Source organism: Martes martes, assembly GCF_963455335.1.
Source record: "Martes martes genome assembly, chromosome: 11".
NCBI lineage: Eukaryota > Metazoa > Chordata > Mammalia > Carnivora > Mustelidae > Martes > Martes martes.
Genome location: NC_137899.1, coordinates 18,570,419 through 18,642,507, shown reverse-complemented (window position 1 = coordinate 18,642,507; position 72,089 = coordinate 18,570,419). Strand labels below are relative to the sequence as shown.

General features: G+C 39.9%; 2 gene segments (V, D, J or C); both read right to left on the bottom strand.

Moving 5' to 3' along the window:
- Positions 1–4,542, bottom strand: part of LOC308352361 (T-cell receptor gamma chain C region C10.5-like) — a 34,534-nt gene extending 29,992 nt beyond the window's left edge. Inside the window, exons 1-2 of the C gene segment in view lie at positions 4,480–4,542; positions 4,067–4,369 (exon numbers count right to left, since the gene is read on the bottom strand).
- Positions 4,543–23,252: 18,710 nt separating this feature from the next.
- On the bottom strand, positions 23,253–50,489 carry LOC308352360 (T cell receptor gamma constant 1-like). The segment is given in 6 exons: positions 50,283–50,489; positions 49,860–50,188; positions 37,520–37,583; positions 29,476–29,805; positions 26,103–26,150; positions 23,253–23,856 (listed from the first exon to the last, which is right to left on the bottom strand).
- Between the last annotated feature and the right edge of the window lie 21,600 nt (positions 50,490–72,089).

The window sequence follows — 72,089 nt, the reverse complement described above, 5'->3', positions numbered from 1 at the left end:
ATTGATTTTAGCATACAAATCCTTCCCATTTTTGGTTAAATTTAACCTCTACATATTATAGAGGTTCTTTTGATATTGTTAGTGTGACTACTGTAAATGATAATATTTTTTAAATTTTACCTTCCAATTGTTAATTTACTAATTTACTAATAAAAATATTAAAAATAATATTTTTTAAATTGTTACCTTCCAATTTGCCAGAAAAATGTATTACAATGGATTTTACATCTCACATTCTATTTAGCAGTGTATACACCTCTGCTAGGTGTATGTGCCATCATTTATTCAACTAAACTCACTATATTTGGATATTTATATCATTTCCAACATTTTGCAGTTACCCAATGAATACTTTTGTGCATATATATATGTTTATAGTGTTGAAACTGTACCTTCAGAGTAAATTTCTAAAAGTGCTTTTGTTAGGTTAAAGTTAAATGCATGTGAAATTTTGTTAGATATTTCCAAATTCCCCCATGAAAGGGTTGTATTTTGCATCCTTCCAGCAATGTGTCAGAGTGTCTCCCACAGCTTCCCCAACAGAGTGTACTGCTTTTATTCAGTCTCATGAATGAGAAATGGTATCTCAATGTCATTTTAATTGATATTTACCTTATTAAAGGTGATGTTGAACATGAATATATTCAAGAACTATTTTTATATTTCTCTTCGTGAATTGGATTTTCATGTCTTTTGCCATTTTCCTTCCATTTTTAAAATGTATTTTTATTTTGAGGATAGTTGATCATTATGTGCTGTACAACTTGAAAGTATTTCCTTATGGATCGTTATTTGTCTTTTGATTTAACTTATGCTGCTTTTTGCCATGCAAGCTTTGTTTTCATTTTCAGAGTACAATTTATCAAAATATTTTCTTTTTGTATCTTGAATTTTAATTGTAGTTAAAAACTCATTTCTTTACTCTTTTTTTTTTGCATGGAAGGAGCTGCCAACATTTTTCAGTTCAGAGTCCAATAACTGTTTGGCCTTAAGTTCTCTCTTCTAATTCATCACCTCAGCCACTGTAGCACAAAAGCCATCACAGACAGTTAGGAAATGAATAAGCATGGTTGTATTCCAGGAATGTCAGCAGCAGGTGTTCTGTTAGAAAATCTGAGAGGAAAAGTTTTCTATTTTCACTTATTCTATTATTTAAAATTAAGAAGTAGATAAAATAATAAGTTTTGGTTTTGGTTTTGGTTTTTGTCATATTATGGTCAAATATGCCATAATAATCCATATAAGAAATGCAATGCCTCAATATAATGAACATTAGGCCTGCTCCAAGCATGTGGAAGAACTTTATATGTATTCTCAAAGTTACTTCTCTCAGCGGTTCCTCCAGGTAAATATGTTTATATTTTCCATTTCCAAATGAGGAAAATGAATCAAAGATATGGCAAGAAATTTATTCAGAGTGAGATAGTTAATATGGGGAGAGTGGATATGTAACAAAGGGTCATTGAGGAAACCCTGAAACAGAAGGAAAGATAAAATAAAAATAAATGTCACTCCATAGTATATCATTCTAGGGAGGTGATTAACAAATATCTTCTGTAGAGGGTGAAATGATCAATAGTTTAAGATTTGTGGGTCTCTCTTGCAAATATTGGGCTCTGCCATTGTAATGCAAGGGCAGCTTTCTACAATTTGTAAGCATACGGTCCAGGTTGTGTTTCAGTAAAACCTTATTTACTAAACTGGGGGTTTGCTGGACTTGGGCATAGTTTGTGGCCCTCCTATTCCATGGTAACCACTCTTGTCATTGTATTTAATCATATTTTCTAGTTACTTTTTTTTCTGGGGGTGTAAGCAGTAATACCATAGAATGGAAAATATAAATATATAACCATTTGAAATGTCATATAGACAGTTTTATTTTATTATTTTTGTATAGTTACATTTTAAATTATTATACAAACAATCTTTATTAAATGTAAAACCCCAAAAATATTGATGGCAGGGGTGCTGAAAATACGGACTCTACCTTTGGCCCTCCATCTTGATCAGATCCTCTCTTGAGGCTCCATGCTCTGGGTGCACACCTTAGTAATGCCTGCCATGGTCCGTGTGAGGGGAGAATTGGTTTGACCTTCAGTAAAGTTGTAAATTTTACTTATAATTCTTCAAAAAGCATGTTTTTAAGAGCTACATGGTATCCTCTCACTTCAAAGCCTCATAGATGAGGTACCCTATGCCCTACTGCTCACCCTGTAGTGTGTCATGGTTGTTGTGTGTTGAAAAGTAAGGGTGGTTCCATCTCCTGAGATTCACTGCCATGTGGCCATGTTAATCAAGGTCTGCACTGTTCTTTTCAGGATTAAATGAAATAATCTGTATTTAGCACTGATACTGTGAGAAGTGTATCAGTGCTTCTTTTTTTTTTTTAAGATTTTATTTATTTATTTCACAGAAAGAGACACAGTGAGAGAGGGAACACAAACAGGAGTGAGAGAGGGAGCAGCAGGCTCCCTCCTGAGCAGGGAGCCTGATGCAAGGCTCGATCCCAGGACCCTGGGATTATGACCTGAGCCAAAGGCAGATGCTTAATGATTGAGCCACCCAGGTGCCCCTTATTCCCTCTTTTCATTCACATCTTTCATTCACATCACAAGAAGTGGTCTTCTTACCTTTGCTTCTGTAGACTTATTAGGCGAAAGGTAAGGCAATGTTGAAACCATTCATTCAGTGTTCTCCTCCTGGGATCCACCACAAATAAGAGTCATAATGGACAGGGTCTAAGACATCAGATCATGTGTTTGCCTCTGAGAAGGGGATGACACTGCTGTGGGAGGACTTCATTCTGCTTCTATAGCACCTCTGTACTTGGTAGCACCACCTGATTCTTAGAAAGAGAAAAAGAATGACTATGTTGTCATGATCTCAGGAACCAAGTGTTAAATGCAGGCAGGGTAATTACGTGATCAGATATCCATGTTACCAAAGGTACAAACTTATGCGAAGTAAAGGTTTTTCCTCATCCTTTGAAAGTGGATTCTAAAGATGCGGGAGTGGAATTATTATATATTTTTTAGAAAAATATGGAACGCTTCATGAATTTGCATGACATCCCTGCACAGGGCCATGCTAATCTTCTCTGTATCATTCCAATTTTAGTATATGTGCTGCTGAAGCAAGAAAGGGAGTGGAATTTTTACACTGCATGTTTCCCTATTTCTTATAAACTCACAACCATCCAGTTACTAATCACAGAATTCAATTCTCAATAATGATTTTTTGTTTTATTGGTTTGTGAGGGACATTGCCTTTTTTTTTTCTTTAGAGATGTATGCAGGGTGTATTATCTTTCTTTTTAACCATATGGTCTTTATTCAAGATCCTTAGTTTTCTTTGTAGAACCCTGGAGAACAAAGTCAGAGGCATATCCACCATGCTGGAGACACCCCATGTGCTGGTTTTCTCCCAGAATTGATCCCTGAATGTGGAGTGAGGTTCTGCTTCTACCTCTAGAATACAGGGTTTAAACCTTGGTCTGTCCTATACCAACAAATAGCTGATTGTTTACTTCAGGAATTAATGGTCAGATACCTTCAGGATGGCCTCAGATACAAATAGAAGGCAATATTTACATTCAACAGATCATTGCACCTCTGAAGAACTGTAATAAATGAATAAAATCAGAAAGTAGTAATAACAGGAAATATTTATGTAAAATGTATACCTCTTCCTGGATTCATTCTGAACCATTCAAACACTCAAAATTTCTTTCTCGATGGTGAATTAACAGATAAATGGATTTTTCTCTGAACCACCAATCTTGTATTTTCAGAGTTCTCAGACAACAGAATTTCATGGGAAATAGCATCAAAATGTTTATGTTTGTACCAGCACTGCTGATATCACGTGGAGCTCACTGTATGAGCAGAATCTAAAATGTCTTCCTGCAGAGTTCAGGAAATATAGCAGAGAGAGAGGCTCAGGCTGGGCACCCAGCTGTGCAACCTCTGTGGTTGCCATATTGATAAGGATGTGGGTAGGTCAGACCTGAAGTTGGTTCTTGTGTAACTTTTCTTAGCAACTCTGATGCTGTGGATCCAATCCCAGCAGGCACAGTAGTACATGGCTTCATCTTCTTGCTCTAAGAAATTTACCTTCAAGGTTGAAGTAGAAGTAATAGCATCTTTAGTTGCTTCAAGTTTGTTTTTCTTCCCACCTAAAGAAACTGGAGTATAGCTTGACGAGACATATGTTAGATGTTCTATCTCCTGATGTGGTTTCTGCCGGTACCAGTGTATGACTTCTTTGGTAAAGTCCTTAGAGGACACTTTGCATAATATGTGGGCACTTTTATATCTTGCTCTGGAAATTGATATTTCAGTTTGCTCTAACTTCACCTGCCCGAGGCCAACTGCAAAGCAAAGAAGAGAAATTCCCATGAACAAATGATATGGAAAAAGGCAACAATAAAGAATTTCTTGAATCTCTCCTGTAGACTGAAGTGCCTGGGGGACAACTCACAGGCCCAGAGACAGGAGAAGATGACTGCTTCCAGAAGTGGCATCCCGTTGGCCTGGCTGGCTCCCCAGTGACAAGGTAAGAAGTGAGGTCCCTATTAGCAGGACTTGACATGTCAGTGGCAGGAGGGCGGGGCTCGTTTGGGTTTCTCAGAAGAAGTGGTGGCTTAGATATTCCCCTGAGGTTGTTCATGATCAGCCACAGATCAGAGCAGTCTGGGGCTTCCTGTGTCGCATCATTGCTGGGCAGATGGGGTGAGAGTATTCCCTATCTGCTAGGAAATTTCTAGTATGAATGTGTCTGTCTGGGGTAGGACAGGATGATTCTCACACCCATCAGCCATCCCCCTGGGATCCCATACTGTGGAAACATTGCTCAGGAACATGAGGATGTGCCTGCTGTGCTCAGCCCCTATGTCTGTCTGTCTCTGACTTGCTGTTGATCTGGGACTGGGATGGGAAATCTGACCTTAACTCTTCTGTAACACAGCACAACAGAACAACAGGCAGTGAACTATCTCACCAATGTTGTTGAATGTGAGTTGTGCATAAACATTTTTAAAGTTAACTGAGATGTCACCAGGCAGATTAGGACTCAGAGAAGTGCAATTTCATTTATCATCTGGGTGCCTCCAAGAAGGGACCAGGCTACAATTGCTGGGGATACATGGATCAGAGCAGTCTCTGGAAACCAGCTTCTACTTGCCCTGGGGCTTGCAACAGTCTTGTGAGCATGATGTCATAGGCAGGATCATTTACAAAGGAATGTTATGTCACATAAGTAAGGATGAGCTTTACAATTAATATTCTTCCGATGTCTGTTGTGGACTTGCAATGTGTCAGGCAGTGTTCTAAATGTTTTCTTACATCATTTTATTTATGGCTCTCTGCAGCCTCATGAGAGAGCTGCTGTGATTAATCTCCATTTCCCAAATGAGGATAGTGGCAAAGAGAAGTGACTGAGGCAAAAACACAGAGCTGGTACATAACAGAGCACACACAAGAAACATACTTCCTTAAAGACAATCTGAGAAAAATGAACTGTAAAAATGGCAACACAGGCACCTATCATTTACTTTTACTTTGATTTTTCCCTACATATGTATAATTTTTTAAAGATTTGTTCGTATACTTGTTTGAAAAAGAGAGAGAGAGGGAGAGGAAGAGAATGGATGAGGGAAGGGAGAGAAGGACAGGGAGAGAGACTCTCAAGCAGATTCCACTCTGAGCTCAGAACTAGACGCTGGGCTCAAGCCCAGAACCCTGAGATCAAGATCTGAGCCAAACTAAGAGTCCAAAGCTTAACTGACTAAGCCACCTAGGTGTACCACACATATTTTTAAATATAAATAAGAAAGCTTGCAATTTTAAATGCAAATATACATTTTTAATTAAGATGTGCACATTTGATTTTTATTCTCTTTATTTCGTCAACTTATTATTGTGAATAATACTGCAAGTCTTTAAGTAATCTATGAGAATATTTTTATTTTTATTTTTTTAATCTATGAGAATATTTTTAATTGCAAAAACAATTAAACACCCTCCTCTATCATTTAAGCCATTTAGTTAACATTGTGTTTTGAAAATTTATCAGGTCCTTAAAAAGTTATTGTGAATACTAGTAATGACCTGTGAAAATGGGCACCATCCTATATTACTTACCCCTTTGGATGGTGGCTGGGTTAATTTAATTTTTTCATGTCTGAGTTTCTATATGTTTGATTTTCATAAAAATATCTTTCAGAAAGTTAAATTACATCATGACACTGAAAATGATAATGAACATAAAGGGCATTCTTTGCCTGGCAATAATATATCCTTTTGATGTTTTCAAGTTGTATTTTTATTATTATTGAAAAATAAGAAAGGCTTTGTTAAATAATAATTTAATTCTAAAAATTCTTATAGTCCTTTTTCTGAAAATGTATGTAATTAGTAAAAGAATTAAGAAGAAAATAACCAATTCTGATTCAGCAAACATAGTAGTCAAAACAACTTCGCAATTCAATCACCATGATTGACCTGGAGGTCCTTTACTGTCTTGTCCATCCACCTATGAAGAGTATTTCTGTATGCCTCAGCGGGCTGAGAGTCAATTCTTAGTGAACTAGACAAGCTTGGAAATCCCCAAAGAGGAAAGTCATTGATATATTTTGATGAGAGGACTGTGCATAAAATGTTTGTTCTTTTAACTTCAACCTATACCTTTATAACACTTTGTGTTGGAAAAAGTTAAAAAAAAATTTGTCTTGTTAGATGACTAACCCATTATTAAAACCAAGTCATAAGTAGCATGCTGGGGAATCACCCTTTGCTATGGAATCACAGAAGCTTAATCGATTACAGGTGAAGAGAGTGGGGACCAGTGCTGGCTTCCCCTGATGGGCCACAGTGGCATGAAGATTATTTTGAGTTAAAATCGTCAAAACCCAGCAGATGCAGGAAAACTTCTGCCTTTCCCTGAATGGCAGAAATTTACCCTGGAAAGGTGTGCCTGTGGCAGTGAGACAGCGATTAACAGGGACTCACTCCACTTTACCTAAGGAATCACCTGCATAACTGGGCAATCTTGTTCTTCCAAACATTTCCTCTCACTCTCCTGCTCCTGGCCCCTTTTTGTTCTCAGATCTTGCCTCTTTCCTTAGCTCATATAAGCTTCCTATTGCCTCACTGTCTTTAGAATTTCCATGTCTGTGTGCACTCCCCATACATATTTCTATTGAATTTGATTTTCTTCTGTTAATCTGTCTCATATCAATTTGATTGTAAGTCCAGCTAGAAGGACAAAAGGGTACAGGAAGATCATTCCCCAATAAAAGGAAAGCATTTCTTCCAGAAGCCTTGTTGTTTCTCATCTTTAACAATAAGAAAACAGCAGCCAAAATGCAGGTGACTCAATATGACAGGACCATGAGCAGCTGAGGCAGGATTAGAACCCCCACCCCCTCCTCTCTACTATATGCACCTCTCATTGCATGGACCTGGCATTTCAAACTCAGTCACTATGTGCAGAATACCCACCACCTGTTAGGCATGGGGCCAGGCCCCTTTCAAATATTAACCTCAATTTTATAACCATGAAAATACAAAAATCTATGAGGTACACATGATTATTGTCAGACAAAAGAGAATGACAGGCTTTGGACATTCTTCACCAAGGACTGGTTTAAAAAAGTGAGTGAATTTGATAATCATTGAACCTGCTTTATTAGAAGAAATTAGGATCAGTTATATTGGTCCACTTTGGCTTTCCTCAAACTGTGTGTGTGTGTGTGTGTGTGTGTGTGTGTGTGTGTGCGTGTGTGTGTGTGAGTGTTCCTTCTCACCTGGACTGGGATGCAGTTTCTGGATCTCAAAATGTCACCTCAGAGGCAGAAGAGGAACCACTGTCTCCCCAGGTTAGGTTCCTATGAGAATCTAGGGACCTAGCTAGAAGGAAGACCATGGAATTCCTGATTTGAATGGAGTCGCTCTCGTGGTGGGTGCTAAGGTGGATCTCAGGTCTCTATCCTTTAGTGGGCCCAGCAGAAATCCAGAGCAGGTGATGGACAGGATGGGGAAAGAACATGGCTCCTCTCTCAAGCTGTCAGGCCAGTCTTCCCTCTAGGATAGTGTAAGCTCTGGGGAAAGGACATTCCAAAACCTGAAACAGCCAGCACCTCTTTGTTCCTGGTGATCCTAGTCCTAGGACACTAAGCACTATGTGCATCTGAACAATCCTGTTCCTCATGGACAAAGAGATGGAAACTAGTCAGGTTGAGCTGAGACAGCAACTCTAAGAGTCAATGACCCTCTAGAGTCCCTTGTGGCTTCCCTAGCACAGGTGGTGGTTTTGTGAGGCCACCATCAGCACAGGTGGTGCCTGGAGGGGATAAGTGGTGGATGAAGGAGGAACATGGAGGGCAGGAGGAGGGAGACAGCCAGCCAGACAAATGCTCAGTCACTTGGGCTCCCACCATCCTCCTGTGAGGAGCGAAAGGATTCCTAGTGCTGTGGGATACTGACCCCTGCCAGGTGGTTTTCATCACCTCTGAGCTTGGAGACCCCTGGACATGGACTAGGAAACCCCATGATGGACTGAGCTACATGGTTCATTACTGGGCTAGAATTCTTCTCTGCATGATGGCCTGAGTGGATACCCAGGGGCCAGCCCTGCCCTCTTGTTGGTGACATGGACGAGACTCAATGCAGAGACCCAGACCATTTCAAGACGTGATGTGATTATGCTCTGTCATACAACTGGCTTGGTTTACACTGCCTAAGGAAAAAAAAAGGCCTTAAAATTTATTTGTTTATTTATTTATTTATTTATTAGAGAGAGAGAGCGAGAGAGAGCGAGTGCACATGAGTGGGGTGGGGAGGGGCAGCAGGAGGGGGAGAAGCAGACTCCATTCTGAGCAGGGAGCCAGACATAAAGCTCAGTCCCTAGACTCCAAGATCACGACCCCAGTCAAAGGCAGATGCTTAACTCACTGAACCACACAGGCAGCCCTGCTTGAGAAGATAACCAGTCTTACCTCCTAGAAAAAGTTAACCATTATTATTTCCTCAAGGAACAGTGGAGGAAAATAAATGTGTAAATGGTTTTATTTTGAGTAATCTAATTTACAGAGCAGAAATCTATAAGAACAGAATTATTATTCCAGTGTAAATTTTAAAACACCCAAATCAGATCAAGATAATTCTCTTATGTGCCCTCAGTTCTATGAAAACCTGTCCTGGAGCAGCGCCAGAGAGGACTAATGGAAGTTGCTTCTGTATTTTTGTGTAGACATCAAATTGAACGTGGTTGTAAGCATATCAACTATTAATGTGACTGAGGTTTGAATGTTTATGTGATGCAGCCAAATTCTAGAACACAGGATCAGTGGAACAGTTTATAGCAGCCTTTGTTTCTTGGTCTGTAGCAGACTAGGCCGGGTGCTCCTCCAGCTTCTCCCAGTGTTACCTCCCCTGGCTCCCTGAGCCTCACTGATGGTCCCTCTCATCGTGTGCAAGTGTGCTGAGCTCCCACATCATGATTCCTCCTCTTTTCTGTGTTTTTTTAAATTCCTTTCTTCTCTGTGGGTAACTTTTTACTGAATAACCATTTTTTTTCTATCTTAATAATGCTTTGTACATTGATAAAAGACTATTCTTTATTATGCTTTAAAATTACCTTTCTCTACCAAAATCCATACTTTAGGCCATTTGTCTGACCTGACTGGGAATTTTGATTTGCTCTGTGCTTTGGTTTTGATGATGTCATAGTTTTCTGAAGGGAGGAAAGTACTCCCCAGGGAAAGACACTAAATACTGAGTCAAGGAATCATGTGAGTGAAAGGTAATTTTTTTAAAATTTATTTTCAGCGTAACAGTATTCATTGTTTTTTCACCACACCCAGTGCTCCATGCAATCTGTGCCCTCCCTAACACCCACCACCTGGTTCCCCCAACCTCCCACCCCCCACCCCTTCAAAACCCTCAGGTCGAAAGGTAATTTTTAAAACTAGTTGAAATCTGTGCTTATAGCACCGGTTCATAATTTATTAGCAAAACAGTTTTTGGTCAAGAGATTTCAAAATACTTCCTTTTGCTGATTTTTAGTCTCCTGAATCTGAAGTAGATAAAATATTATCATTTGTGTTTTCATCCATCACTCAATAGTGCGGCCTCCCTCCTTTTCCTACCCCTCCTCTACTCTTAGAACCTGAGCAGACATTGAACACAGCAGGCATTGAGACATGGACTTGCTGTGGGACCCGTGGTGAGACCCAGAGTGTAAAATAAATGTAACTGAGGGCCACAGACCTTGTGAGGTGCGATCTGCATCTCAGAAGACAGAGCAGGGGAAGGGTCTTGATGCTCTCTTATTCCCTGTCATCCCCTCACCTGACCATCCTCCAGGCCCCCCTGTGTGAGAATCGAGCAGTGTCTTCCAGGTTGCCCATGACAGAGACCAGAGCCTCCCTGGGGAGCTGCCCTTTCTCAGACCCCCATCCCATTGGTCACCTGCCATTTCCATCCTCCGTGTTCCTGCCTCCTGTGTCTCCGGCTTTGTACCACGTCCCGTGTCCCCCACCTTCCGCTCAGCTCTCCCTGCTGCGGTTCCTGCACCAGCTCCTGTCTCCCTGCCTCAGTCAGCCTCTCCCCGCCCCACCGGAGCGCCACGGGACATAGAACACTGCATTGTTCCACGGGATCCTCAATCCACTCTAGGAAGTGAAAGTCTCATCAGCCTATTTCAGTGATGAGCAGATTGAGGCACAAGGAAGGGGATAATTTGTGCAAGGCCATACAAAGAGTGAGAGGTGGAGCTAGGATTTGAACCCTGGCTCAGTGCTGGAGTCTATGCTCACAGCTAATCCATGTAGGCCCTTTCAGTATTAATGGAAAGGCTGCATTGATTCCATCCTCTCCAGAAGACTTCAGTGGTAGAAAGGATAAGGGAAGTGATGGGTCCTTGGTCCGGCAGCAAGCACCATGTGACTTCACTTTGGCAGTTGTCCAACCTCCCCGTGGCATCTCCTTGTGTTCTTTTCTGAACTTTGCTGAAGACCTTGTGCGCCTAAACCTTCAGGCCGTTCGGCAGCTTGCTTTCTCTGTCCTTCACGCTGTTGCTCTGCAATCCTACTCTCCACTCCCGGGAGAGAAGCCTTCTCCCACCCAACCCCACCCTCTGGCTGCTGGGAGGGTTTTCTCTGCATTTTCCTTAGGAACTCTCCCCCAGCCCTGTCATGTGTGCTGGCTGCACTGCCCTTAGCACTGACCTGGCCTGTTTCCACCGTTGGGATAGCAACCTGAGTTAGAGACTGTTTTATGTTATTCCTAGCCCTGAGCCTAGTAAGTAATGAAACACACACACACACACACACACACACACACACACACACACACACACAAATAGTAAAGCAGATTCCAGACAGAAAATCTCATGTCAATAATCAGATGCAACGCAATGTGACATAGCAAATCAGGGGAACTACAAGTAACTTGATATTCTGGACTTTTGAATTGGATCTAAAAGCAATATAAAACATAAGAGCATAGTTATATGAAATACAGATATGAATTAGCCAGCAGAAACTCAAATAAGTATTAACCTCCCTGGGCATTATTCATCATGCTTTCCAGTTGAGTCCATTGCCTTACTGCCTCTGAATTTTTTTTTAACTAAGATTTTTATTTATTTATTTGAGATAGAGATTGAGAGACAGAGAGTACAAGCTGGGAGAGGGGCAGAAGGAGAGGGAGAAGCAGGCTCTTCACTGAGAAGTAGGAATGAGGACTAGCTGTAAACACAGAAATATTTATGGATGATGAAAGTGCTCCAAAATTTTACTGCCCTGTTGATCTAAAGAGTAAGTATTTACCAGAAATCATGCAATTAATTGTCCACTGATCTGCTTTCTCTCTTGAAAATTTGCCCTTTATGGACAATTAATATTTATCTAATCACAGAATATATAGTTTTTTGCTTGTGACTTCTTTTACTTAATATAATGTTATTTTGTTTTTGTTTTTGTTTTTTAATATAATGTTCTTGATGGTCATTCATGGTGAACCATGTATAAGTAGTTTTTTCCTTTATATGGCTAGATACTATTCTATTTTATAGGTATGCAGTGTTTTATTTATTCATCATTTGCATTGTTGCCAAATTTTGGCTATTATGAGTAATTCTGATATGAATATTTACATACCTGTCTTTGTGGGGACATTTGTTTTATTTTTCTTAGATTCATAGGAGAGGACTTGTTGGGTGTTTTGGCAAGTTTCTGTTTAATTTTTTATGTTATTGCCAGAGTGTTCTCCAAAGTTGCTATACCATTTTATGGGTTTATTTCTTGACTCAATTCTATTCCACTGACTTGTATGCTCTCTTAGCACCAATACAATACTGACCTTACTACTGTAACTTGATTCTTCTGTAACCTTCAAAGTCAGGTGCTGTGAGGCCTTGCTTGAAAGGCCTGCCCTTCTGCCCCCAGGACCTTATGTGTCGGTGAAGAAGCTTTCCACACCCTCTGTTTGTGCAGCATCATCAGTCTCATCATCCAAATCCAATTTTAGGTGTGCCCCTCCCCCCACCACTTCTGTGGGGTGATCATATCAGTTTTCCAACTTGCTCTTTTTCAAAATCAATTTGCCACTTCTCGATCTTTTGGATTTTTATGTCAATATTAGGAGGATTTTTTAAAATTTTTTCCCATGAAGGCTGCTGTATGGAATCTTCAATGGACTTGGTGAGAGTTGCCATCATGACAATATTGAAGCTTTTCTTTAGATATTCTGTAATTTTTCTCTGCATTGTTTTGTAATTTTCAATACACAAGTTTTGATCTTCTTTTGTTAATTAAATTCCTAAATGTTTCATTCTTTTTGGTTTTGTTGTAAGTAGAAGTATTTCCTTAATTTCATTTTTAAGTTGTTCATGATAGTATATAGAAATGTAACTATTACTTTGTATATCAAATGTGCTAAACATGTTTATGAGTTTCAGTTTGGGTTTTGTTTGCATGTAGATTCCATGGAATTATCTACATACAGGATCATGTCATCTGTAGATGAAGACATTTTAACTTTTCCTTTGGAGTCTCTTAGATATTTTTAATTTTTCTTCTTGCACTTTCTAGAACCTTTAGTACCATGTTAAACAGAAATGTCAAGAGCAGACATCCTTGTCTTGTCCCTGGTCTTTGTGTAAAAGCATTCAGTCTTTCAACACTAACTATGGTGTCGGCTATGGGTTTTTACAGATGCCCTTTATGAGGTTGAGGAAGTTCCATCGTATTGAAATTGTTTCTTCTGCCAACTGGAATATTTTCCTAAAGCGCTCTAGTGAATAGTTCACTTCAGCTGTAATGCTCTTCTATTGCAGATTTTTTTTAAAAAATCTATTATTTTTTGTAATTTCTGTCTCCTTCTTTAGATCTCTATTTACTGATTTATTGTTTTCATATTTTCCTTTAATTCTCTAACATAGTTTTCTGTGGTTTTTTGAACATGTTTGTAATAGCTGCACTGAAGTCGTTATCTGCTATAGAAAATGTCTGGTCACACTCAATGACAGTTTGAATTGAGTTGGGGGGAGGTTTCCCCTTATAACAGACACACTTTTGTGATTCCTTATCTGTCTTGCTAATTTACTATTGAAAAATATTTTGTTGCAAATATATTGCAGCAACTCTAGATTGTGATTTGTCCCCAAAATGTTGCTCTCATTGCTGTTTGTGTGCTGAGAAAGTTGCCTGGGTTAAATGTGGGATATTATAACATCTGTGGTATGTGGCTGCTCATGACTCTCCTGTTTTCTTTTCCAATTATTTATTTTTCAGCCTAGCTTCCTGGGGATCACCCCATGTCTACATATCTTAGTGGTAGACAGGATTAGATAGGGATTGTGGTCAAGCACTTGGATTAAGACTTCCATTGAATGGGTAGCACATGCGTATTTTAGGCAATTTTGAGTCTTACCCAGCTTATACATTTTGTGAGGCCTTACATGCTCACTTGGCTTATGCCTAAGGGCTTAGGGTGGACCAGCAGTGTGGCTGGCTTGGGCTCTTTTGAGTCCCTGCTAAGCACGCACACAGCTTCAGCCAACCACATGCTTGCTGCAGTCATGACCACAACCGCAGACCAGTAGAGCCCCTGGCCTTCCTGCTTGCACACCACGTAGCTTGTCAGCTTACTTTCACATCACTCCCCATCCCAAATTAACTCAGCTTCTTACACTGTGTAATTGTACTGCTAGTCCTCATGGGCCATCTTATCTTAGAAGAACCTTCATGCCTGTGGAGCTGGGTATTGGGAGGTGGTGAGGAATGGGCTCAGCTCCAGGTGAGAGCACAAATGTTGTTCCCTAAATTCTGCAGTTTTTTAAGCACTTCTTAGATTACTGTAGGCCTATGGACATTTCCTGAGGGCTGAAATGACTAGTTTTGCTGTTTTAGTCCAGTTTTATATTGATTTTCAAGAAGAAAATATGTTAACCTCACTTAACCATAGCTGGAAGTCCTTGCTAGATTTCATTTTTAAATTATGCAAAGCATAAATATTATATTTTAATTAAAAGTTTTTGTCTTCAGTTAGGATGGCTGACGTAATTCCAAGACATGTCAGCTTGTTGTGGCTCAAATACCATTAGCCTGACATGTGGAAAGGAAGCCCAGAAACAGGAAGACTTGATACAACCACCTTCCTCAGACTTGTTTCAAACTGAGAAGGTATTTAATCTATCCCAGTGTCTCTAAGATTAATAGGAGTTTAACAGGCTGGCAAGTAAAGCCTTCCAATAGTGATATCCTTGTCTATTTACTTTGCCACAAATTTAATTTGAACTGTGTGACAATTTTAATTTTAAAAAGTGGGACACAACCTTTTCCTAACAATGTCTGCTATTCATTAGCCATACCAGAGTTACTCTTGGCGATAATGCAGGCAGACATTCTCAGAAGAAAAATGTCCTACCTGAGGTATATTTTCTGACAAGAGGAAAGCAACTGTGGAACAGGCTGCTTCCTTTGAGTGTGAGTCGACTCTATCCCTCACCCGCTCGCTACCTTGTCTTCCCACGGATCCCTTTTTATGTTCCTTCCCTGATTGTGAGAGTAACACATGCCTTTTATAAAAATGTGCACAGAACAGCAATCACAGAACCTTTCTTTCAAACTCAGTGCCATATCATCAGTATTGACTGTTCAGTTTGTCTTCTGCTCGTTTTCTGTTTGTAATTTCACATAATCATGGCCATACTGCTGATATTATTTATATCCTGTTTTAATTTAAAGAAATTATAAAGTCAGTTTGTTGTACATATTATGGGATATCCAGAAATGATTTAAGTCACCTGGTTATTTTCTTCTCATCTTTTTGATTTGCATATATATCTTTACTTTTTTATTATAAATATGATCCTGTGATATACACATTTTTATTACATATTTGCCTTTACTTTCTAACATTTGCATTTTCTATGTTGTTTTAAACTATATAAATATAATTTTAAGCAGATACTAAGTATCTTGTGGAAATGTAATATTTATTTAACTTTTCCTCTCTTCTCACACATTTAGACATTGTTATGATTTTAGCAGTAAAGTGTACATAATTGAAATCAAATATTATTTCTTTAGAGATATTTCCTGGAGAAATAATATCAGTGAAACAGCAGGGTTAAGCGTATGATTAACATAAGGCTCATGAGGCATGACCCACCATGGTTGTAGCAGTGGTCACTGGTGGGAGCATTTAACAGTGACCATCTGGGTTCCCCCTTGGCATTGGGAAGTCCTCACCAGTCTCACTCACTGGAGACAGAGATATTTAAAAACAATTAGATTAGATTATTTTTTACCAAAGCTCATTTATTTGCAATTGAAAAGTATATGCAAGCTTGTCAGAAAAGAGGTAGAGGAAGAGCAGCAGTAGATAATAGTTCTTAGTCCATATAAAAATTCTTTTTTATTTGTGGCTCCATTACTTTTATTACAGATTTAATTTTAATCACTGGTAATTGTTCTTGTTTAGCTCTCCACTATCTGGAAATTGCACAATTTTGATAAGAGGAATTCAATTTGTAATTGAAGCACACAGGTATGGCTTGACTGCTGATGGAGGACAATACCAGAAAATGGCATTTAATGGCTCATTTAAAAGCCATTTGCTGGATATCAACCTTTTATCTGTACTGTCATTTGCAAATATCTTCTCCCATTCCGTGGGTTGCCTCTTTGTTTTGATGACTGTTTCTTTTGCTATGCAGAAGCTTTTGATCTTGATGAGGTCCCAAAAGTTCATCTTTGCCTTTGTTTCCTTTGCCTTTGGAGACATATCTTGAAAGAAGTTGCTGTGGCTGATATCAAAGAGGTTACTCCCTATGGATTCTGATGGATTCCTGTCTCACGTTGAGGTCTTTTATCCATTTCGAGTTTATCTTTGTGTACGGTGTAAGAGAATGGTCAAGTTTCATTCTTCTACATATAGCTGTCCAGTTTTCCCAGCACCATTTATTGAAGAGACTGTCTTTTTTCCACTGGATATTTTTTCCTGTTTTGTCAAAGATTATTTGACCATAGAGTTGAGGGTCCATATCTGGGCTCTCTACTCTGTTCCACTGGTCCATGTGTCTGTTTTTATGCCAGTACCATGCTGTCTTGGTGATCACAGCTTTGTAGTAAAGCTTGAAATCAGGTAACGTGATGCTACCAGTTTTATTTTTGTTTTTCAACATTTCCTTAGCAATTCGGGGTCTTTTCTGATTCCATACAAATTTTAGTATTATTTGCTCCAGCTCTTTGAAAAATACCGGTGGAATTTTGATCGGAATGGCATTAAAAGTATAGATTGCTCTGGGCAGTATAGACATTTTAACGATGTTTATTCTTCTGATCCAAGAGCATGGAATGGTCTTCCATCTTTTTGTGTCTTCTTCAATTTCTTTTAGGAGTGTTCACACACAAAACAGATAATCATATTAAAAAATGGGCAGAAGATATGAACAGACACTTCTCCAATGAAGACATACAAATGGCTACCAGACACATGAAAAAATGTTCATCATCACTAGCCATCAGGGAGATTCAAATCAAAACCACATTGAGATACCACCATACACCAGTTAGAATGGCCAAAATTAGCAAGACAGGAAACAACGTGTGTTGGAGAGGATGTGGAGAAAGGGGAACCCTCTTACACTGTTGGTGGAAATGCAAACTGGTGCAGCCACTTTGGAGAACAGTGTGGAGATTCCTCAGGAAATTAAAAATAGATCTTCCCTATGACCCTGCAATTGCACTGCTGGGTATTTACCCCAAAGATACAGATGTAGTGAAAAGAAGGGCCATCTGTACCCCAATGTTTATAGCAGCAATGGCCACGGTCGCCAAACTGTGGAAAGAACCAAGATGCCCTTCAACAGATGAATGGATAAGGAAGATGTGGTCCATATACACTATGGAGTATTATGCCTCCATCAGAAAGGACGAATACCCAACTTTTGTAGCAACATGGACAGGACTGGAAGAGATTATGCTGAGTGAAATAAGTCAAACAGAGAAAGTCAAGTATTATATGGTTTCACTTATTGGTGGAGCATAACAAATAATATAGAGGACAAAGGTAGATGGAGAGGAGAAGGGAGTTGAGGGAAATTGGAGGGGGAGGTGAACCATGAGAGACTATGGACTCTGAAAAACAACCTGAGGGTTTTGAAGGGGCGGGGTGGGAGGGTGGGGGAACCAGGTGGTGGGTATTAGGGAGGGCACAGATTGCATGGAGCACTGGGTGTGGTGAAAAAACAATGAATACTGTTACGCTGAAAATAAATAAAAAATTTAAATAAAAAAATAAAAAATAAAAGCCATTTGCTGTGAAAATGGAATTAAGGGCCACTTAGGCTGGTTGGGAACTTGCTATTTTTTTTTTTGTCTCTCACTTCAGATCATCAAAGTAAACACTCAGCCTCAGAAATGTGAGGAAACACACACAAAGTGAATTATAGTAGCAGCAGCTCTGCCTAATTACGTGAAGACAGAAGGAAAGTGGTGACTGGCTTAGAGCTGTGTAGGGGCCTGTACAGGTGGAGACTGGCCCCAGTGGCAGCCAGGGTGGCTGCAAGTGGGACACATGCCTGCACCTCCAGGGTCCCACAAGCCGGCCGAGCTTTCTGCATCGGTGGTTGAGACATAGCAGAGATGGGAGGATGAGAATAGTAAGATTCTCAAATACTTTAAAATAAATTATTGTGTGGCCACACTCAGGTCTTTTTGTGTCTGTAAGAGTCCATCTTCAGCACACAGACATTCTCATAAAATACAAGGCAAAGTGTACCATTTTCCCTTTAACGGTACATTTCAAATAATTTTGTGTCTTTTCTTTTCCAAAGTGTAAAAAATCGATCATTGAAAGTCACTGGAGGGGGGTAGAAAAGGACCAGAGCTGGGGTCTTGCTATTGAAAGTTGAAGGTGACATCCACTGCTGACTTTAATGAACAGTTAATAAAGAATTTATTTATTGTAGTACCTTATAGACATTGTACCAGATCATGTACATTTAGGACCTGTCTGCTAGTAAGATAATGTGCTGTATTCAGTGAGACTGAGCCAGATCTGTTCATGAATAGTGGGAGCAAAATCTTGTGCTATATTCCCAATCAGAAGACTTCAATAGATTTATTTATTTATTTTTAGGGGGAGAAAGCATGCTAGTGCAGGGAGGGGAAGGGCAAAGGGAGTGAAAATCTTTAAGCAGACTCTGCACTGAGCAAGGATCCTGAGGCGAGGGCTCCATCCCTAGACCCCGAGACTAGGATCTGAACTGAAACCAAGAATCAGATGCTTAACTGAATGTGCCACCGAGGCACCCCAAGAAAATACCTTGTTATTTTGATATCCAGATTGGAATTTTGTTTTATGTTTCAGATTTCTTTTGTGTTTCTTTTTTTAACATCCTTCATTTCCCTTGTGTTTTTTTTTTAACTCATGGGAATGTGCTCTTTTTACAATTTTAAGAAGTAATAAATTCCAACATATCAAAATGATTCATTTTACTTCTCTTGTTTTGCATCATAGATTTGGCCTGAAGCCTTGGAATTAACAAAGGGGACCAGGAGGGAATGTGAGTAAGTGTACAGTGTAACCAGATATTTTGTATTATTTTCATCATGAAATAGCATCTTTCTCTTAGAAGTATGCTTCTGAAATAATGTGAGATTTATTTTGAACCCACAGTTTGAAATCATTGCCATCATTTTCCCTTTGTGTTTGGCTCTTTTTTATTTTAATAGTGTGCTTCACTAATTTGAATTAAAATGAACTAAATTATGTTGTGAAATCTTTTTTTCAAACATGAATGTTTATCTTAATGCTTCATAGGAAAGTAGTGTGTCAATTAATTTTCCTTCTTTAATTCATTGTGTCCTTTAAGAGAAACTCACTTGTGCATAGCAGCACTGTTGCTGATCTGGGTGGAAAATGACCATTGATTTGTGTAGGTCAGATCATCCATCTGTGCTTGTTCTGAGAATGGAACAAATGACAGAAGTGCCACCAGGAGAGGTGTGGGAGGCTGAGGCCCAACCAGAAAGAGCTTCTTATGGTGGAGAAAGGTGGGGTTGGTCCTTGGGACCCAAATCTCAGGAGTCAGAGGTGTGGCCACAGTTAGAATGTCCTGTCTCAGGAAGGGAGCCACATTCATACCAGGCCCATAGATGATGTCTAAGCTAGATGGAAATGTATACTTTACCCTGAGAAAGTGTCCTCACCTACACATGCTAGACAGAACCTATGGCATGGGGCCCATGCTCATGGAAACCCAGGCTCACCCGGAAGTTGGCTGTCAAGCACAGACCTAGAGTGAAGTCTATGATGAGAATGTGCTGTCAGGTCAGACTATGAAAGCCTAGGGTGGTGATCTCAGCAATAGAATTATACTTTGCCATAAACTGGACAGATTGGATCCCGGGACTGGGCACCCTCTCTGTTCCATGCTTGGGTGGGGTGAAGGTGAGGACACTTGCTCTTTGTGCTCACATTGCTGAACAGCCCTCCTCTGCTCCACCCCCAGCACGTTTCTCTGATGTGCGTGACTTCTATGGAGCTTTGCTCTAATTAAGTTTGACTCTACAGTCTCTTGTCCCTGTAGGGGGACAGAGATGACTCAGTCTATGACATTCAATGACTCAGGTGAACTCAGAGCCTCCATATGTCTGTGTTCTTGTGAGGAAAGAAGGACCTGCTGTTGTGTCGACTACAGTCTACCTTTGTTAGTAGCTTCACAGCAAGGATCTCGTGTTACACTGCCTACACTGACTAAATGAGACTGAAAATAGAAGCCTCAGTAAATCACCTGCCACAGAAAAGAGCAGATCCTGGTGGAATGTCGGGAATCACTTAGTGCTACAAGGAGTGTGCATGCTCTTTCCTTCAGAACAGTGTCATCGGAGTGGACTGAGGGAGCAGCATCTCGACAGTCCTGGTCATACGATCCCAACTCACATAGCAGCTACTTGGAATGAACTCAGTATAAAATAGGGGACCCTCACCCAGAACCTGAGAGTATGTTTGACAGCAGGAGCATGCATGTGCAGATGAATGTGTTTTCATTAGCTGTGGCCTTTAGGAAGTTAACTAGTTGGCTGTGGTTTAACTGCCCTTATTTTATCTTTCAACACTGAAGCCAATGCTTGCAGAGCCCCAACCAGCAGGGGCCGGTTTGACTTTGAGCATTTTCCATGAATCAACCACATTTGACAGAGCACATAGATAAAACAAGCCTGAGAAAACGGAACACCGTCGCCACCCACACAATCTCCAGCACCATCACCCTCCCCCTCTCTGCACCTCCCAGTCAGGGCAGCCCAGGTCCATTTGGAGAAGGAAGGTGCTAAGGTGTTGGAAGCCACAGGAGACACTGCCTAGGAGCCCCAGCAGTGACATCAGCCCACAGAGCTGTAGGTCATTTGTTAGTTTCCCCTCTGTGTCTCTGTGCTTTCCATGTGCGGAAACAGGTTCAGATCTCTAAGTAGAGGCCAGGCATTTGTCCTAAATAAGTCTGATCGCATTCTTGAGAATCAAGGAGTAGAACAAAATTAAATTTCCACTTTCTTGTATCTGGTGGGTCTTATGTTGTTTTCACATGGGAAACTCTACTTGGTTTCCAGAAGAACCTGTTTCATAGAAACTTAGGCTGATTGTAAATAAAAGAAAAGATCCTTCTGAATTTTAAATGAGATATTGTTTTATGCTAAAATATAAAAACTTCTACTTTAAAAGGATTCATTAGATAAGGAGAAAAATATCATTTATTTCTTCACCCACCAACCATGCATTGAACATTTTTATACCCATATTTGTAGAAATATACACACATATATAAGTGAGTGTCATACTTGTTAGTGTTTTTACTCATAGAAATCATGGCCAAACCACTGGACAAATATTTGCACACACACAAAAAAAGAAATAGAAATGGACTCAATACATGAAAAGATGGTTATCCTCATCAGATAAAAGCAAATGAAGACCATGATGAGAGATTATTTTTCACTTGTCAGATTAGCAAAATTGTGGTGTTTGACAGCACTGTCCTGATACTCACCTACATCATGAAAGAAGTGTACAATGGTGCTAACTCTAGTGGGGTAAGTTGGCAATAGCTGCTAAAATGACCAGTAACCACATCTGAAGTGATATAAAATAATATTATATTTCAGCATATTTTATAATTATAAAAGACTGGAAATAATCCACTGGTCTACCACAAGGAATTGGTCTTATAATGTCTCATATAAGGTAGAGTCAGCAATGAAATACTGTGCAACTTTCTAAGTTATACACAATGATGTATAAGCAAGAAGTGCAGAATAATGTGTCATTACTATTTGTGTGTCAGAAGGAATAAAATTAGATCTATATGTATTTATTTATTTTTTATAACTAAATTCATATTTGTCCAAATAAAAACTGGAAGGTTGGGCAAGAAACAAAAATGTGACCTGTAAGTGGTGGGCAGGTAGAGACAGTGGTTGGAACAAGATTTTGTGTTTCAATTTTTTAGAGTGTTTTGATTTTGGAACCATGTGAATGTATAATCTAAAAATTTTAGTAGGGTCCTGACATACATATTTTTTTCAACAACACCTTCTTTAAAAAATATTTTTATTGGGGCACCTGGGTGGCTCAGTGGGCTAAGGCCTCTGTCTTCAGCTCAAGTCATGATCTCAGGGTCCTGGGATCGAACCCCTCATCGGGCTCTCTGCTCAGTGGGGAGCCTGCTTCCTCCTCTCTCTCTCTCTGCCTGCCTCTTTGCCTACTTGTGATCTGTCTGTCAAATAAATAAATAAAATTTAAAAAAAATGCTTCCTCTTAAAAAATATTTTTATTTATTCATGTAATCTCTATACCCACCGTCGGTCACCAGCTTACAACCTGCGATCGAGTCCCTTGCTCTTTCCACTGAGCCAGCCACTGCCACCTCAACATTACTTTCTGATTAATTTTACATTTCTTCAAGAATCTACATTTTTGTGTAGATGCATACTAGCCCATCATACAACATCATTTATTTTATTTTCTTCGTTTCTTCTTAGTTGTTGGACTTAATTTGCAATACCATAATCCTATGGTATTGCATGTAAATCTTACTGCATACCTTGAGGGAGTGTGTGTGTGTGTGTGTGTGTGAAAGAGAGAGAGAGAGAGCAGGTGTGTTATCTATTATTTCTAGGGTAGAGCTGTCAACAGTAGATGCTAATACTGTTGAGGACTCACATGTACCGGACAAAATTAAATTATCTCATCTACACAACTCCAGGAGATGGGCACATTGTATCTTTATTTTACAAATGATAAACGGCACAGAGAGTTCATATAGCTATAGACTCAAGCACTTGGGATTCAGAATTCAAACACTTAACTATGGCACCACCCTACATTTCTGGTGTTAGTGGAACTCTTATGGGGTTCTTGTGAGGTCAGGAAACATGGTGTTCCTGACACATAGGGATAGGTCTGAGCACACCCACCACTCATGGGGCAGGTTATACTGTCACCACCAGAGTGTCTTCAACCAAATGAATCTGAATTTGCTGACCTTTGAAGGAGAAACAACCTGGGCACCTTCACTGGCTGTGGCTCCCCTGGGGCCAGTGACTCTCTCAGACAAAGAATTAGAAATGAGGAAATGACCAATATAACAACCACTGTTGAATTTGAAGGCTCAGTTGTCATGCTGTCCCTTACCTTGAACTCTCAGTTACATTGCGCCAAATGAAAGAACACAGAGGCCAAAGTAGACCTTTGATTGTTTTTATTGTGCCTATTATGTAAAGCAGTACAAAACTCAGGCAGCAGTGATGGCAGTCCAGATGTGTAGAATAAATGGCTTCCAAGAAGTTATCTGGTTAAAGAGCCCCAGAAGATGCAGCTGAAGCTGTGTGTTGGCTGTGCTCAGAGGCTCTGGGACTGGGTGGCTGAGGAGCTGGTGGACATTAAGGAGACAGCGGTGCTGACACACCTGTGGATGCCCCCTGGCCCCGCCCCAGAGTCATGGCAGAATTTGTTCTAGCTGCAGAGTGAAAGTTTCTGTTTGCCCAGTGGTGTGTAAACCTGTTCTGCAGTAATGACACAATAGAAAAAGACACATTTGAACTGAAATATTAACAGTCTCAGAGAGAAAGCCCCATTAGATCCACAACAGATACTTTTGGTGACAATAGCCATTGGAGAAAAGTGGACTCTTGTGCCACCATGTGTTAGGAACTTTTCCCATTGCCACAGAATGCTGGTCTCCCAAGCAGACAGATGGCCACGATGACAGAGTAGATCAGGCTCTTGAAGAGCAGTAGAAGGTAGGTGTAGTAGGCAGAGGTGGTCTTGAGCTGCAGCTGCAAAGAATCTAAAACAAGTCATTTATTATTTGCACCTTCTTTTCTTTTGAAAGGCTAAGACTTATTAATGGGAGAGAGATCACATTATACATTTCTGATGATCTAAGTGGAAAGGAAGCCCCTATACCCTCACAACCTGACAATAAACATCTACACCACTAACACTATCCCCACCACCATCAAAAAATAACTCAGAATCCAGCTTGCAGGTCAAGTCAATCAACAACCTCTGGGAAATTCACTTAGAACATTCTAAAGTATTAAAAAGTAAGACTATGTCTTAGATGAATGAGTCAATCTGAAAAAGCATTGGTTAAAAATAGCTTTTACCATTTCTTCACCCCTACCATGTCTGTAAGTAATAATATAACTAATATGCTTTAATCATTAACTAAGTGGCAGACATTTAATTTGAAAAGTTTGTGTGCAAAGATTTAGTCTTTCTTAATTTTTCAATAACCTAGGAGATTATTATTTTCATTGCCATTTTACAAATAAATTGAGGACAGAGAATAATTTGCCTGATGTCATATGATTAATAAATATCACCAGCAAGATTTTAATCCTAGTGACATAATGTTGATGAGCACATTCTTACCTACTTTGTATTTCTGTACCTCCAAAGTAATAAATACTCTCAGTTACAAAGAGTTAAGCATAAATATAAAGATGAATTGTTGATTTAGAAGCATCTTAGTCAATATATCTTGTGCATTTCTAAGATTCCTATCAAGGGTACAATCAATGGAAATTTGGTTGTGTTCAAGGTAGGGTGGGTGGGAGGTTTTATTAAAGAGGGCTTTAGTTGTGATAAGCCCTGGGTGATGTTTGTAAGTGTTAAATCACCATATTGTATACCTGAAACTAATATTATAATTAGTATGTTAACTAACTGGAATTTAAATAAAAACTTAAAAAATAATAAAATAAAATAAAGTGGAAGAAAGGAGGGAATCCAAATTCTCTGCAACTTTAGGAGATCAAACTCACTCCCTTGTCTTCCTTGAATATCTTTATTGTAGTTAAGATTTTATAGGATAATTGCATTTGTTATCCTTTGAGGTTTTACAGGAAATACACAATATCAAAAAATAATTAATGTCAATGATGGTGGGTCAGATTGGCTATTCAATGAACCATTAGGCTGAGTCTGTTCACATGGAAATTTCGTTTATGTATTTATCTCCATAGAGTCAGAATTCCAAAATCATTACCCCTTGGTATGGAAAAGGACATCAAGTGATGCTGTACTCATTATTCCTTGACAAAGTGTCCTTGGTCAAGTAATATGTTAGCTAAGGTCTAGAGGCCTCTTGATATTGGACATGGAAGGCAGATCAGCAAAGCTAGAGCAATGTTCATTGTACTCTCTTGTTATATATGTTGGAAGAAAGGGACAGAAACTAGTACTTATGTGTCAGCTAAACAAAATAAACTATTTAGACATTCCACATCTATGACATTATGTCTTCAGTAACTGATGAGGTGTTATTTGTGTTATTCCTGCTTGCCAGAAAATGTAACTACCGTACCCATATTCATGGAGCTAATAATTAAAAGACTGGGGTTAATGTCTGGTTTGTGGCATTTGAAGCCCTGTACTCACACCCCCTCCCCATGTGTACACCTGTCTCAGGGCCTTGGCTTTGGGATATCTTGTTTTATGACAACAACGTAGAAGAATAGAAAACTGAGTAAGATGTATGAATTGTTAATTCAGAAGGTCGTGGTTGAAGCCTCTAATCTCACTGTGTGTCATGGCGTAAGGGACTTAATTAATTTTAAGTCATTGCCTTATGTGTAAAATAGGAATATTATCCTTCACAGTGAGTATTAAGAGAATTAAACAAAATGCACTCACAGTGCAGCGCTATGTCTTCCGTACAAGAACCTTAGTGTCAGTTCATGTTATTAAACACCAGCAAGAACAAAGACGGAAAAATATCTAGAAGCAACTTGATATCATGTTTTCCTCAGTCAGTAGAAATAAAAGTCACAGGAATGAGTCAAGTCCATTGTTGAAAGAATTCAGAGTACATCACTGTACCCCTAATTTATAGTCCTTTCACACCCAAACAAACACTTACTCTGTGAAAAACACTCCTGAGAAATGATGGATTGACTTAAAATATCACTCAGTCTATTTTGCAAGATCCAGCCATTCTGAGGTTTCCACCTAATGCCAGATGCTAAGTTGATCAGGAGGAAAAAATGCTATAGCATAACATAAAGGCAAACATAGACAAAAACTTACCATCTTTATATCTCAGAGAAGCTTTTGTAGAATTAATAGCAGTGAGCTCTAAAATAAATGAGAGCAAGTATTATTCAATTGTTCATGTATATTATTTGACCAGTGTCTGTGTTGGATGTAGATGGATGGATGGATAGATAGATAGATAGATAGAATTTGTCAACCAAGAGGAGAGAGCTATTACTAATATGAGTGCCACAATTCCAGAAATGATTGTTCTGAGTCTGTGTAATTCAGTAAGTCAATTCATATATTGCATTTCTGCACATGAAGATGTTGAAGTTCATGAATGATACTTTTTTTTCTTTCCTCCCAACTGGAGGGTAATGTCTAAGACTATCTAAGTGCTCCTAGTTCCCAACACAGAGCCTGCTGCACAGTAGGTGTTCTACAAATATTGGTTGAATGGAAAAATAACCAGAAACAGTGGCTTCTCTACAGTCCTTAGCACCCATTGCTAACATGAAATGCCTTATGCTAGACTACCCAGGTTGATACCCAAATAAATTCCATAGCAGAATCTTACATTTTGGGGGAGTCTGGTTTAGGTAAATTCTCCTTTTAAGCAAAAGAAAGAGGCCCTACATTTCCAAATTATGCATGTTCCCAGTATTCCCAACTCCTACACATTCTTTTCTGGAGTGGTGGGTGGTATTTATCGACATGACAACAATACGAATGAAAGCCAATTCCTATTGAGTGGTTATTACTCTGCCAGGCATCATGTGAAATGTTCACATGTATTAGGTCATCTGATTCCCTAGTGACACTGACATGAGCTGTATTCATGTTAGCCATGAAGACGTGAGGTTTAGAAAGTCTAAATAACTTGCTGGGAGTCGTACCAGTGATTGGCAGAGCCAGCACTCAAAGAACCATTATGAGGATTTAGATGAGCTAGAACATGTGAAACTACCTTGTAAAACAATCCATAGAAATCAATAATATGTCTACCATTGTGGACTCTAAGACATCATCCCTTCCAGGATCTTAATTATTCTTAACAAATGACCTTTTGATTATGGAAGCTTAGTATTTCAGTGTGCTTCTTTCCAGGGATTAAAAGATTGGCCAAGTAAGAATCATAGTTTTCTGAATATATATAAAACTGAGGTGAGGGTTGTATTTCTTTACAGTGTAAAACAAAACAAAACAAAACAAAACCCCAACAAAAACAAAACCCAACATGCATACAAAGACAAAAATTCTTAAAAAGATAATTGACTGTTGGGTGGAGGAAGAAAGTCCCAACATGTTTTGATATATTCTTTCTCTGCTTGATTTGTTCTTGTCCATACAGGTATGGTTCTGTTATGCAAATTATTCACTCCACACAATCTTATTTCGGTATGCTCTTAAAAAATAAATCTGAGCTGTTGGCTTTGGAGTAAATCTCAAGAATAAAAAAGTGTATATAATCATGTTTAGGTGTTAAAATATCCCAAGAACTGACTTTAAAGTGTCTTAAAATTCCCTTTCTTTTCCATACAGTGGCTTTACTCATTAAAAGAGAAATAAAAATCTCTAATCACCATGAATTGATTGATTGAAAAACATTAAGGTCATAATCTCTCAAATTATAATCTGTGGGTATGTCCTAGATTTTCTTTTTCAATCAGATTGGTTGAAAACTTGGACCATATTAGTTTTATCTCTTCGAAATCACTTCATGGATTTCGACTTCCATGTTCTATGTATTTTTAGCTTTCATCAAAAACAAAAAGAAAAAGCAAACAAACAAAAACCTTACAAGAAACAGCATTAGAAATTTGCTACAGAAAAACATTAACAGAAATGCCCTCAATAGCTTTGTTGCTATGAGAAGATCTTGGGAGACAGTCCTTTCAGAATTTAATTCTCAGGTAAAACACATCATGAATAAGAAATTCTCCCTTTTCTATAATGATCACCATAGAATTACCATAGCATATTTTCACTTCTATCACTATAAAAATCAATACTTAAAATACTTCAGCCCAGTGATTACATTAAACTTGTGTTTTACTCATTTGCTTCCTCTCTGTTTCTTAGCTGTAGGAATAAGAAATTAGGGTTGTTTGTAATTTTACACCAGTTATTAGGAAAATATAAAAAAATGAATAAATATATTCATCTCATGTTTTTAAAAACAAGCATTTTCACTGGCATTACTGCACATTGTCTTCATCACATTCCAGGAGAAAGGAAAGGTAAGTAAGTGTTTGACTCTAAATTGATCACTGGAGAAACTAAGGATTCAAGACGATAAAGATTTACTTCAGCAATTCAGAGTGGTATACTGCAAAGGTCTTTGCATGTCTCGTTATGTGTTTGTTGCCCGCTGCTCCCAAGCGGTTATGAACCACAGGGAAAGTATAAACTAGTTCCTTCTTATGGGCTCTGTAGGGCCTTGGTCTGGGTTGTTAATGCCAGAACTTGACTTCTGAGTCTAGTGAGTTCCTAGATCACAGCAAGTCCAGAGCACATTCAGTCATCCACCCACAATGTCTGAATATGGCCAGTGTCATCACCAATGAGGTTAATTTGGGACATCTTGCCTGAATCGTGAGTGACCCTGAGTGATTAGAAAAGTATATTCTCTCTACTGTAGTGATCCTCCTTGGAGCATCCTTCCCAGGCCTGGCACACACCAGGACTGCAATAATGTTTGCTGAGAAGCTTTACCAATGGTAAGAAATACATTCATTGTGTAGAAAGGGAGAATGTTTGTACACGGTAACCTCAGCTCATCTTTACTTACCAAATCTCCCCTTAGAGTGGAATATAAATTCAAATCTGAAAAACCCAAGACCATACTAAAACCTCAGCAGCCAAATTACTTTTGTTGAGCTGTGATCTGGCTCAAACATTTTGCAGCTTATAACTCATTGTTTGTGGGTAATCCTTTGAGTAGAGCAAGATTGAAGTGAAAGGAACTCTGACTGCTGAGTAGAAAATTCCTGAAAGATGAATAATTGTTCTTATTTCATGACCAAATGTGGTTCTCTCTTGAGCATTTATGGTTTGCAAGATTGCTAGGGGCTTTCATATGTATTATTTCAATTAATTCATACAATGACCCTCCAAAGACATCACTGTGACCTTCATATTTTTGGATGATGAAACTGAGGCAAGAAAGACTAAGTGAATTTGTCTTCTCTTTTTCTGTATGTTCCAAAGCCCATTCTACTTCAATTCTAAAAGAACTGAATTTCTTTTAGAAAAGAATTTCTAAAAGAAAGAGCAGGACATTTATGTCCTACATTAAAGGTTGCAACATCAATAAAAAGTATCTATTTGTTTCTTTTCATTAATATTTGACAGAAAATGTGGACTATTTCCTTTGGGCAAAAAAGGGTACTGGAAGGTTGCATTCATATATACATGTACATACTTTTTTTCTGTGGAGGAAATAGAATCTCTTGATCAACTCCTCCTTTATTCCACTCATGTTTGACGATACATTTGTGTTCTTTATCCATTGACGCTCCAGTCACGGTCAGCCAGCTGAATTTCATATATGTGTCATTAGTCTTCACGGTGTCTCCCTGCTGCGGTTTCAGAATTGTTTCATCATCCTTTTCTCTCCAATCTATCTTGATAACATCCGGGAAAAAATCCTCAAGAAGACAAAGATATGTTCCAGACTTATGGAGTTCTTGTTCCATAACTGAAGGTAGAAAAATTGTGGGCTTGGGGGAAATGTCTACATCAAGGCTTCTATCTGTGGGGAAGTGGAATAACAATTAAAACATTATTAGAGTAACACAAACATTGTGTGGTTTAGAAGAACCTAGGACGGCGAAATGAGGAAATTTGCCACAGAATTAGTGCTCATGTCAGGCCTTTCATCCACAGTGGGTTATGAGGTACTGATTGTTCTTATTTTCAGTGTGAAAAGAATTACAAGAAACCATGTAACTTGCTCAAAGTCACAACTATAAAGTGGTGGAGTCTGGATTAAAATGTGAGGTTTTTTTGGAATAATACAGACTCACATTTTGAATGAGACTCCACTTCCACGTGTCCTTGACAGTCTATCCAGTTGATCTTTAAATCTTCAAATATGGATCCCAAACCTACTTTTTAAAAATTATTTTTATTAACATAAAATATATTATTAGCCCCAGGGGTACAGGTCTGTGAATCACCAGGTTTACACACTTCACAGCACTCACCATAGCACATACCCTCCCCAAACCATAACCCCACCACCCTCTCCCTACCTGCCTCCTCCAGCAACCCTCCTGTTTGTTTTGTGAGATTAAGAGTCTCTTAGGGCCAAACCCACTTTTGAAGTAATGGAGATCTCCTATTTCATTCCTGATTTTGTAAAACATCTGTCTCCATTCTGAACAACTCCAGGATTTTAAGTAGGACAATGATTAAAACTGCACCTCTCAAATATTTACAATGCCTTGAATTTAGAAGCAATGGGGCACTTCCAATGGTATTTCCAAAACTGCTATTAGAAAACTCATTTTTTTCAGAAATGCTTTTGTATTAGCTAATGCACTTATCAGAATTTTGTTTTGCTTGGAAAATGTTCACTGAAAGCACATTTTGTATTGGAATTCCATTTGACATTTATATATGACTAAGAAGACACTATATTTTGACTCTCAGAGTCTCCCTGTAAAGTTGAATCTGCTCTAGAAAGCTGCTGACTGGTTTCTAGAACCCAACAATATCTGTGATTTCACTTGCTGAATAAAGTATATATATATAGATACATATCTATCTATATCTATATCTATATATCTATATAGATATGTATCTATCTATCTATCTATCTATATATATATATATATCTGGTGTAATGTTAGAAGTATGGCTCCAGAGTTTCTTACAGACATAATGTTCCAGAGTTTCTTAAAGACATAATGTCAAAATATATGGCAAAGTATCATTGGTTTTAAAGGGCATGTCACTTGAACACTGGTATGTTACTTGATTATACATTTACTGTTAATGATTAAAATTATAAATGTTAGAATCCTTTTAAAATTTATTTCTGGGGTGCCTGAGTGACTCACTGGGTTAAAGCCTCTGCCTTCAGCTCAGTTCATGATCCCAGAGTCCTGGAATTGAGCCCCATGTCGGGCTCTCTGCTCAGCAGGGAGCCTGCTTCCCCTCCTCTCTCTCTGCCTGCCTCTCTGCCTACTTGTGATCTCTTTCTGTCAAATAAATAAATAAAATCTTTAAAAAAATAAAATTTATTTCCATCATGCAAGTGCTTTACTGATATTCTCTTTGTGCTAGTTTGGAGTTAGTTTAGTAATACAATGGGCAATTTCTGTAGAAAATTTCTTTAGAAAAGAACATGACAATTTCTTTAGAAAATTTCTCTAGATTCAAATTAAAACCACATTGAGATACCACCTTACACCAGTTAGAATGGCCAAAATTAGCAAGACAGGAAACAATGTGTGTTGGAGAGGATGTGGAGAAAGGAGAACCCTCTTACACTGTTGGTGGGAATGCAAGTTGGTGCAGCCACTTTGGAGAACAGTGTGGAGATTCCTCAAGAAATTAAAAATAGAGCTTCCCTATGACCCTGCAAGTGCACTACTGGGTATTTACCCCAAAGATACAGATGTAGTGAAAAGAAGGGCCATCTGTACCCCAATGTTTATAGCAGCAATGGCCACAGTCGCCAAACTGTGGAAAGAACCAAGATGCCCTTCAACAGATGAATGGATAAGGAAGATGTGGTCCATATACACTATGGAGTATTATGCCTCCATCAGAAAGGACGAATACCCAACTTTTGTATCAACATGGACGGGACTGGAAGAGATTATGCTGAGTGAAATGTCAAGCAGAGAGAGTCAAGTATCATATGGTTTCACTTATTTGTGGAGCACAACAAATAATATGGAGGACAAGGGTAGATGGAGAGGAGAAGGGAGTTGAGGGAAATTGGAAGGGGAGGTGAACCATGAGAGACTATGGACTCTGAAAAACAACCTGAGGGTTTTGAAGGGGCGGGGGGTGGGAGGTTGGGGGAACCAGGTGGTGGGTATTAAGGAGGGCACAGATTGCATGGAGCACTGGGTGTGGTGAAAAAAACAATGAATAATGTTATGCTGAAAAGAAATAAAAAATTAAAAAAAAAAGAAAATTTCTCTAGAAAAGAACATGGATTTTTCATTTGAGAAGAAAAGGAAAAAAAAATCTCTTGGCAGTTTGTGGTACTCTTTTTTTTTTTTTTTGGAAAAAAATTCTTGAGACTTTCTCTCTCTGTGTATCATAGCTCCTATTTTTATATTAAATGAGTAACAAACAATGAGCTTTTATTCATGATATAAATAGAATGAAGCCAGAATGTACTTATGTTTATATATCTTGCTGTAGTGCAAATACTATTTTGATTATAATACTAAGACACTGTATATTTCTCCAATGATATACTTTGTTTTTAATTTTAAAAGCATGTTAGATTGTTAGATAAAGAAGATTAATTTTTCAATTGTGCATTATATTTACATAATTTTCATCTCTAGTCAATATTTTAAGCAATCTAATTTTCATCTTAGAAACTTTGTGTGTTTTTTTAGAGGAATACTTCTGATTTGTTGTAGTAAAGAAACTGAAAATAAATTGATGAACTTGAAAAGTTTCTGGCTGGTAACACATTGGTTTTACCTCCTGTCCCTTTTCTTTAGCTAGAATCTTGATGTTTTATTCTTTTCAGCATGAGATGAATCTTGAACTCCCATAATCTTCTCAATTGAATATTAGCTGAGCAATAAAATAGTGTACTTGATTAAATATGGTTAGTGCCTATATTTTGGATATTATAGTACCTAGTTTTTCCTTCAACATTCTTTTTAAACTTATTAACAGTGATTTTTATGGCCAAAATCATTTTATGAATCATAAATTAGAAAACAGATTCCAAATAAATAAATCTGTCCAATATATTTATATACATTCATTTGCATAATCACAAAATACATTGGAGTTAAATTGCTGGTTATGTATATTTTATTAAGATACGATAATGTGAATCCCATGTAAATTTACCAAATGTCAACTACATTTCCAAGTGCAAGTGTGATATTTCAAACCTGCATATTGGTGTTGATTTAATTGTTCTTTATTTTTCTGTTATTTTTCTTTTATTCAATAATTAAAGCTAATTCATATTTGACTATGAATTTCAAATTTATGACATTTATAACTTTATTTAAAATTCTAACTGTATTTAAAATGTTTAAACTTTTTTCTAATAAATATGAGCATGAAGGTCAAATTTGTTGGTGTCTGACCAGGTCTGCTGAAGGTCACCATCTGTGAATGACATTCAATATCGTGGTGCCCAATGTAACGACGCAATGGGAGCATGAAATGTGCTTTTCTTAAGACCATTTCTTCCATTTTATAAAGTGGATGTGGAAGGCAATGCCCACTCTTTCACTTCACATTCCTCCTAAGGGACTTGTACTTTAAAGTCCTTTTCTCATTTTATGGTGGGAAAAACATAGCAAATGTGAAAAGTCAGTGTGCTTCATTTTGGCAGGTGATATAAAGTATGTACTTCATCACAGTTTTCCCTACCTTTGAACCTAAAATTTGACCCTGTGTTTCTGGATAGATAACCATAGGTCCTTTTTCTTCTACTTCCTTCCGTGCTTTGGATCTTCTATTTTTAGTTCATGGCAGAACTCTACTTGTGTATTTTATTTTAAGTCTTCTCAAATAGATTTTGGAAATAGGCAGTATGAATAAATGATAAATAGTTTGTGCATAAATAGCTTGATAAATAGCTTGTTTCTTTTTCTGCCCCAGAGCTTGACTGTTTGGCAAGGTCTACCTCAAAGATGACATGAAAACCAGGAGATGTTTACAAATCCTGCTGAGATACAGACACAAAGCATGTGGAATCAAACACATTGAAATGCCAGAGCATAAGATGAAGCTTTCATTCCCAATATTATCCCTCACAACACGGGAGTTGCCTTTTGTTTCAGCCTCTCATATTAAAAGAGGCTCTTCTAATGCTCTTCTTTGATCAAACAATACTGAAATATTCAATACTCAAAATTCAATTCTCAATTCAATTCAATACTCAATTCAATACTCAATATTCAAATACTCAAAACAACCTGAAATAAACTCAACGTTGGCTTTAGAGGTAGAGCTGGTAAAGACAGTAAAGAAGTTTAATATGGATTTGGTAAATATTACCTGGAGCAAAAATCTCTACATGTTATGCTTACATTGAAAAATATGGAATACAGAGGGAATACAAAACTTTTTTTTTTTTTTTTTAGTTTTGTAAGTGGGTAATTTTCACTTCAGAAAAACTATCCATTGACGTTATCATAAGGGGATCCCAAAATAGACACTCAGACCCTGGGACGACTCAGAAATTTGCTCTAAAGTATATGTTTTAGATGCATGTGAAGTGTCTGAAATGAATGAAATTGAGGGCAAAAAAAAAAAAAAGCAGTGTTTCTCAATTGATGTTTGAATTGATACAATTTTTAACTTTCTAAATATACCTAGATAATTAAGATATTAAATATGCAAGTGAACATTTAGCTTTTATCCATATCACTTTAAAATTATATATTCAAATTGCAAAACATCCTCCCTTTTTCCTTTATGTCTGGATATTTCCACTGAAAAATGAGAGAGTACCTTATATTCAGGGTAACAATACTTGAAACAATGCTTATTACATTCTCATCATTAAAAAAAATTTTTTTAAAGATTGATTTGTTTATGTTAGAGACACAGAGAGAGAGTATACTAGCAGAGGCAGGCTCAGAGGGAGAGAGAGAGGGAGATAAGTAGACTCCCTGCTGAACATGGAGCCCATCATGGGGCTTGACCTGCTGCTTGACGTGGGGTTTGATTCTGTATCCCTGACACCATGAACTTAGTGTTCACCAGGGTCAACTTGGTTCCGTCTTTCCCACCTCACTCACAGGGGTTGGAGAGTATGATTTTACCTTTTCTCACCATTTTCCTGAAAGTTCTAATGTCTTCCCTTAAAGGGTTTTCTTCTGTGATTTCACTTCTTTTACTAGAGTGTAATTTATAGTTACTATTTCTTTAATTTTCAAAAAAGAAAAAATAGACATAATGTATTTGAGTATTTAATAAGTGAGTGTTCAGTATTTTTACAGGATTATTTAATTTCTATATATTAAGGGGTGGATATCTGGTTTAATTGTAAAATAAATTCTTTCCAGAATCTAATTCCCACTGACACTAGACCTGATAAGTTGTTACAGAGTCTGAAATCATAATTATGATCTCTTAACCTAGTTATTCCTGAAGGACTGCTATTTTGAACTTGAAATTACCCTAATAGTTTCCAGGGAATTGATTTAAAAATCTGAGTTGCCCTATCAAGAGGAAGATCCTGTTTGTTTTGGTCTCTCTGCAGCTGTCCCAGCAGGAGTGCAAAGACAGCTCTGAGTTATGCAACTGAGTTCTGCATGTAGGACAACTGTCCCTCCCCTTCTGCTCCTCTACCCATGTGCACTTTCCCTCTCTCTCTCTAAGAAATAAATATTTTTCAGTTTTTATTATTATTTTATTATTTTTTATTATATTATATTAGTCACTATACAGTACATTCTTAGTTTTTGTTGTAGTGTTCCATGATTCATTGTTTACATATAACACCCAGTACTCCATGCAATATGTGCCCTCCTTAATACCCACCACCAGACTAACCCACCCCCTCATCCCCCTCCCCTCTAAAACCCTTAGTCTGTTTCTCAGAGTCCAGTCTCTCATAGTTCCTTAATAAATAAATAAATAAAAATCTTAAAAAAATACGGCTTAGTGTTTCTAATATCACATAATAGTCTAGACCACACTTTTTTGGAATGGACAAGTCTCTCTTGGATTGCACTCTTTGCCATAATACCTAGTCATGTGATTTTAGGGAATAACTGAACATCTCTAAGCCTCAGTTTCCCCGCCTGCAAAACTGGAAAAAGAGGATTTTCTGTATGGGGCTGTGGAGGAATGAGATAGTGCACTAGACCAGTCAGCGTGGTATCTGGCCCTTAATAAATCTTAGCTAATATTATTGTTCCCCTTGCAGCAATGGTTTCAGGTCTTTTTTATCAAATTCTTCCAATAAAAATACAACCTTATTTTATTTTTTAGAAGATTTTTTTTAATTTACTTGAGAGAAACCATGAGCTAGGGGTAGGGGCAGAGACAGAGGGAGAAGCAGGCTCCCTGCTGAGCAGAGAGCCTGATGCAGGGCTCATCCCAGGACCCTGAAATCATGACCATCAGCTCGAAGGCAGATGCTTAACCTACTGAGCCAACTGGGTGCCCCAAATATATTAATTTTATAACCAATAGGTATTACATAAATTAAGAAAGCAAAAGAGCTGATGAATCTAAGATGTTCTGTGTCTTTGGTAGTCACAAGCCAAAAAATGTGGGGCCCAATGAAGCCACAATCTAAAATTGTTGTCCTTTAGACTGGAAGCTTCTTGAGTGATGAAATCGTGTCTTGTTCACCCTTTTATCTCTAGCATCCAGTACAGAAACTGTCTTCAATAAATGTTTGCTGAGACAATAAATGAACAAACAAAAATGTAAAAGCATGAAGACAGATTCTTTTTATGGGTTCTGGAGCTGAAATGGTTTACTGAGCTCAAAAATTCCATTAAACTGGATCATCTCTAGACAATATCACAAGAGCCATAATAGCACACATTTTGACCAGTCTCATCCTCCCCTCTAAGATGTTACAGTAATAAGAATAAGTGAGATTTATTGGTGTTTTATAGTCATTTATTCTGTTAATTTTTTTGCACTTCTGTTTATTTTTTTAAGGATTTTATTTATTTATTTGATAGAGATCACAAGTAGGCAGAGAGGCAGGAAGAGAGAGAGGGAGGAAGCAGGCTCCCTGCTGAGCAGAGAGCCCGATGCGGGGCTCTATCCCAGGACCCTGGGATCATGACCTGAGCCGAAGGCAGAGGCTTTAACCCACTGAGCCACCCAGGTGTCCCTGCTCTTCTGTTTAAAAAAGATCAAAGAAATCATATATTTTTCAGCTTATTAGAGAAAGAAGCACTACCCATTAAGAAAGGAACACGATTAATACTAGATGTAGTTGAATAAATTGTTTCTCACTTAAGAGATTGTCTACAAGAAAAGCATGTTGAACCAATAACTCACACCAATATTTTGTAGACACAGTTCTCAAAATAATTTCAATTTCAATCCCGAATATATTTTAGTGTGTATGTATTTTCTAAAAGTAGAAATATAATGTGTTTGCCAGCAGGGAAGTAAATAATCCATTTGCAAAGTAGTTTTCTTTCCACTAGAGTGACAAGTAGCTGCAAAATTGCTGTCCATATGCAGAGGGGATCCTATATTATTTTTTCCTAAAAACATCTATCAATTTTTCACTCACAGGATTGAAACAAAACAAGGTTACTTACCTGGGGGAATTACTATGAGCTTAGTTCCTTGTGCAAATATCTTGATCCAGCCTGAGTTATCACACTGGTTAGAGGTTCTACAAAAACATCAGCCTTCTCCTGAGCTTCACAGCAGGACCAGCAGGTAGAAACATGGTACTGGCAATTTGATCTTCTGGGTTTCCTTGGAAAGCCTCGAATATAGGGTTCTTAATATCTGATATTTTGTAAGTTTTCCTGAGCTTAGTTGACCCAAGTGTCTGTTTTCCAAGGAGGCAGTATTCACTGAGAAGAGCTGATAGAAAACAGAAACAATAAAAGCACAAGAAAAGAGAGAGATTGGTAGTAAGGGTCAACCAACTATTTATCTACATTACCAGGAAAAGTATTCAGTCAGTTAAGAGGTTTAGATTTCCACGTGTTCAGTTGTGTGAAACTGCTCAGAGATGCATCAAAGGAAAAGCCCTTCTGTTCTCACAAACACCAGACCTGCTCTGTTAGTAATTTGGGATTGTATTTCTAAAGGCGGAAACTTCAGTAACCCAAAATGTAAATATGCCAACAGAGATATACTTTGGAAATATGAACAATGGCCTCCATTTTTTAATCAGCTACTTTTACAACTTGACAACATGATTCTTTATCACACCATGCAAAATAAGAAAATAATTTGTGTAATGACAATGTTTTTCCTGGAATAAAAAAGAAATTTGTAGAAGTTTATCTCCCGGGAGATAAGAGATTTTGATTCAAACCAAAATTTGAAAACAAAATCCATTTTTCTGAAATGTTGAAAGAGGAAGCCTCTTGGAAGCTATTCTATGACCTTCATAAATACATGTGTAGCCATGTCTCTGTCGTTAACTAGCTTTGGACAAGACATTTGTCATCTCTGGGCCCCCATGTCCCTATTTGCTGCTTAGGCATTGGGCTATGTATGTCCAAAGGGCCCTTCATGTTCCCACAGCTTATGAACCTGTGATGAAGAGCAGAAAAGGATCTGCTGTGGCTGCTCAAGTGAGAAAGGAGTTGACGATTAGTAATAGAAAATGATTTCTTACAGTTCCCTTCTGACTCTCCAATACTGTGAGATCCCAGTAGACACCGTATCAGGGGTCTTCATGGCACATGAGGACCTTACTGACTATCAGGTAAAAGACTGTTGTTTTTCTTATCTGTGTCTAAGCCAGAATGGGGCTAGTGTTACAGGTAATATTGGTGGAGTCATATAGGATTCATTTCAGGGGCTCTTCTATTTTAGCTGGTACCGATGGACAATGACCTTCTTGAGGGAAACTCCAGATGGCTTGCAATGTATGTGAACTGTTCTGTCTGGTGTTCAGGTAAAGGAAAGTTGATTCTGAAAGATTCTCACTCTGGTTTCTCCATTTGAAATGCAATGGAGTGAGGTCAGAGGTACCTGAACAAGTTGACAGTAGACATAAAAACAGTGAAAAGACAAGAAACAAGTATATTCAACCTACAAACCCAAGCCAAAGACCCATATATCCATAGGGTTGGCATTTGAAAGTGACTAGTTAGAATTCTCTCCAAGAGGGCGCATTAATCAGGACTAGGGAGGCAGTAGCAGCCCTTGTTCATCAAAGGCAGGGCTGGGGGAGGAAGCTTTGCTTTAGAACCAAGGAAAGACCTTCTCAGTAAGATCTGTCTGAGTGTTGTTGATTATGTTCCTGGTGTAAAGAACTACCAGATCCTAGAAGACTTCACCTAAACCCTATGTTATAATAATTCACTGTTATCTTTCCCTTCAGAGCAACATCCTCATATTTTTCCGTTAGGTTTTGTTTCAAACACACCTATCCTTGAGCTCCACTTCACTCAGACTTAGAGATTTTCCACCATGTTTTGGGAGAGTGTGTGGAGCTATATGGCTATTGTGAGAATTAGAAGAAAAATCTTATTACTTTATGTAATAACAAATGAGACAATAATCCCACAGCTTTATTCAGAAGTATGTACATTTTATAGATCAGTAGTTTGTAAAAAATTTCCAAGGCTTGGTGAGTATTCACAATTGCTGTAGCTGTTGCTTTAGACACTAGGATGTTTCTATACTCTGCTGTGAATGAAGAAAATTCTTGGTGAAAAGACATCGTTTGGTTTATTACCCTCAACTCTTTTTCCTATTCACAGTTCTTAGCTTTTCAAAATAAAGTAAACTTTATTATTATTGGGAAGACAATGTAAAATGTGCCTTTTAAAAATTCCTCACTTCCAAGGGGCGCCTGGGTGGCTCAGTGGGTTAAAGCCTCTGCCTTCGGCTCAGGTCATGATCTCAGGGTCCTGGGATCAAGCCTCGCATCGGGCTCTCTGCTCCGCAGGGAGCCTGCTTCCTCCTCTCTCTCTGCCTGCCTCTCTGCCTAGTTGTGATTTCTCTCTGTCAAATAAATAAAATCTTTAAAAAAAAAAAATTCCTGACTTCCTATGTTAGCTGAGATGGCTCAGAGAAACAGTGTAGTTGTAGTGGGAAAGGACACGGTGATGTGTTGACCCTGTTCTGGACCTGTCCTGCATGCAACCTTCCTCAGTCCCAGCAACAGTATGAGAAAGATGTAGTAACTTTCCTAGATCATGCTGTCAGTTAAGAGGCTGAGCAGGAGTTCAAACCCAAGTCCATGTTACTTCAAAGTCCTTATATCTTCCACCATTCATTCATTCAAAGTCAGCACACCATTTTGCTTATTGGATTTACCTTCCTTCCCCAGAAACTTCTCATAGATGTAGAAGAAGGACACTAACTAGGACACCAATGATGTCACTAACAAAAGCCAACCTAGGCCCCAGAGAGGTAAACAGATGATAAGGTGACCTGACTAAAAGAAACAACACAGATTGGGGGCTTGGGGTCCTAGCTCAGACCTTGCTGAGGATACAGATGCAGGAGAAATGTCCAGTACAGACAATAGCCAGGTCCCTCTGGGAGGTAGAAAGGAGCATGTGTATGTTTGCAGAGGTGTGGTGTTGTGGGAGGGTTTTTGTTCAGTGGAAGTGGAGCATTTCTATACAGTGTATCCCAGCAGGCACAGTAATATAGCCCAGCATCTTCCTCATTAACTCTGTGTATCCTAAGACTCGCTGGCAAATCCCTCTGCCATTTCCTGGCTTCATATCTTTCCTCATTAACCCCTTGTTCGTGGACCACATTTTCATTTGAGGAGATATACAGAATTCGTTTTAGAGGCTGGTCTGGCTTCTGTTGATACCAGTGAATATATACATTATTCCTTAAGCCACCTGCTTTTATTTGGCATTCTAAAAATGCTGTGTTTCCTTGTTTCTTGGTAATGGATGGTACAAGTTGCGTTATTAGAAAGTCTGCATTTGTATCTGAAAGGAAAACAAAAATAACAATTAGCAAAATTTTGACATTCCTTAAAATAGTACACATTTATTTTCTATTAATGAAAACCTAGGGGTTTAGGATTTACATTTTTTTCCTGAAGAATTCAAGGACATGGTGGAATTTATCCACCTAGGTTGAATGATCTTTTGGGCTTTCTTCTGCCCACAATGGCTGGCTTGATTGTACATGCTTTCTATCTCTTTTCTTCACTGAGTGAAATCTCCCATGGGTAGAGCCACTTACAGATCCACAGGGAGGCCAACAGGATGACCTGTGACGGGAGCAGCATCTTGCCGACACTTGTCAGGAGAGGTGGTTGAATACCGGGCTGATCACAGAGCAAATCTGAGGGCTGATTTACTAAGAGGAAGTGGTGCTCTGAACACACAGCTAAGACCCATAGACTGCGGAGAAAGGGAGCCACAGTATTTACACCAAAACATCCTGCAAAACAGGGTTGCTAACTCAGTTTATCAGTACATCCCTCTCGTTACTGTGTGATTGTTATCATTGATTGATAATTAGTGTAAAGAAGCCATTTCTTACTAAAGGACTATGGTCCTTTATTGGTTCAAATCAGAGAGCAGGAGAAAGGGGGAGAGTTCTTATAGTTTTCTTCTTCTAGGAGTTAAGGTTATCTGCTTCTCTCTCTGTCTCTATCTCTAGTCCTTCCATTGAAGTTTATGTAATTTCTAGTGGGTCTATCTTTACATTAACTAATTCTTTCCTTATATCTCTTAAATCCACTGGTGAGCCTCTCACGGCATTCTTCATCTCTACTACTGTGTTTTTTTATTTTTTGCATTTCCTTTGATTCTTCAAATCTCTCTGCTGAAGTCATCTGTCTGATGATCTTGTATACTATTTACCTTTTCTATTAGATTAAAGCCTTTCACATATTAATCATATTTATATTAAATTCTTCAACAGTTCCAACATCTATATCATATCTCAGTCTGTTCTGATGACTGCTTCGTAGCCTCAGACTATCTTTATTTTTGACCTGTTTTATGCCTCTGAAATTTTTGGTTGGAAGCTGGACATGTTGTAAGGTATAGTAGATACTGAGGTAAATGTATTTTGTACTTGAAAATGAGCACACCTTTCCTTCTGCTAGCCATTATGTGGGTGTTTGTGTTACTAGTCAGGAGTTAGCCTGGATTTGAAGTCTTTGTTGTTAAGTTATCAGGGTTGAAATTTTTTTGTCAGAGTTCAGACCCTTAAAAATTCTCCAGTTGTACTTTATCTTTGTCTCTTCACTTGTCTTTGAGTGTTTGTTCTGCTCCCCCAAAGAAAGGTCTCTTGAAGTTCTCTCAGTAGTATTGCACTGTGACTTTTACTCAAGGTTTCCTAGCATGGGGGTGAAAGGTCAAGAAGGGGACATACTCTGATATTTTTATTAAGTCTCAGTTTTAACCGGAGACAGACTGGGTCTTAAGGATGTGGCTTTGGCAAGTATTCCTTTCCAGAGGTAGAACATTTTATTTCATTTTTAAAAAGATTTTATTTATTTAGAGAGAGAAAGAGCATGAGTGGGGGGAGGGGCAGAGGGAGAGGGAAAAAGACAATCTGAGGCAGGCTGCCTGCTGAACATGGAGCCTGACACCGAGCTGGATCCAGAGATCACGACCTGAACTAAAGTAAAGAGCCCAATGCTCAGCCAACTGAACTACCCAGGTGCCCCCCAGAGATAGAACACTTTAAATCCTTGTCTCCCTCCCCCAGCTGCAGGAGGTTCCCACCTACTTTAGGCCATGGTTCTGATACCCATCCTTGAGCAGATGAAAATTGTTATTTTGGACATAGAGGAGATGTTCTGGGCAAAGTCGTGGTAGTCACCTCTTTGTCTTCCTTCAACTGCAGCAGGATTCCACCAGCGCCTTCCCCTGCAGGTGAAGTCACTTTTTTCTACAGCGGTGATGGAGTAGATTAGGTATGGGTGGATTTAGCAGTAGTAGCTATTGTTCCCCTGCTGCAGCACCCAGAGAAGCTTACTCTGGATTGTCCCTGATCCTCCCTGCAAGAATTTTATGGAGTTCCTGGAGAAGAAGCTTAAAGGCTGATGGGAAGTATCTCATATTTTGGTCCTCCAGGGTTCATACTCTTCCACTGGCCTATACTCAGCTCTTATTGTTTCATTAAAAATCTCCACTTTAATCCTGTGACCAGCAGAATGTGTTTGACAACATCTGTTCAAGGTGAGCATCCTGTTTCTCCCTGCAAGTGCCCATCTGTCTCCAGTTTTTAAGTCATTAGCCCTGCAATCCTAGTTCTCTGATGGGTTCAAGCAAAGTATCAAATTTCAATGCATCCTGCTTTTTTGGATGTTATTGTAAGAGGGGAACCCTGCTATTTCCAGCTCTCTACATCTCTGAGCACATGTAGGTCCTTTTTCCTATTTTGTTTTTCTTTGTGTTTCTTTGTTTTTTTTTTTTTAATGTAAATAGTTTTCTATAGAAAGGAGTAAATTTCAGTTGGGTTCTGCCCAAAGGCCCATTATATTGCTTTCCATTTTTTTTTTAACTGGATTTCTTTTCTTATTATTGAATCTTGGGACTTCTCTCTGTTCTGGACATCAGTCTTTGATATGTTTTTGGAGAATATTTTCCTTGAATCTGTTTCTTTTCTATCCATTTTCTTGGAATTTTCTATTTTCCTTCCATTTTCAGTCTTGAGAAAAACAGAAATGTTAATTTTGAGGAAGTGCAGTTTATCAAAGATTTCTTTTATGATTCTTGCTTTTTGTGTCCTATATGAGAAATTTTTAACTAACCCAAGATCACAAAGATATTCTCCTGTATGTTCAGCTAGAAGTTTACTGTTTTGTTTTTACTTTTAGACCTAGAATACATTTTTAGTTAATTTGTGTATGTGATGTTTGGTATGGGTTGTGATTTATTATTTTTTTACATACATAAACAATTGTTTCATAGTCAGTTGTAGAAAAGCCTATTCTTTGTCCACTGGATTTCCGTGGCATCTTTGTTAAGAATTAGTTAACCACTTATGTGTTGCCCTATTTCTGGATTTTGTTCTTATCTATGTATCTACATTTTCACCAATATCCCCACTGTTTTGACCATTGTAGCTTAATGGTAAGTGTTTTCAAAAAGACTCTTTTCAAAACATTTTGGCAATACTATGTTCTTTGTCTTCCCATATAAATTTTGCAAAAATCTCACTGATTTCTATGAAAAGTTTTTGTGGGATTTTGATTGGGATTACACTGAATGTATTTATCAGTTTGGAGAATGTTTGACCTCCTAACTATATATGGCATATGTCTAGATTTATTTAGTTCTTTGACTTCTGTCAGTTAAGTTTTATTGTTTTCAGCATACAAATCTTTCCCATTTTTTGGTTAAATTTCACCTCCAACTATTATAGAGGTTTGTTTTTTTTTTTTTAATATTGTTGCTGTTACTATTGTAAATGATGCTTTTTTAAAGTTTCACTTTCCAGTTGTGAATTGCCAATATAATTGCAACTGATTTTACATCTCACATTCTACTTTATTGTATATAGTCCTCCATTATGTGCATGTGCCATCATTTATTCAACCAGTCTTGCTGTGTTTGGATATTTATGTCACTTCCAACATTTTGCAGTTACATAATGAATTTCCATGTATATTTTCACTTTTTGAAAGTTGTGTCTTTAGAGTAAATTTCTAAAGGTGCTTTTATTAGGTTGAAGGGTAAATGCAAATGAACTTTTGGTAGATATTTCCAAATATCTCCTCAAAATGATTGTATTTTGCATCCTTACCTTCAATATATGAGTGTCTGTTTCCCCCCACAGCTTCACCAATGGAATGTATTGTCAAACTTTAAAATTGTTGCCAATCTCATGGGTGAGAAATTATATCTCAATGTAGTTTTAATTGATCCTTATCTTATAAGTGAAGTTGAACATTTTTTATACATTTAAGGACTATTTTTATATTTCTCTTCATCAGTTGGCTTTTCATGTCTTTTGTCACTTTCCTACAGGATATTTTAAATGTTTTACCTCCATTTTTTAAATGTATTTTTTATATCGAGGATAGTTGGCTTTTATGTGCTCTACAAATTGCATCTATTTCCTAGCAACTTGTCATTTGTCCTTTGGTTTAACATGCTGCTTTTTGCTATGTTGGCTTTTTTTTTTTTCATTTTTTCATTTTCGTGTAGTATAATTTATCAACTTTTTTTTTTCTTATTGCATCTTGAGTTTTAGTTATAGTTACAAACTCATTCCTTAACTTTGTGTTGCATTGCAGAGGCTGGCAAATATATATTTATTTTGAACAGGGTCAGATGACAAATATTTTATATTTTATACAGGCTTTTTTGCTTAAAGGTCTCTGTTGTGATTAGTCACCTCTGTCATGTGGCTCAAAAGCAGTCATAGACTGTTATAAAATGAATAGGCATGGTTGTGTTCCAAGAATGCCAGGGACATGTGTCCTATTATAAATGTTCAAAAGAAAAAGGACTTATTTATTTATTTATTTTCTATTATTTAAAAAAATGGAAAGAAAATACTATGCTATGTTTTTAAGAAATATTTTGTTATTTCTTATACTGTTTTATTATTTGCTATTATATTTTGTTGTTGTTTTATAATTTGAAAGTCCAACCAGCCAATGTGCTTATATTTATTCAGACTCAGCAAAGAATAGTCGTCTATTTGTGTCAATAATTATTTTGTGAATAACAGTTTGTTTTCTCCTTGGCTGTAGGAACCACAGAGGAGAAGCCACTTCTACTGTTCGTGCTTCAGAGGCAGGACAGTACCCAGTACGAGGACAGACACTGAAGCCAGAAACCAGCCCTCCATCCCATTTGGTAACTCCATGAACACAAAGTCAACAACATCTTATGCCTTTGTCTCCTTATCTGTAAAATGTGAATCATGATAGTGCCAGTGGCACAGTATTGTCACAGGATGAGAGAGATCATTTCAAGGGATTTAGCACAGTGCCTGAGAAAGAGCAGCAGCTCTGATTAAGTGGCCCCTGCAATCCTCCCTAGGCTCACAGCAGAACCCTGGGGGAGAAGGTCTGTGTGAACACTAATGTCCCCTCCCTGCCCTGGAGGATCTGAGTCTTGTGCAGAAGAAAGTGGGTTGCTGGGGCTGTCCCATGATCTACAGTGTGGGATGATCTATAATCCTCACGGTAGGAGAGGCTGTGAGCTCCTGTCCACATTCTCCCCCAGTATGTTCAGAGCAAATAAATGCTAAACTGCTTCAGAAGACCTGATGGAGAGGAAAAGCGAGGATGAAGGATTTGAAAGTTATTTCTTTCTAAGTCTCAAATTACTTATATTACAATGGACAAAATGAATATTACATTACAGAATGTTGTGATGATTATATACACATATGTAATATCAGCAAGGTGTTTCCTGGCACTCAGTGATTTCCTCTTTGGATCTGAGCAATGTTAAACATTCAGGTAATCTCTGGACAGTTAAGAAAAAAAGACTACATGACTAGGTTTCTGTAGGTCCTCATGTGTGAACATAATCCAAGTTTTCAGAGGTTGAGGAAGAAGTCCTGGGAAATGGAGCCCAGCCCTGAGAACAAGTTGAGGAGCTGCTCCTGGTGCTCATGTAGGGAAGGATGCAGGTGGATACAGACCTGAGAGGAGGATCTGTGTGGGTTGTCTGGGTGTTGCAGAACTTCTTTTCCTTTAGTGCCCACAGTTCTTGGTCATGCTGCTTCAAAGAATGAAGAAGTAGATCAGATGAAGGAAGAGTGGTGGGCAGCAAAGCAAACTTTATTGAGCTATAGTACATAAACTCCCCAAATGAGAGGGGCCCTGTGAGAGTTGCCCACCCCCACCCCAATGTTTCTAAGTGTAGAGGTTTTTATGGCCTCGTTGGTGGACTGTTTTTATCTGACGAACACTCCATGCTCCCGTCACCCAATCAGGTTTTTGTTCACAAACTCATCTACCTATTCGGTAGTTGTTCACGTGGGAAAGGGTGGAGGGCTCCTTCCAGGGTGGTGAAAAATCCTCTTACAGGTGGTTTCCTCTCAAGGCAGGACCCCTTCTCCCTGCCTGCCTTTCTTTGTGGGAACCTTGTGAAATGAGATTATCACTCAGTAGCACTAGTTGAGGTTTGATTTTCTGCCTTTGTAACAAGCTCCTAGGTGAAGTGGATGTTGCTGGTCCATGAATGAAACTTTGAGTATCAAGGACTTGGAGTATGGATCTAAATAATTTCATCTTCAAATATGCCATAATAACCCATATAAGCAATGCAATGTCTCAATATGGTGAGCATTAGACATGCTCCAAGCACTTGTAAGCGCTTTATATGTATTATTGACATTACTCTTCCCGACATCTCCTTAAAGTTAATACATATTCCATTTTAAAATAAGGAAAGTGGGGCGCCTGGGCAGCTCAGTGGGTTAAAGCCCCTGCCTTCGGCTCAGGTCATGATCCCAGGGTCCTGGGATTGAGCCCCGCATCGGGCTCTCTGCTCAGCGGGGAGCCTGCTTCCCCCTCTCTCTCTGCCTGCCTCTCTGCCTACTTGTGAACTCTGTCAAATAAATAAATAAAATCTTTAAAAAAATAAAATAAAATAAGGAAAGTGAATCAGAGATACATTATGCAATTTATCCAGAGTAAGACAGCCAATATGGGAAAGGTGGATATGTAGTAAAGGGTCATTGAAGAAACATTGAGAAGTAGGGAAACCTAAAATAACAATCAAATTCACTCTCAGTGTATCATTCTAGAGTGGTGACTGGCAAATGTTTTCTGTAGAGGGCTAAATGGTAACATTTTAGGCTTTGTGGGTCTCTGTTGCAACTACTCAATTCTGCCATTGTAGTACAAAAGAAGCTATAGATAATTTGTAAACATATGGACAAAGTTGTGTTTCAGTAAAACTTTATTTACAAAACTGGGGGCTGCTAGGTATAGACATAGTTTGCTGACTTCCTGTTCCATGGTAAACATTATGATTAATTGCAGTGTTTCAGTCTCCCCCTCACCTGCCCTGGGGGATACAGTGTAATAATATAATATTATTCCACAGAAAATGATAAATATATAATAATATTAGGTATCTCTTATAGGTATAGATTTAGTCTATATTGTTACATGAACAATCTCATTATTATATGTATAAATCAATAAAATATTGGCTGTTATGTATACATAACAGAAGCTTTTTGATAAAATGTACAAAATCTGTACATGTACCAAAAGAATTAAAAACACCTATCCTTCCAGGAACATCCACTCTTTAAAGAATTCCTTTGCATTTGTTCTTTTTATGCATTGGAGAGTTTACTATATGTAAACCATTTCTGTATTTGACATTTTCCTTGCTAATATGTGGTGACTATGCTTGTTTACTTATAATTGGTCAAAAAACTTGTTTTTAATGGCTGCATAATACTTTGACACTTTAAAACCTCATAGGTAAGGTGCCTCTTCCCTCCTCATCACTGTAGTGTTTCCCGTTGTTGTGTGTTGTAAGGTCAGGGTAGCTGCATCTCCTGAGATGAGTCCCCACGTGCATACTTCAATCCAGTTCTGTACTGCTCTGTTGGTTTAATCAAATAATCTGTGTAAAGTATTTAGCACATACCGTGAAAACCTTAATCCCTCTTTCATTTACTCCTCCCTGGAAAGGGTTCATGTTTTCTTGCTCTATGTTCCATTCAGGCGTCTTCTTACTTTGTTTCTGTAGATACCTTAGAGGACAGGCGAGGCTCTGTTGAGACCCAGGCCCTCAGGTTCCTCCCGCTGGGACCCACCCCAGTCAGAAATCATGATGACAGGGTGTGGGACACACGATCCCGAGTTTGCCTATGGAAAGGGGCTGACTGTGTTGTGGGAGTAATTCATTCTGCTTCCATAGTGTCTCTGCATTTGATAACACCACTTGATTCTTAGAAAGAGAAACAGAGAATGTCATGATCTCAGGAACTAGAAGTAAACCGCAGGTATGGCAATTCTGTGATCAAATATCCATGTTACCAAAGGCAACAAATTTTTTGTGAAGTAAAGGTTTTCCTCATCCTTTGAAAGTGGACTCTTAAGTGATGGGAGGGGACTTCTACATTTTCACACGTTACACTTTTCCCTATTTTTGAAAACTCACAGCCAACCAGTTACTAAACCACAAAACTCAATTCTCAATAATTATCTTTTATTTTATTAATTTCTGAGGGACATTACCTTTCTTTTCTTTAAAAATCTAGGGAGTGTATATTATCTTTCTTTTAACCATCTGATCCTTATTGAGGATCTTTGGTTTCTTTGTAGAACCCTGGAGAACAAAGTCAGAGGCATATCTCCCATGCTGGAGATGCCTGATGTGCTCAGGGGCCTTTTCCAATGGGGCAGTGCTGGTTTTCTCCCAGCACTGATCCCTGAACCTGGAGTGATGTGCCACTTCTACCTCTAGGATACAGGATTTATACATTGGTCTCTCCTATACCCAAAATAGCTGATTGTTTTCTTTGAGATTTAATGGTCACTGGATTCCTTCAGGATGGCCTCAGACACTAATAAAAGACATACAATTTTTACATCTGACAGATTATTGCACCACTAAAGAACTGTAATGTCTGTGAATAACATCAGTAAGTAGTAATAACCAGAAATATTTGTGTAAAATGTGTACCCCTTTCTGTCTTCATTCTGAACCATTCAGATACTAGACTTCCTTGTCTCCACAGTGAAATAACAGACAAATGGATTTTTTTTTCTGACCCATCCATGCTCTATTTTCATAGTTTCCAGACGGTTGAATTTAGTGAGAAATAGTGTCAGATTGCTATAATTTGGACCATAATTGCTGATATCACGTGGGGCTCACTGTCTGAGCAGAATCTATGATGTCTTCATATAAAGTTCAGGAAATACTGCAGAGGGTGAGACTCAGGCTGGGCACCCAGCTGTGCAGCCTCTGCGGTTGCCCATATTGAGAAGGATGTGGGTGGGTCAGACCTGAAGAGGGTTCTTGTGCAGCTTCTCTTGGCAACTCTGATGCTGTGGATCTGATTCCAGCTGCCACAGTAGTACATGGCCTCATCTTCTTTCTCTAGGAAATTTATTTTCAATGTTGAAGTGGAAGTATGAGTGTTTTTACTTGCCTCAAATTTGTTGTTCTTCCCGTCTAAGGGAACTTGAACAGGGTTTGTTATGACAGCTGTTAGATATTCTATCTCCTGATCTGGTTTCTGCCAGTACCAGTATATGGTTTCACTGTTGAAGTCCTTAGCAGACACGTTGCATGATATGCGGGCACTCCTATCTCTTGCTCTGGAAACTGATATTTCATGTTGCTCCAATGTCGCCTGCCCAAGGCCAACTGCAACCAAAAAGAGAAATTCCCATGAACAAATTACCTGGAAACAATTTCTTCAGTCTCCTCTATAGACTGAAGTGACTGGGGGACAACTCACAGGCCCAGAGGGATGAGAAGATGACAGCTTCTAGCAGTGGCATCTCGTTGGCCTGGCTGGCTCCCCAGTGACAAGGTAAGAAGTGAGGTCCCTGTTAGCAGGACTTGTCAGGTCAGTGCCTGGAGGGTGGAGCTGGTTCAGGTTTCTCAGAAGAAGTGGTGACCTAGATAGTTCCCTGGGGTTGTTCATGATCAGCCGCAGATCTGAGCAGATCTGGGGCTTCCTGTGCCCTGTGAGTGCTGGGCAGATGGGGTAAGAAGGCTCTCAATCTGGAAAGAAATTCCTGGTGTGAATGTGTCCATCTAGCCCAGGATAGGATAATTCTCACACCCACTTAGCCATTTCCCCTGGAATCCTGTACTGTAGAAAAGTGAGGACACACCTGTTGGGTTCAGCCCCTATGGCTGTCTGTCTGATTTGCAGTTGATTCAAGACTCAAATAGGATATCTGACCTTTACTCTTGATAACACAGCACAACAAAACAACAATCAGACACTGAAATATCTCATTACATTACTGAATATGCCATGTACACAAGCACCAGAGTATTTTGTGTTTTCTAAAGTTAATTGAGATGTCACCAGGCAGATTAGGACTCAGAGAAATTAAATTTTATTTGCAATTTAGGTACTTCCAAGAAGGGACTAGGTTGCAATTCTGGGAATACAGGGGTCAGAGCAGTCTCTGGAAATCAACTTCTACTTGCCCTGAGCCTTGCAACTGTCTCATAAGCATGATGTCACAGGCATGATCGTTTTCAAAGAAGTGTTGTATTTCATATCTAATAATAAGCCTTATAACTAATATACATCTAATATCCGTTGTGGACTTGCAATTTGTCAAATATTGTTTTAAAACATTTTCTTGTACTATTTTATTTAATCCTCTCTGTAGCCCCATGTGATAGCTGTTATGATTAATCTCCACCTCATGAAAGAGGACAGTGGAAAAGAGAAGTGACTCATGCAAAGACACAGAGCCTGTAAATATGAGAACACATATAAGTAAGAGTTGTTCCTTGAAGAAAATATGAGAAAAATGAGATGTAAAAATAACAATACCAGACACCTATCACTTAGTGTTGCTTTGAATTTTTTTTTTTACGTATTTACAAATAGAAAAAAAGTGTGTGGAATTTTATATATAAATGCACATTTACATATAAATGTACATGTAAATGTACATTTGCATATTTGGCCTCATATTTTCTTTATTTGGTTAACTTATTATTGTAAGAAATATTGGAATTCTTTAAATTATCTCTGAGCAGATTATTTTTAAGTGCCAGAGTTAATTAAACACCCTCCTCCACCACTTAACCCATTTAGTTTTGAAACCCATTCATGTTTTGAAAATTTATCAGATCCTTAAAATGTTACTGTGTATGTTTTTAATGACCTATGAAAATAAGTACTCTCCTATACTACTTACTCCTTTGGATGGCGGCTGAGTTATTTAATTATTTCATATCTGAGTTTCTATATCTATAATTGCTGCAATAAATATTTTTCAGGAATTTAATTATGTTATCACTCTAAAAATGATAATGAACATAATGTACATTCTCTGCCTGGCAATAATATGTGGTTTTTATATTTTCAAGTTATATTTTTATTATTAGTGAAAAATGGAAAAACGACTTTATTGAATAATATTTTAATTGTGGGATGCTTGGGTGGCTCATTAGGTTAGCGTCTGACTCTTGATTTTGGCTCACAAGAGTTGTGAGATCCATTCTTCGTGTTGGACTCTACACTGCATTCTCTCTCTCCCTCTCTTTCTGCCCCTTCCTTTTCTGCCCTTTAGTCCATGTACAAGGTTTTGACCACTCTCCATGTTGTTGATCTATGGTATATTCTGCTGAAGCAAGATCACAATACAGAGAAGATACATGATTTTCCTTACCCTTTTCTCCTCCACTAGCAGAGAGGGTCTTGGGACAGACAGGAACTCTTTGAGATGTCTGCCTGCTGTGACCCTTTTGCCCTGGCTTCTTGAGTGACTGGTCATTCTTTCCTGACTAGGCTCTGCTGGGCTGGGCAGCAGGAGTGGGACCACCTATATTTATCCGCAAATGCCAGAATATATTCTTGTAAAGTTAACAAACACTAAGGGAATTCAAAGTGACTTAATAGTACAATCAAAACAGCATGGACTATGTATTTAGAAACTTATCTCTTCTTCTCTGAGCATCAATTCTTTCTTCCAAATAAGTTTATTTACAGATTTTTATGATGAATGCATGATTTCCTGGACAGACACAACATTTAGCTAATTATCTGGCAGCCAATGGAGTTAAGTGGTTATCAATTCCATTTTGTGCATTGCCAGCACCTTTAGCTTGAGTTTTCACAATTGCTGAAAGTCTGTGGGGAATGAAATACTGCACCTTGATACAGATGTAGTGAAAAGAAGGGCCACCTGTACCCCAATGTTCATAGTACCAACAGCCACAGTTGCCAAACTGTGGAAAGAACCAAGATGCCTGTCAACGGATGAATGGATAAAGATATGGTCCATTTATACTATGGAGTATTATGCCTCCATCAGAAAAGATGAATACCTAACTTTTTTATCAGCATGGACGGGACTGGAAGAGATTATGCTGAGTGAAGTGAGTCAAGCAGAGAGACTCAAATGTCATATGGTTTTGCTTATTTATGGAGCATAAGGAATAACATGGAGGACATGGAGAGATGGAGAGGAGAAGTGAGTTGGGGGAAATTGGACGGGAAGATAAAACATGAGAGACTGTGGACTCTGAGAAACAAACTGAGGGTTTTGGGGGGGATGGGGTGGGGTATTAAGGAGGGTATGTATTGCATGGAACACTGGGTGTGGTGCATAAACAATGAATTCTGGAACACTGAAAAGAAATTTAAAAAAATAAATAAAAATTAAAAAAAATAAATACTGTGTCTTGCTTCTCTCTGAGATAATCAGACAGTTTCAAGATACACAATCTCTAAGTAGGAACCCGTCAATACCAGACATTTGAGTGACATCTGTGGAGGTACAACTGATAGCCATCAGACTCCCTTTCTTCTTTCTTCTGATACTGAGGCATTGACCAGAGAGGCTCAGGAAGTAGTGCAGGCTGAGTCTGATGCCCAGTCAGGACTGAGGTCTGGGCTTGGGACCAGTGTTGCTCAGTGTTGGGGAGTATGTGGTCACAGTCATAAGGGGTGTGTGTGCTTATTAACTTGGCTGTAATACTATTGTAGGTCTAGGGGTCTTTATAATAGGTCATCATGTTCTCTTCCTCTTCTGCATATTTTATTTTAAAAGCCAAAGAGGAACATACAGAATTTTATGTGCCTCATGGTTATATTTGCCTGTAACTAATATTGAACAAGGGTTTTTTCCAAAGAATTATCTGATCCACAAAAACCTGATTTGGTGCTTGTTGGTACATGTGTGTATGAAGACTTAAATCTGGATACTCTGCAGTGAAAATGTCATTTCTCTTATTGAAATAAATTTTTTCAATTGCTTCAGTTATATCTGTACACGTGCAACTATAAGCAAAAGAATAGCATTTCCAACAAAAACCAAAGTTGTCAAGGAATAAAACATTAATTTTTTAAAAATCCCTCAACCAATCGAAGAAGTAGGGGAACAAATTCACATTCCAAGAGGGAAGAGCAAATGAATATTTGTAGCCATAACATGCTGTCTTCTCAGGCTTTATGCTCAAGAAGAAGGATGAGGAATAGACACGGAACCTGGAACAGGAAGAGGAAAAAGGCACCTGTGACAGGTGTTAACAGTGGAAATGGGTGGTTCAGAGCCCAGTGCCCAGCTCAGTCATTTCTGAGATTGTTCCAATGGTCAGATTTACCCATATCTATCTGATACCAAATAAGTAATCAGCAGTCCATTTACTAGGGGTAACTAAAAGTTACCCCTAGGATAATTCTTAGGAAGATTATATTTTATCAAGATTATTTAGTTGATTTCAGTAAGAAAGTTGGCCCAAGTTACCAAGTCTGCTATGATCTGACATCACCTTTTGACTTTTTAGGTGAGAGTCGTCGCTGGCTTCTTTGCCCATCTAAACCACAAGACAGAGGGGACTTTTTATACAGACCTTGTCTCTGAATATGTGGTAGCCCCAGAGCCTGGAAGTCCCCTTGTTTGGTGTGGAAGTAGAAGAGCTGTCTCTCCACCACCTCAGTGGAAAAAGAGAATGGTTGCCATGACACTTCCAACTGTGCTTTTTAGAGAAGGTCTCCATGCAATCAATGTCCTCAAGGATTTAGGCTCTCCTTGTATCTGGGCTGGATGTAGCTCAGGAGCCAAAAGTTGGGAGGTATCAATTTTGTCCATTTCTTAAGGTAGCTAGGCCAGGGTTTCTCAACCTCAACATTATTGACATATTGGGCTCAATATTTATTTGACATGGGGGTGGGGCTCTCTTGTGCCCAGTTGGATGTTTAGCAGCAGTCCTGGCCTCTACTCACAAGATATCTACAGCGCCCCAACCATTTGTGATGACCAGAAACGTTTTCAGCCACTGCCAATATCCTCTGGAGGATATTGGAGTGGGGAATGCCCCCAATTGAGAATCAGTAGTCTAGGCTCCTTCTTGTAGGATAAAAACACACCCTAATATTATCTTGAGCTTGAGCCCCAGCCAGCCAAGACTGGGACAAAATGAAGCTACCATTAAACATCCAGCACACAAGGGTTCTATTCACTCATGAGCCACATCACTAATATTCCTTATTATGTTCTCTGTCCTTGGTGATTTCTCTCCCTCATCTGGGTGAGCATAACAGCAAATGACTCTGTTGCTTTGTTAGCAGATAAGTTCTGCCTTGCTTGACTCTGTTACTTTCATAAAATCTGTGCTAAATTTCACCAAATTTCATATGGCTACATCAGCCATATGTTTTGTCATTGTTAAATTTCCCTACTGTGTCAAGCATGGTGCCTTCCCTTTGGTGAGAGCTCCTTAGATATTGGTTATCATTAAATAATAATTCGTGTTGTAGATCTTATTGGAACAAATGAAAGATGTTAAAATAAAACCATAAATCTTTAATATGGTATTCACAATTCCAAAACATATATATCCTTTAGCTCATTTTATCTAAATGATGGTATTTTGAGGCAGGCAGTGATTTCCAGAGGCATGACGATGTAATGTAAGGCTCCTCAGGTAGTAAATGGTGGAGCTGAAAGTCAAACTTATTTCTTTACTGCTTTTTTTTTTTTTTTAATTTTTTTTTTTTAAAGATTATTTATTTGACAGACAGAGATCACAAGTAGGCAGAGAGGCAGGCAGAGAGAGAGGAGAAAGCAGGCTCTCCACAGAGCAGAGAGCCCGACGCGGGGCTCGATCCGAGAACCCTGGGATCATGACCTGAGCCGAAGGCAGAGGCTTTAACCCACTGAGCCACCCAGGCGCCCCTTCTTTACTGCTTTTTTAAAAAAAATATTAATTTAAATCAATTTAGTTAACATAAAGTGTATTATTAGTTTCAGGGGTAGAATTTAGTTATTCATCAGTTGCATATACCATCCCGTGCTCATCACAAGTGCCTTCCAAGTTAGTCCATCCCCTCATCCCCCCAACAGCCGTCAGTTTATTTCCTATGGTTAAGGGCCCCCACTGCTTTTAAATCCAATTTTGCATGTTATCAGCATGATTTATTGGCTATCTAACACTCAGTGTCTTCAACTATGTAAATGCAATAAGATTTCAGGGTCTGACATCCGTTGCCCCTCTCCCCATGTGAGGTCCTCCTGGCATGATGTAGAGGAAGGGAGCATAACTTGACCATTTTAGCCAGGGCTGCTGTTTTGTCTTTCAAACATCAACCAATGGGATCCTGTGAGGAATCCTCATCAGAGTGGACCCCTAACTGTGTCTTATCTACACCTTCTATGGCTATCTCGAACTATTGTTATTAGGATTATGTAACAGAGAGCATATGGAGTACTTAATACAGTGTCTAGTAGACAAGGAATACTCAATTAGCAATAGCTTTCATTATGTTCTTATCAGAATATTACATTATATTTCTCATTTTCATATGGAACTCAGCTCCCTGAAAGCCTGACTGCACATTTACCGCTATACACAGAAACCACTTAATTCTTTGTTTTGATTTGGCTGAGCAAAGAAAAGGAGTAAACTCAAAGAAATTTGTTGACCCATGAACTGCAAATGCTAATTCTACCATTTTCAGAATATAACTGCAGATTTTTGGTAATTATTTTGTAACGTCAATTTAGAAGTTGAAAAATAAAGGCAACAGAACTATAGTAGCTAGGAATGATCGACTTGTGACTGAAATAATTAAAATTTGACTCACAGATAGTAGGAAAGTAGATTGAGGAAGGTCAGAAAGGATAAATCAATTATAATTAATGTGAGAGGCTGAATTTTGTTGACATTATGGAAGTGGCAGGTATTTCTGTAGTCTCAATTATTTAATAAGAGTTGGGATTATTTCACTGTTATATACTTGTTTATTGTATTAAAGAACATCAAGAACACAAAATTGGATTTATCATAATATTGGTTCATAAAACACTATGATCATTTATATATCTCTTTTATGTCATTTATTTTATTTGTCTTATGCAGTGATGCTTTACTTAACAAGTCAACAAATACCAGAGAATCCATTATTTAACCAAAGAACAAAAGCATGACAAATAATCTACATGCTCTTTTCTTAGTTCATCAAATAGAAAAGCATAGAATTAACAATAATCTCTCAACACTTGTCCCGTTTCCTGTTTAGTTACAGAAGGAACAGGGCACATCCTGTTCTGTTAGAAATGGGACCTTGGTGGCTTTGTGGAAAGTGAAATGAATCAATTTAGATATAATCTTTCCCCTATTTCCCCAAATTGTGTTACTAATCTGGGGACAAGCATAACCACTTATCTGACCATCTGCTTGATTTCTTCCTTTTGCTGCTGCAGAGAGACTGTCCACCTCTCTTTACTTTGCCTTGGGCATTACTAGACAGACCCTCATGGACTGCACCTATGGTCTTCCTTATCTTCTGGTTGTTGTTGGAAGCAGTCCGTGGGAGCATCAGTGGGAGACTGGGAAATGAGAGCAGAGTAAGCTCAGTGTTCCCTCGATGACAAGTGACTTTGGGTTGGCTGAAACCGTTCTAGGTCCAACACATGGTGCCATCTACCCCAGAGCCAGAGGTTTATGCTCAGGAACCAAGAGGTGCAGGTGGGAGTGGCCATTTCCTTTCATACCAGTTACCCACTGGAGGAGTTTGTTTCTTTTCTCCCCGGTCCCTGGATCCACAGGCTAAATCTAATGCCCAAGAGGGAATGTTTAGGTCAGGTGACATGGGGATGGTTCTTTGAACTTCAGTTTCAATTGGCTAATAGTCAATAGAAATCAGAGAAAAGACGCTCATTAGTGGAATCCATAGAGGTTAGCCTCAGGGTGCAGAGAGCACGGTGGAAAAACATGGAGTGCTGACTCTTGGTTAAAAAAAAAAAAAAAACACACACACACAGGAAATTTCAGAGAATTCTGCCCCTTAGAATCTTTGTTGGTCAAGTTATTCACACTCATTGTGTCTCACCCACCTCGAGAATGGAAGAAAATGTACTTTGGAGAGAAATCTGTGTCCCCAAAGAAGGGGACACACAGAGTCCTAATTGAAATTTTTAACACAATACAGATTTATTTCTCACTTAATGCTAAATGTTCAAAAGTAGTTCTCCTTTTAAATAAATGAAATATTATAGATATAAACAAAGACACATTTTCTACCCCTTTCTCTTTACATCTGTCTCTACAGGTGACCAGATATAACTAAAGTTGGTAAAATTTATGATAACCTTTGAATTTCTACAAAAATTGTGATTTTGTTAGAATTCCATTAATTTATACTTTAAGAGATGATAATTGCTACTGTTACTGATTCTTTCCCTTCCTAAATATAGCTCTCCAGGTTTTTAAGTCTTCTTTTATATCTTTGGATAAATTATTAATTTCTCCATTACATTTTTGCATGTATTTTATTAAATTGTATTTCTAGTTACCTTATATATTTTTTATGAGTTTTAAGAAGAGTCTGTGGCAGGCTTTGTGTATTGGTTAATCTAGTAGTGATTCTTTTTTAAAAATTTTTAAAATTAATGTATAATGTATTATTAGCCCTAGGGGCATAGGTCTGTGAATCGTCAGGCTTACACACTTCACAGCATTCACCATAGTACATACCCTCCCCAATGTCCACAGATGAATGGATAAAGAAGATGTACTAGATATATATACAATGGAATACTAATTGAAATTTTATCTTTTCTCAATCTCCAAGTGAAGATGATGTGAAAATGATTTTCTAGCAACATTCCTTGAAATTAGGAGGTCATGTGTTCAGGCAATGAAGGTGCCAAACAACTTTGCTAAAGAAATTATGGTTGTGTGAAAACTGCCTGCCATTCTGCTTGAGAGGATCTCATTCCTGCACCTTCATGTGGAGAAAAGAGACTTAAAGAAAGCAAGGACGTTATACTACAGTGTTAATAAGAAGCCTGAATATTTGTGCCCCTCTTTGTAGTACATGATGTCTGTCCTACACAGAGGGAAAGACATTTCCCAGAAGCTACTCTGAGCTCTCTCAAGGGTGAACCTTGTCTCTAACTTGGCGGAGAGTCAATGGGAATCAGGAGAGAAAATTCGTAAAAGAAGCCAAGGTTGTTTGAGGAGAGGGGAGAAATGTGATCAGGACAGAGAAAATTACAGGTCTTCCTGACCATCAAATTTGACATGTTGTGTCTAAGTGCTGAAAAATATGCAGTGATTTTTAGTATTAAGAATGTAGTGAATGATTTTTTTTCCAGTGTGCCTGTGTTTTATGGACGCTGGTCCTCAGGGCTTGACTGCGTCCCTCGGCTGCCAGGACAGCTACCCCTTCCACAGCTGCTTCTTGGTCCTCAGGTTCCCTGCCTGCTTGTTCAGCCAGCAGCCAGGCACATGGCTTCTTGGGCTGTAGATCCATATCTTGGGCTTGTACTTCTTACCCTTGTAGAATTTCCTGATGTTTTCTTTCTGAGTCTGGTTGATGATGGTGAGAACACAGGTGATGGATTTATGAACAACTCTGTTCTTGAGCTTGGCAGCAGCGCCTCCTGGCACTTTATTGAGACATAGCTGGACAGCTCCTCCTTCCATTCTCCTGACCTTTAAGTAGCTCCTCCTTCTTCTTGCCAGGAAGGTCTGGAGCCTAATCTTGACCATGACTACATAATACACCGCTGGGTGTGGTACATAAACAATGAATCTTGGAACACTGAAAAAATAAAATAAAATTATATATATATATATATACACACACACACACACACACACACACACACACACACACACACACATAAAATCCACCACCACCTAGGGACTGAGGCCAAGGGTCATGTGAATTCTTTTTAAAATAAATTTTAAAGCAAAATTCAAATGCAATACAAGGATTCTATGTGACAATTCAGGAAATGTGGAAGGGACATAGAAAAAACTATGCTGATCCCAAGTTTAGAGGTGACCTCTCTGAAATTGTGCCCTTTCCTCGGCCCCAGGCTGCATCCCTGTACGTGAACATAAAGAGCATCCAGCACCAAAGTGTCAACATGAAATTCCGGATGTGCCAGGCCATTTTTAGAACTGTGGTTTTCACAAAGTGACTCTGAGGTAAAAGACATCAATTTTTACAGAGTACTACTATGCATGGTCAGTTGATAATGGGTAATGTAACTATGAAATCTTGATATTTTAGGTCTTCTTAATCAGCTTTAATATGATAACATAATGTTGGTCAAATTATTCAAACTTCTTATGTCTCACCCACCTCAGGAATGAAATAAATGAGTTGAGCCCAAGTCATCAGGATATTTTAAGCATCCATCTACACAAAATCCCTCACCCATGAGGTATGTGAGTCCCTCTCTAATAGTCAAAATATCAATTTCACTTCAACAGATATTAATGGAGTCACCACTGTACTCAGTGCCTTACACTCTAATAAGAAGCTTTCAGTGTCAGACATTTAAACAACCCTTTAATTAGCAAGCGTTTACTTAGGACAGGAGGGCTGACTGGCCTTTGTCTGGTTTGCCTTTGTTGTGTGTGACCAGAGTGTCCTTGGTGACGCTCACCTTAGCCACAAGGAGAAGGGCAGGAGCAGTAAATGTCTCTAAAGTTGGACTTGCTTCCACCTCACCACGGCATTGTTTGTTCCAGGCACAAGGCCACGGTCCTTTTAGTTATGTGTAACTCAAAGACACTACAGAATCATGTTGGCAACTTGGATTTTAGCTGATTTGGAATGATGTCTCATGAAAGAGTCTTCATGCTTAGCAAATTTCTCTGTAACTAAATGGTAATATCAGGTCTCAGAGACATTTGTCTATGGAGTCAGGCACTGAGAACTTGCAACAAGAGGAAGAGGTTTGGTTGTAATAGGAAATGGGGGAGACAGATGAAGGAAGATCCCCCCCCAAAAAACAGAGTGAACATAAATTTCTGCCCCTCCACACCCTCCCCTTCCTGCACATGCTGGAGATGTTAGTCTCGACCCAGGCCTTCAGGACAAGGTCAGGGTGTTAGTCGGGCTCTTTCAAAACAAAGCATGTCTAAATTAAAAATCTCCCACCACAAAAACAGAAGCTCAGGGAGATAGATGAAGAGTTAGTGAACCCTAGAGACCAATTTCCTTGAGATCATGTAGACTTTCAGGCGTCATGTTTAGCAATGCAACTAAGCTGTACATAGACTTTGAAATTTCAATTGAAAATGGATTTAATTCAGCTTGGACCTCCTCAGAGAGATTTTTCTTCTTCCCTACATACAACAACAGGTGTTTTCCTGTTTGGGGCTAGAGGATCTGTAATACCAGTTTTGTTCGTTCGTTCGTTCTTTCTTTCTTTTTCTTTCTTCTTTCTTTGTCTTTTGAATCAGTTGACTATCTTTATGAGAATGTAGTGAACATAATGATATCTTATTTGTGTAATTTTGCTTTATACAGAAATCAGTCATGTAATCTTAACCATGAAATGTCCTTGTTTTACAGATGAGAGAACAGAAGTCAGGGGAACCTGGCCCCCAAATTCAATATGAAGTAGCATGTAAGGAGAATTGGAAGCCTGAGGGCCCTGGGTCTCACCCAGGGTTGGTGCATCGTGCTGCCTGAGGATCATGTCCCCCCACAGGAGTTGAGCACCAGGCATGCCAGTGTATGGGGATGTTGAGAAGTTAGCGCTACTGTTCACTGTGCTTCTGCTCACTGAGTCTCCACTGCAAAGTAACAAGCAGTGGGTAGGACAGCAACTTAGAAACTGGAATCAGGAGGTGACTTCCAGTCTCCGTTTCAACCATTTTGTGGTAAATCTCCAAAGATTCCGTCACCCTTGACATTATTTGCACCACATTTTATTTGCACATTCTTCAGGGCATAATCAGACTTCTCAGTTGCCGGTGTACTGGAGTGCTGTTTAATGTAAATAAATGTAGGTCAGCAATTGGAGCCAAAAATAAAAATTGTATGGCTGTTACATTAAAAAAGGTAAAAAAGAAGTAAAATTCACTTTAGAACCATTTTTTATTTAGTAACCCAAGATATCCAAGGTCATTTCAAGCATGCACTCATTATAGAGATCATTAACGAGATATTTAATCTTCTTTTCGTAGTCTTCGACAAAATGGTTTGTATGTCACACAAGCAGCCCCTCTCAGCTTGGACTAGTGGACTAGCTACATTTTGAAAGCTCAGGAGCCACATGTGGTTAGTGGCTAGTGGCTCCTGCATTGAGCAGCACAGATTCTCCTCCAAATGCCTCAGAAACACTGCACTGGACGATCTTCAAAGAAGTCCTTCCAGATGGACAGCTCCCTGGGTCTGTGCCAGCCGGCACGCCAGGGGCTCCTTGCCCTCCAGAGTTCTGTGCAGTGGACCAATGGAGGGAGCGCTAGGGGAATGCAGGGTGCTGAGGGCTGACCCCAGGACAACCCCAGTGACCCAGAGCCAGCAGAAGGTGCCAGGCATGGAGCGCCCTGGGAGACAGAGAACTTTTTGCTCAGGCACCTGGTCAGAGCACAGGGCTGTGGTATTCCCAGACAGCGCAGTAGTACACGCCCTCATCACTCTTCTCCAGCTTCAACACTAACAGGATACAGCTATAACCATCCTTAGCCCCTATGGCAGTGACTTTTTCTGCTTTCGCAACTGAATCCCAGTGGACGACAGATTGTTCGGAGGATTGACGGAGGAGGATCCTCTGGAGGGCCTTTCCCTCCTGGTGGCGGTACCAGTGGATGTAGTTGACCTTGGTGCTGGCTGTGCAAGACAGGGTAGCTGAGGTGCTCTCACGTGCCACGACTACAGCTGGCTGCTCCAGCCTCATCTCTGCGTGGCCACCTGCAGGGGGGACAGTGGTGAGTGAGGTGGTGGCAGGAGACTGATGGTGTCTCACTCATCCGGCACCAGGGAGGGAGTCAGCACTTACCGGAAAACAGGAGGGCACAAAGGATGGCAAGTGGACCCAGCATGATGTTCCTTCCCACCAGGGGGAGAAGAGCCCAGGGGGACCTCGCAGCTGCTCCTGCTGGGAGGAGACTGTCTGGGAGGTGGCAGAGGGCAGCCTCTGTTAGGGCCGAGTGTCTGATTCGCTGAAGGGCCTGCAGGTAACTGGTGAGAGAGAGGCTGCAGTGAGGGTGGGGCCAGAGGGCTGGGACAGGTCTAACCGCAAGGAAGGCGGTGCTGATGGACCATCAGTGGTCAGGCTGTTGAGAAACACTGAGGAATCTTGGTGCAATGAGAGCACCAGCGATAACAGAAATCCTTGATTGAAGAGCAGTACACCTGAGCACTGCACTAATTGTTTGATCAAATCCTGAAAACGACCCTGGAGAATAAATATTGCTATATTAGAATGTGAATTATATTAGAATGGGAATAGCCTGGCTCATATTTTAAGTAACTCTTCCAAGGCTGCATGCCTACAGGGAATTAGGTGGGGATGTGAGGCAGGTCTCAGTGGGGATAAACCTCAATAAGCCTCAATAAACCTCAAGCCTCAAATGGCCACTCAGTACTGACAGAGCAATGGGTGTGCAGGCTGCTCGGGAGGCAGGGACAAGCCCAGAGCAAAGATGCCTGGTGAAGAGGCAACAGGTCCCCTGAGCCAGCACTGGAGTATTTCTCCCAGAAATCTCCTCAGAAGGTGTAAATGCCCTAACATAAACATAATAGCTGGATAGTCTTGGGCAATCTATTCTCTTCCTTTTCCTCATATGTCAAAGGGCCCACATTAGGTTGCGTTGCAGAGTAAGCAGGGAATGTGAGCAACAGGTAGCCTGCCCCAGATACAGAGAAAATGCTCAAGAAATATTGGGGATTGTTTTACCTCAAAACTGGGCTGGTTGCAGTAGATGATTTCTGGGGTCCTCATAGTGTAGAATTTCAGGAAATATTACAGTTTTATAAAATCAGGGGTGTGGGGGGTTGCAGAGGAAGAGGGTTGCATTGAGCCAGGGGGCAGTGCAGACCGGGGGGCAGGTGGGACCAGGTCCTGCAGTTCCAGGGTCAGATTCTCAGAAATGGTAAGGGCAGGGCCTCAGAAGGGTCAGCTGAGAAATGCATCTAAAATGAAGATTCAATTCAGCCAAGGTAGCATTGACCTTCAACTGAAATGAACATTCCCTTTTAGTTGTGAGAGTATACAAAGGCCTCATGGGTATTGCAACGATCATCAGTTATGGTAATGATAGCCTATCAACCTGGAGGGAGAGGGCAGTGGGGATGGCCAGGAAGGGGACTTGGCTGTGGCAGAAAGTTTGGGCCCTTCACACCCACTACCAGACCCAGCTCCTGAGCTCCTTCTGTTGGTAAACACTGAGATGCACACACGCTGAGCTCCTACCAAGATTCAAGGCTCAAGGGTCCCAAAATGCAGGCCTTGAGGTTATGCTGAGCTGGTGAGGTGTTGACTAGGATACTTTGCTTTAAAGAATAATCCAGGGCCATCATTCAGACCCTCGGCAAGTGTGTAGGGCAGCTGTGCTGAAATATTAAGTGGAAAAGAGAGTGACAATGGGGGTGACATCTGCACAGGAAAATGAAAGGTGGACGGAGTCTGAAAAAAGAAGGTGAGCAATATGTGTGGTGAGAAATTGGGTGACCTCTTTTCTTTCTATTTTTCTAGATTTCTACCAATTTGTAAGTCTTACTTTTAGGGGGATAATCCTCAACCATCTGTTGTTTCAGGAAAATAAATTTTATGCCACATTGTCAGCATTCAAAACTCTGTTTCACTCAATTACTGTTTTTATTCAAACACCTGTTGGCCATGAGCAGGCTCAGTGTGTAATGAAGTCTGTGTCAAACCTCCAGCCAAATACTCTCTTCTGTGTGTCAGGTGACGAAAGTGAAACAATTCAGTCTGTAGGGTGTGGTGCCCTTTACTCAAAGGAGAACAGTCCGTGGATTGGGGAGCTCAGAGTCTCACAAGAAGGGAACACGTTTCCCAGGGAATTTGGGCAAGAGGGAGTTTTGTAGAGACTTAGAAGCAGTAAAGGGGAAACAGGGAGGAATAGCAGGTTAGTCAGGGGATATGGAGATAGTGTTTGGCTTAGGTTGACTGGCCGGGGCTGCATACCTGATCTTACTTAGAACAGGGGAATCATTGCAGATTCCTGGTGTTTCGTGCCTGCCTAGTTGGGATATGCTGTGTTTTTGTTTAGGGCAGCATTTACAGGGACAGGGAAGTTACCTACGTTTCGGTTTGCGGACTCGGCACCCCAGGCAGGAATGGATCCATCCTGGGCCTGGAAACACATTTCAACAGGTGACAGTTGTGTTCCTCTACTTCTCTTCTTGCTGTGGTACATCTGTGCTCTTGTGTAAGTGGTGCTGAAAGGTCATATTTGTTAAAAGATGCACATATTTTAAAAAATAAGGGAAACCTTCTGGGCAAGACACAAAGGGTAGCCAAGACTTCACCCCACACTCATGTGGAGAGTGGAGAGTTCTGAGCAAGACCCCACTGGTCTCCAGCAAGAGAGAAATCAGGTGGCTCTTGAGGGAGCAGCACTTCCTGTCCCCGCAGGTCATCCCGCTGCTGCCATGATTGAAACTGCTCTGATGCCCCCAGACCTCAGCCCCAGGGGAGAGACAGGGGGTCAGAGCAGGTGTGGACTCAGGAAGACCCTGTGCAAAGAGCCAGGTGCTGAAGCTTGAACCTTTCACTGAAACTCTGAGAGGCTCCTGTGCTTCCTCTGACCTGGGGCAGCTCCCTTCTGACCATGGGAGAATGTGAGATCTAATCCAGTTTGACTTCTTCCCTTAGTCACTGGAATAAATTGGTTGTACATGCGATGTCAACTCTTAGTGGAAAGGACAAAGCTCAAAATCCAAAACAGGAAAGTCACTGATACATTTTGATGAGAAGACTGTGCATAAAATATCCTTTCTTTTATCTTCAAGTTAAACCTTTATAATACTATGTGTTGAAAAAATAGTTTAAAATAATTTCTCTTTGTTAGACAAGTAGCCCCATGTTTAAAACCAAATCGTAAGTAGCATGCTGGAGAATCACACTATGGATTCACAGAAGTTTAGACTTTTAAAGATGGACAATTTAGGGAACCCAGGACAGGCTGCCCATGATGGGTCGCTTCAGCATGAAGACTATTCTGAATTAAAATAATCAAAACCCAGCAGATGCAGGAAAATCTTCTGCCTCTCCCAAAACAGCAGATATTTGCCCTGGAAAGGAGAGCCTGTGGCAGCAAGACAGCTATTAACAGAGACTCCCCTTCATCTAAGGAATCACCTGCATAACTGGGCAATCTTGTTCTTCCAAACACCTCCTCTCACTCCCCCGCTCCTGGCCCCTTTGTGTCCTCAGATCCTGCCCCTCTCCTTAGCTCTTCAAAGCCTCCTGTTGCCTCATTGTCTTCAGAATTCTTGTGTCTTTGTGGACTCCTCACAGGCCTGCCTATTAAATTTGATTTTCTCCTGTTAATCTGTCTCATATCACTTTGATGTTAAGTCTAGGTAGAAGGACCAAAGGGCAGAGGAAGGTCTTTCCCCAACAAAAGGAAAGCCTTCCTTCCAGAACCCTCATCGTTTCTCATCTTTAAAGATGAGAAAACTGCTGCCAAAATGCAGGTGACTCATTCAATATGACAGGACCGTGAGCAGCTGAGGCGGGATTAGAACCCTCACCCCCTCCTCTCTGCTGTGTGCACCTCTCGTCATGCGGACCTGGCGTTTCAAATTCAGTCACTACGTGCAGAACACCCACCACCTGTCAGGCACGAGGCCGGGACCCTTCCAAACATTAAACTCTATTTTGTAATCACAAGACTAATAAAACCTATGAGGCACACATGAGTATTGTCAGACAACAGAGAATGACAGGCTTTTGGACATTCTTCACTAAGGACTCATTTTAAAAGGTGAATGAATTTGGTAATCATTGAACTTGCTGTATTAAAAGAAATTGAGGTCAGTTATGTTGGCCCACTTTGGCTCTCCTCAAAGTGTATGTGTGGTTGTGTATGTGTGTACATACATAGCAAGTCAGTTTGACAGGATTTTTGTTCCTGTAAAGTCAAAAGTCTGCCTCACATAGGGTTGCCAGAGTTAATGAGAAAGAGGTGCAGTGTTATACAATATTTGGGATATAAATTACAAAATTATATGTTGTTTATCTGAAATTCTTGGAAAGGCAAACCAACTGACAATAATATGGCACCTCACTCCTCTATGATCAAAAAATACAGACAATAAGTGTCACCACAGAAGCAGAGGAAGGGCAGGGATTCGGGGTGACTGTCCTTTGCTCAGGGACCCTATGTGCCAGGGGCTGGAGGCTGCCCCAGGAGCAGCTCTGAGAGCAGACTCTCCAGGGCAAGCTCAATGTTGTGCAATCCCGGAAGTCCTTGCTGGGTCAGAAGTCTCCTGACCTCAAAATTAAGAAGGTAAAACTGCCATCACACTAGAGTAGGAAGAAAATTCTTTGAAAAAAAAAAATGAATTTATTTCAGAGAGAAAGAGAGAGACCACAAACCGGGGGAGGAGCAGAGAGAGAGGGAGGAAGAAAGAAACCTCTGGCCGACTGCACTGTGGGTGGGGCCAGACACGAGGCTCTGTCCCAGGACCCTGAGATCATGACCTGAGCATAGACCAGGAGTTCTACACTTAACGGACTGAACCACCTAGTGCTTCAAGGAAAATTCTTAAAATAAAACAGACATAACAGCAATCTTCTCCATCAGAGTGTTAAAGGAAATCATAGATTACAGCACTGAAAATTGTGCACTGTTGACACTAGACCTTATTCATGGAGCACAGAGGACCCTAGAAGCGTTGCAGGGAGAGAAAGAAGGAGTGGAAAAATCTTAAATTTCACCCTCTGGGCCTTGTGTTGGTAGTGGTGATTATACAGTTGTTTACTTGCATTTTTATAAATTCATGTTGATAGTATTAGAAAACAAGATTTCAGTGTAAGGGAAAAATGCAAGTATATAATTTTTCATGTTTAGTAAAAACTCTATGGTCTATGATTTGATTCTATTTCCTCTAAAAAAAAAAATACTCGTTTTTAGCTACCCACCGGAAAAAAAGAAAAAGAAAAGAAAACAATAATAATCCAGAAGTGAACACTCCTAGTGTCTATCTTGTGGCATCAGATACCATTTCTTATTCTAAATACCAGGGCTCAGTTGAGAAATGGCTGAAAACAGATATAACACAATAGTAAAAGAATCAACCACTTATCTGCCTGCTTCCATACAGACTATGTTTCAGGCTGCACAGAGCTTATGCATGACAGCTCTTTTCTAATTACCACCACAAAGTGCAGGAGGAACCAGAGAGAATTTAGAATTAGGAAATCGCCCTCATACACCCCTTAATGAGACACTGGGTCCAGACACATGTCCTAGGGGGTCCCCAGCTTCCTCACTGACACTGGCGCTGCTCCCACTGCCCTTCTGTGTCCCTGCCACCACTGCACCCCCTCCTCACCTCCCTCTGTCCCCATGGCTGTGTCCAAGCTCTTTCTTTGTCTTCTGTCCTATTGCTGTCTGTCTCTCTGCGCCATTCTCTCTCCGTCTCCCCTTCTAGCTGGGTCTCCTTCTCCTGCTTTCTTTCTCTCTCCTTCTCCTCTGTCTCCTCCTGATCTCTCTCTCTCTGTGTGTCTCTCATCTGTCTCTATACTTCTATCTCCTGACATCTGTCTACCCATCTCTACTCCCCCGTTCCTTCATCTACTGACATCTCTCTTACCTATTTTACTTCCTATCTCTCTCTCTCTACCTCTCTGTCCGTGGTCACAGCAGATACTTTAAATTCTATGTCATTCCATCTGTGTCATTTCTCTCTCTTCTGGTGACCACTTGTCTGCTGCTCTCAGTGCTTTCTTCATATGAGCCTCTTCCATCCATCGACCCTTTCTTCTCTTGGGTCCTCATGTCAAGTCTCCTGGGGCCTGTGGGATGCAGGCCTGTGGGTCTGTGCTCAGTGTGGTGGCAGGATGGGTCCAAGCTCAGAAATGTACATATATTTCTTCGGCTTCCCCTGATGATTGCACCTGTTATATATCAAGACATCCGAATGATGATGGCGGTGACGGAAGAACTGTCACCAGCATTATTGTCTCAGGGACAAGGTCATCACATACACACTAGTGCTTATTATTCTATTTCAGCTGGCTGTGATGTGCCGTCTGGGAACAGTATGAGAGCAGTCTGTTTATCATGAATGTCCTACAATTTCATGACTCTTACATGGGTCACTCTATACATATTGTTTTCTGACCACAGGGTGGCTGGTCTATTGTGTTCTTAATGAGCTTTGTGAGGGCACATACCTCTGTATCAAGAGCACTTGCAGAAATGCCTGGAAGATGCTGTATGTTTGATATATATGTATGCAATAACGTAACCTGTGTATGTTTTAGAAATTTTGTACAAGAGTGTTAACAAAACTGAATTGCACCGTGTGCTCCTTGCATTGAAGATAGGAAGAAACTGTCAACGAACAGAAATTTCATGCAGTCAGTCTGGGCTGAGACGTGGATGGGAACGTGACTTTATGCAAATCATGACTCAACACACTGGAGTGAAAGAGGGGTTGGCAGTGGAGGAGAGAAGAAGCCAGACCAGGGCCCGGTTCCTGCTCCTTGGCCCAATGCTCCTCGGTGTCACCCCCAGCTTCCCAGAAAGCAGCCCATCTCCTGCTAGTGCTGTGGCAGGACTGGGCCAGCACAGTTTCCAGAAGATTCCAGGGGAGCCCAGAAACCAGACTAATTTTTTAAAGGTCATAACTGAAATCACTGATCCACTGAATAATCACAAATACACTTTATCGAATGTCAAACATTATATGTATGGATTCCTTCCCTGAAAGCATAAAGCAGCTGTTATTCATCCCATTCTGCTGATGAGACAGAGGCTTAGGGAGGTTGAGTAACTTACTTGAGATTGCCCAGCTAAGACAAAGCACACCAAGAACTTCAAGTCAGCCAGACTCTATATAGCAGGCTGTGGCCTACATAACCTGCGGGGATGTTTCTGATTCAGGGATTAATTTCTGTTCTCACTGAGCTGTTGCTTTGAATGCACGTTGTGATCTTGCTCCATTTCCCATGTTTTCAGTCATAAGCTTCCCGCACACACACTTTGGTATCTTGTTCCTTACACGGACTTCTCGCTCCCCCTGCTGGCCATTGCAGGCATTACATATACCTTACATTTGTATTGGAGCCCAGGTGAGCACAGACTATTACAGCAAAGACTCAGCTTAGTGAGTGGAGGTGCCCAAAAATACTTGGCAGGAAACCCGTTTTTCTGATTGTATACTCAGTGTGCTTGTTAGATTTTTCTAAGCTGATTTTCCTTGCAAGGCCCCCATTTCCCATCCTCAAATGAGAGGATTAACTAATATGCTTGGTGTTGTACATACCTGCGAAAACTACAGAGATTTGCTTGTGAATATGCATACTTATGTTTATATAAAGGCACAGCATTCCTGTCAATCCATGTCTGTCCATCTGTCTGTCCCCCAGTTCACTGGTCCTCGGTGCTGCTCCTGGTGCCACTGGCTGCCACCACTGCATTAATTCATACACCGACAGTGACAGACACCCTTACTGTTGTCCAGACTGGTTGTCAGCAGCAAAGCTGTCCCCGACAGCTCAGGGGCTCTGCATGCTGGGAGTAAGCATTTTCCTGGGAATCTGATCCCAGGGAGGCTGGTCCCGGGAAATACACAGACATGTTCCCCATAAACACTGCCCATGCTGTGTTATAACAAGTTTTTACCATCCTGATGGCTCCCACACAGCATCCCATTGTTTGAGGAGGTTATGGGCTCCTGTCTGATGATGAGGAAGCTGACGGTCTTTGTTTATACCTGGTATCCATGAAGCATCTCCCTCAGAGATGAGCTTCTCTGTGTGCTTTAGGGGCAACAAAGTGGAGTCTGGCTTGCAGAGGCTACAGCGCAGAGCAGAGCCAGGCTGCCTGCACTGTGGCCAGGCCCCCCATGTCCTGCTTGTGAGCCCTGAATCACTGCTCCTGCCGCGGTTTCTCAGCTCCTCATCTGCACACAGGAAAATCAGCAAAAGGGAGGCCAGTACTACATTGCACTTGGTGTCAGCCTGTAAACATAATGAGTATCAGAATGTAAAATGCCTCCTCTTCCAGGAAGCTCACTCTGGCTGCAGTGTGTGTGTGTGTGTGTGTGTGTGTGTGTGTAAGTGTGTATGTGTGTATGTGTGTGTGTGGTGATTTGCTAACAAACATTGACTCTGAAGCTGTGTTAATATTTACAGGGCTTCTCACCCAATGTCCCTTGACCCCCATGCTGTCAGTCAGGCTACTGTTGGCATCATTCTGGGCAGCCATCCTGTTACTAGGAATCCAAGTTGGTGGATGGAGGGACAAGGCCCAGGTCCTGTGGGATGATCTCTGGACCCCCAACCACTAGGGGGAGCGCCGCCTCTGCATTTCAGGGCTCCCTTCTATGGGGAGACTGCCTTTGCCTGTTGCACCTTGTGGGGGACAAAACTTAGTTTGTCAACACACTAGCCAGCTAGAACCTGGGAGGAGGGACAGCACTAGCAGCCAGGGAGGGATGGGGTGCCACGGAGAAGCCCACGTTGGCCCAGTGTGTGTTCAGGGGCTGGAGACAGAGTGATGTGGGTAGGAGCCGGGCCTGGCAGAGCTTTTCCAGGCATTAGGAGTTTCTGGCTCAGGCAGGTGTCTTTTTTTTTTTTTTTTTTTTTTAAGATTTCATTTATTTATTTATTTGACACAGAGAGAGAGAGATCACAAGTAGGCAGAGAGGAGGCAGAGAAAGGGGGGAAACAGGCTCCCCGCTGAGCAGAGAGCCCGATGCGGGGCTCAATCCCAAGACCCTGGGACCATGACCCGAGCTAAAGGCAGAGGCTTTAACCCACTGAGCTACCCAGACGCCCCACAGGCAGGTGTCTTTTGGGAGCAGCTGCCTTCCCTTCTAATTTGAATGGTGCTGGATTATGTGTCTGTCAGCTGACGACAGCAGTGCCTAGTGCCTTTTACTCCCAAAGGTTGTCCTCTCACAGGTCCAGCCTCCCAAGTGTTCTGTACCATCACCGTCTATAACAGTGAAGCTTTGTTTTCCAGTGTGAGCTCATGGAAACTGCATTTCCCTCTCCTGGTCACGTCTGTCCTTACAGCTTTTCTCTCAAGGGGCTTTTGGCTGCATGCTCCCATCATTCCGTTCCTTCTCGCCTGGACTGAGACATGGTTTCTGGATCTCAAAGTGTCACCT